The sequence below is a fragment of the Urocitellus parryii genome, unplaced genomic scaffold, assembly GCF_045843805.1.
Source record: "Urocitellus parryii isolate mUroPar1 unplaced genomic scaffold, mUroPar1.hap1 Scaffold_40, whole genome shotgun sequence".
NCBI classification, from domain to species: Eukaryota; Metazoa; Chordata; class Mammalia; order Rodentia; family Sciuridae; genus Urocitellus; species Urocitellus parryii.
The window spans coordinates 6,096,515-6,168,603 of NW_027553586.1; the positions used below are offsets into that span (position 1 = coordinate 6,096,515).

At 42.1% G+C, this 72,089-nt stretch overlaps 1 non-coding gene and 1 pseudogene across 1 annotated transcript; one reads left to right on the forward strand and one right to left on the reverse strand.

Moving 5' to 3' along the window:
• Nucleotides 1-6,746: 6,746 nt before the first annotated feature.
• Nucleotides 6,747-6,819, reverse strand: Trnaa-agc (transfer RNA alanine (anticodon AGC)). Its single transcript has one exon. It is a non-coding gene; the product is annotated as a tRNA-Ala (tRNA).
• Nucleotides 6,820-12,143: 5,324 nt separating this feature from the next.
• LOC144252281 (sodium/calcium exchanger 1 pseudogene) lies at nt 12,144-13,946 on the forward strand (annotated as a pseudogene).
• Nucleotides 13,947-72,089: the final 58,143 nt, after the last annotated feature.

Sequence of the window (72,089 nt, forward strand, 5' to 3'; positions counted from 1 at the left end):
TAGAGCACCTACCTAGAATGTGTTTGGTCCTGGGTTTGATTCCCAACACTACAAAAACAAACAAACAAACAAACAAACACCTAATTACAAAATAATCATTCAAAAGTTGGGGGGTGTGGGCCTTCCCAAGATGAAATTTGTGAATTGATGTGGGATGAAGTTAGTGGTTCTTTTCCCAAGGCTCTTCACTGTTTTTCTTCTCCTGGACATGCAGTTATTTTAATAATGTCAGTGTCAGTGCTCTTGTTATTACCATGGCCAGCCTGGAAAAGATGTCAGACATCATCAAATTTTTGTTTTTTACAGATAAGCAAATGGAGACCATAAAAGTTAAATGACTTAACAAAAAGTGAAACAGGAGATAGAAGAATCCAGATCCGTGACTCTGAAGTCATTTCACCCAAATTACAGTTCCTTTTTTCTTTGACAATATGGAAATATGCCGGTTTTCTGGCCTCAAGAATCCCTAGATGTCTATTAATGATTCCTAGGGAGGAAAGAGAAACTTGACTTGACTTCTCGTTTGAGGACATCAATTAATCAAATGAAGGATCCTAGAGTACTCAAACTAAAGGCCTCTGAGGTCAGCAGACTAATTCATGATAGTTCTAATTTTTGTTTCAATCTGACAGATGCCATATTTGTCATTGTGCAAGTTACTTAACTTCTCTGGTCTCCATTTTCTCATCTATTAAATGGGAATAATTAATAGTAATACTAATCATAATAAGCCTTATAGCTTCTGTAAGGAATGATAAATGAATAAAACATTTTCTGCTATGTGAATGCTCAATAAGGGTTGACCCATAACTTGACAGATGAGTACTGAGAGAGAAAGTTCCTGTCTCTGCCTGTGTGCTTTTATGTGAACATGCTAACTGGTATGGGGGTTGCCATGGGAAAGTGGAAAAAGATAAGATTATATCTTATTAAATATAGCCAAGATTATTATTTGTATAATTTACTGTTTTTTCAAATATCCATAAAGTAAATATTTTGGTTTTGTGTACCATAAGGTCTGTTGCTGTTACTCAACTCTGCTCTTGCAACAAGAAAGCAGCTGTGGATGATACATAAATAAATAAACAGGGCTGTGTTCCATAAGATATTATTTAGAGATATTGAAATTTGAACATCATGAAATTTTCACATCATTAAATATATTTTTTTCATTTTTTCCAATCATTTAAAAATGGAAAACCATTTTAATTTCATGGTCCATTGGCCATGGCTTGCCCATGCCTGTCACTCATTGTAGATTGTGAGAGATACAAATGTAGCATCAGTGGGGTTGGGGCATCCTAGCAATTGGTGTAGTGTGAAGTAGGATGGCCTAGAAACTCAGAGACCTTGTTTTACAGCCCAATTCTGTCATTTCTGTGATGTGTGGCTTTGAAAAAGCTTTTGAATTAGCAGGGTTTAAGTTTTCTTATTAGGAAGAGGGTCCGAGGATGAGGCAAAGCTAATTGAATTTTAAGGGCCTTCCTAGCAATCAAAGTAAGTTTATAGAAAGAAATTTGACATTTGAGAGGGATATTGAGGACAGGTACAAAGGTGAGAGAAAGGAAAACATGACACATATTTGGGTAATTTTCATTAAATAGCTCAGCTGACTACCAGGAACAGCAAACCTGGGAAGGTGAACGGGCGCTGTGTTATGGATGAACTTGAATGCCAAAATGGAGCAATTGAATAGCCCAGCTACAGATTATTAGAAAAATTCTCCAAATTTCCAGGTCAGTTGGAGAGAGGGGAAGTCACTTGTTCGAAGACACATAGCTGGTCAGTAGGGCTGAGATCAGCACTGGTTCCTTTTGGCCCCTAGGCCAGGGATCCTTCCATCTGCCGTACTGTCCCCAACATTGTGGTAGAGAGCAATTAACTGCAGTTGGATGGTTCTGACCTCCAAGAGGAAAGTCTCATATAAATTACAAGAGCTACTTTCCATATTTTCCAAACATGATCTCATACTCAACATATCAAAGAAGGTAGGTCTGTGAGTAATCCCATTACAGAGAAGCATAATGGCAAAAGTGCACACATAAGGCCCTGCACTCCAACACTGTTTTTTCATTTTTCACTGATGTTATTTCTTCAGCAGAGCCTTCCCCACACCCTAATAGATCAGGTCTTCCATTACTTACTCATGTAGGATTGTGTTTTTTCCTTTATAGCATTTAATAGAGTTAGTAATTATGTGGGTTTTTTTTGGGGGGTATGCTTTAAATTGGCATCTGTCATCTATCTTTCAGCTAGAGTGTACATTCCATAAGGAATTGTGACGGTCTATTGGGTGGTTCTAACCCCAATGACTTGTACGTTATCAGACACAAAACAGACATCTGATATTTGATTCATGAATGAACGAATGTGTGTTCTCTCATTAGTCATTAATATTCATGAAAACAGTCTGCTTCAACAAAGGTTGAATAGGCATGTTATCTTCACTTACAAATTAAATGATTAAATGTTTACCATTTCTTTCTTCACTCACTTTTTTTCTCTCTCAGTGTCTCCTCTCAGGGCTACTCTTGAGATAGGGGAATCTGCATCTCTCACAATGTTCACCTATGACAAAAAGACAATACTAATACAGTAGTGTGAGCATAGTTGCTAGCATTAAAACTATACCACAGAAGCCAAAGTTTAAACAGTTCTTCAAATGCAAGTATATAGGATTGGTTTAAAGAGTACATTCATTAAATGTCCTCTCTGGTAGAAAAACTATTTTATAAACTACTCAAGGATTTGTGTTAAAAAATGTGTTTTCCATAAGCCATTGACAACCCATTTGTTCTTCTAAATAATAAGATTCGACAAGTTCCTTTCTAAGCTGACTTCCCTTTTTTAAATTTACTGGTTCTATCTGAATTTACACTTGGCTTAAAAGCCAAGCCATTGAGCATATTGTCAGGAAGTTTAGAAAATGGTAGCATAGAATATTGGCGAAGGGGCACCATTAAGTGAGCATCTATTCACTTGACTTTTTTTTCCTTAATATTTCTTTTTGCTTCCTACATCTCCTCTTCTCAAGAGCATCATCTTGTTTCAAGGACTGTGAGTTGAGACTATGCAGGAAAATCTGAAAGGCTCAGAAACCTCAAGTTGATAAGTTTCCATCTCCTGAAAAGCTATCTACTTAAAGCTGAAACCTAATGACAGCGGGGAAAGCTCGTAAAATTCAGATTAAAAAGAAGAAAGTCATTCTGGATGCTCCTATCACGCAGCTTGAAATTTAATTCTGTATTCATCATTCCCCGTTCCAAGAGGCATACTAAGGAGCAAGAGTGACTGCACAGAGTAGTGAAGAGGGGGAGCAGGTGAGACCCCATAAAAGGCCTATAATTTAATGAGAGCAGCTTTCCTCATCATCCAAGGCTTCCAGTCTGGGGGCTCTGCATGTCTTCTGCCTCTCCCTAGGGCGTGCCTGTAGAAACTGGAGAGGTCTCTGAAGACTTTATTTTATCCTGAGTCTTGGTTCATGTGAGAGAATGTCCTGGCAATTCTTGCCTGTGTCCGCTCAGAGGAGGCAGAAGTAATCCATAGCAAATGTATGAAGTAGGTTCTTCATAATTACCTCAGTACTTTAATCTCTTTGGGGGTCATAGGACTCCGGATTAGGGTCCCTTCTCCCCTATTCTCCAGCCCCAACCCCCCACTCCCAGAAACCTGTGCACAGGCCTGTCATATTTCAGTCCTGCCTAGAATTCCAGTTTGTAAGAGGCAAAGCTCATCTGAAACATTACTTCACATCATTTTCTTCTAGATATTGGAAAACACTGCCCTCGGATTTTTAGGCAGCTTGTGTTTCTGGGCAGCTGGTTTCAGCCAGTTCTGTCCTGTGCTGGCTCCTTTTCTTTCTTTATGCCCTTTTCCCTTTACACCAGTGTTTCTCAAGGGGTGATCCAAGACCACTCTCTCAGAATTACCATGGTGCTTGTTGAAATACAAATCTGGGGTTCCTCTTTACACCTATTATAAATCAAAGATAGGGCCCAGGCATCTGCATTGCAGTACTGTTCCCAGGTGAATGCTGGGGGAGCTGAAGTTGGAGAAGCATTGCTCTCTGACTTTTTCACCTGTTTCTTCCCTCTGGAATGTTCTCTAACTCTTTCCAACTTTTGTCATCCTTCTCATCTCCTCCTTTATATAATTTTCCTTCTTCTTCTTAATATTAATGGTCCCTGATGGTAACTTTCACACAAAGACTGGGAATTCCTTAAGTGCAGAGACCTTGTATCAATTATCTCTGTAATCCCTGAAGTGTATTGAAGGTGCTTTGCACATTAAGGCCACTCGATAACTGCTTGATGAGTACAAGAAGGGCCCATTCCCTCCAGACCTATAAATAAAGAAAGAATATACTATATAAAAGTTCATTAAGGTTAAATGGCAGCAGCTAGCATAAAACATATTTTAAGGTAGGAAATATTTTGGGGTCCCCTCTATATAAAAGCATGCATATGACCTTGTTCCTTTTCCTTGTAAGGTCAAACATCAAAGAAAGATTGCTCTGTCTCTTCAGGGATAATAATGAACAGATTATCACCTAAAATATTTATCACTGTCCATCAGGAGGACCCTGTAAGGTCCAGAGTCCAGAGGAGATGTTCCAAGGTCCTACACCAAGATTTTAAGATTATACTTGAAATCTCTGTAGAGCCATAGACTGAGTGATGTAAGGAAGTTTCTAGAATCCTGGTTCTAGTAACCTAAGACGGTTGACAGTTAACTAGGAACTGGGTAGTTTAGTTGAATGTTCAGTGATGCCACTGTTTGAAAGCCAGGGATATCTCTCTTCTCCTGTGATTCTCTAATAATTAAAGAATTGTGTTTCCTAGTAAGTGGACTTTTTTCTGCAGTGACACCTCACAGCATCTGGCACATATGAGTGTCTAAGTAAAGCTCCGCAGGTGAAACCATGAATGATATTTTGTTCTTGAGGTTTTCTTGATTTCTGACCAATTAAAAAAAAAGACTTTAAGTAAGTTTGTGCATTGCATGAGGATTCTTGGAAAAAAATATATTGGTGTGTTAGTAGTGAAATATTCAGTTATTTGTGATGACCGTTCTGTATCATTTTCTGTGGTTCCCATCCCATTCCCCTCTTTAGTTTTGCTTTTTCACTGCTAGGATTTCTTTCTCCATTTTTTTTTCCTCCTGAGCAAGTGGAAGAACCTTAACTTTGGAATTATTTCAGACCTCAGACTTCAGCTGATGATCCCCCAAATGAATCATCTTTCCCTTACTACGTGATGAATATGAGTGTTTACAAAAGTAGGGGTTGGGGTAGGGAATGAAAAAACAAAAAGCCCTGCATGTACTAATGCAGCCTGTACATATTTATTCAGGTGGGAGGCAGGGGCAGTGTGAGAGGTTATTCTACACTAAGTACCTAAATGTAGAGCTCTTTGTCCTCAAAGAACAGCATTATTTCCCTAAGCCATGGAAGCAAACAAAAATCATTATGGTGTAATGCAAAGTACCTGCATTTTAAATCCCAGCTGACACTTAAGTCTGTGTGACTTTTGTAAACTTACTTGTAAGAACTCTTTGCTTTTCTAATTTATCAAATGAGAACGACAATACAGGCCTCCTTGCAGTACTGTCAGAGAGGTCAGCAGGAATCATGAATGCAAAGCAAATACTCAGGTCAGTAATTTCAATCATTATTGTCATCAATGACCCTGGAGGGGAGGGGGCTTATACCCTGGCACAGTAATTCTGAGGACAATCCTGACTGACTTCACATAGAACCCAAGATTATCAGTGCATCTTCTCTCTGAATTCTTCTTTCTTTATTTTCTATTGGAAGACTCTTTCTGCTCCAGTTTTCTTCTACCTGCCCACATTTCCATGTAAGCCTGCAGAGTTAATATAAAAATTTAAATTCTTGGTGCTCTTTTCCTTTTACAGGGACTCTATAATGGAGGTGATTTTTGGTTGGTGTTACACAAGATGCCTTTTACTTATTCGAAGGAGGAAAAGATAGGCTTCCTTGAGGATGTCTCCAGTGTCAGGACCCTCTCAACAGAGCCAGTACAATCAGTGAGCCAGGGCTGATGTAGCAGGTGCTGAGCAAGATGTCAGGGCCCCAGGTCATCTCTTTGTGCTGGAGAAATTTTTCCAGCCTGAGATTCTTTGCTGTGAATCTGAAATACCGATTTCCTCTCCTTCAGCTTACACTGATATTGGCTTTTCAATCTGATGCTGAACTTTGCTCATTTTAGGGCTCATCCATTTCACAGAGAGTATTTTCCAAAGCAAATGCCCAGGCCCAATTCCCAGATTCTGATTCAGCATCAGAGATTTGGTGAATCAGTTCATGAACCCTTATGATAATTATTTTATTCTTTCAGTAAGCATGTGCTGTACATATTCTAGGTGCTAGGCTCCCCTACTGGAAATGCAGTTGTGAAAAAAGGAAGAAAAGTTGCTGCTCTTACAGGGTTTACATCTGTTAGAGGGAGAAAGACAATATGTAGAACTACTGAATAAAGTACACAGCATATAGAAGTAGTTAGTGCAATACAGGAAAATAAAATAGAGAAAAGGGCTGGCAGATATATCACATGACCTTTTTCCAATAACTTATTCATTATCCTAAGTCTATTTTTTTTTCTGGTCACATTACCTGGTTCTTACCCCAGTTAATTCCCTTGCTGAACAGTTTAGCTGCATGATTTCTTTTTTTTTTAAGATGTTTTGTTTTTTTAGTTATAGGTGCACACGATATCTTTATTTTTATGTGGTGCTGGGGTTTGAACCCAGTGCCTCATGCATGCTAGGCAAGTGCTCTACCACTGAGCCACAACCCCAGCCCCTAGCTGCATGATTTCTGACCTGGGACAGGATCCTCAATCCAGTTTTGTTAGTTTGGGAAGAAGGACTTGAGCCCCTCACAAGACCTCCCATAGACCACTTCCCTACATGACTTGTTCCAATTTATCATTCAACAGAGAGAAAACTTTCTGGGGAGGGTGGGGAGAGAAAGAAATCAAAATAAAAAGTTTTAAAAGGTAGTAGCAGAGAGGACTGTGGAAACTAAGTTTCTTTCTGAAGTCTGGCTCTGGTCTGATAGATGAGGCTGGGAGCCAGAGGAGTATTTGAATGTTAGATGAGATGGTCTCATGTCACATGAAAAATGTCTTCATCCTCTGGCATCATCTCTTTGTCTAGAAGCAATGAGAAGTACTTGCATCAGTTATGGGTAAAGATTTATACTTGCTTTCATGTTGCCTTAGAAATAGATTAATTGCTTAGCTCTGAGGCTTTCAGTCAGCAAGAATTACATAGAAGGGAATTCGAAGTCCTGATGAAGGCGAGTCAGGGAGTTCCTTGGAATAACCCCACTGCCAATCAATAGAATGGGATTAGGCCATCCAGTGTGAGGGCTGGTGAGGACACCAGCAAATTCCTTTCCTCTGAGTCAGGTACTTCTTGTTAGTTAAAACTAACCCCAGTTTCCTGTGGGGAGCAGGCACTCTGCTGCCTCACTCCTCTTTGGGCCCCTCTGCAACTGAGGTTCTTCCTTATGCTTTACAAAGCAGTTTGATAAACACCTATCTTGTAGGCATGTGTTTCTCTGCCTTGTAACTATGATTTCTCCCTTCATCACAGGGGGCTGGATTACTGGCAGCCATGTATCTCTTTACCATCTTTTTAGTCAGTGTCATTAAAATTTATTATTTATAGGTGATAAAGTTGTTTTGTTTTAAAATAAATAGTGAGTAGAAGATAATTCAGGTATTCTTGAAACTTACTGGGCTGAAGACTCATTTTGATGATGAAGTGGGTATTCCTAAGTGATCCCTTGACATAGACATAGAGTTGATCTGAATCCACCAAAGAAATCAGCTACCAGCCTTTAGTAGATCAAGGCAAAAATGTAAGAAAGCCAGGCAGCAAACCAACATACCTGTGGCCTCTGTTCTTATCTTCCTGCTTAATTTTCATGGAAAATTTATATATATATATATATATATATATATATATATATATATATATATATATATATAAATTTATACACACACACACACACACACACACACACATCCCTCAGGGGAAATTGGGAGGGTTAAGTAGAACTTCTGGAATCTTATAATGGAAGAGAGAAAATAGAGGTAAAAAGAAACTCCTTTAGATAACACTTCTCCCACATCCTCACAAGCATTTGGATTCAGTATTCATTAAATACAGAAAGCAACCAAAGTCCAGAGAGTTCTTCCCGGCTGCTTTATTGCCAATAACTTACATCAGTGTTTTTTGTCCACTGGTTTCACAAATTATAATGCTGTCACTTTTTTAATATAAATGTGATGATTTTTGGTAACCTCAGCAGCCCCTCTCCTTTTTCCCCAATATTGACAATGGATTTTCACCAATCCATCCATTTTTACACATCTGGTCCTCATTTGGCTAAAAACATATTGTGAGATGTGGGCTAGGGCAGAGATGGAGGTCAGGACTTTTTCTTGGCTGACCTAAGAGAGAGCCCTGACTGTGCATGCAGGAAAAGGTTGCCAGGCAATTGCTAAAGGGCAGGGAGCATAGGGCAGCTGTCTCTAGGAACATGCCAGCCCTCATGCTATACACCACAGTCATTGATGCTTGTCTGCTTGAGTCTCTAATCCATAAGATAAAAGCCAGTCTGTTGGAAACCTTCCATGAGACTATTGCTAACTGGGCTCTCCTAACCTGCATAGAAGCCAAGAGACTTTCAATGGGCTAGTTCAAGCCCAAATCCAACAATTGTCCAGCATTACTTTACCAACTATCAGGGATGACCTAATGGAACAGTTAATGGAAGCAGACCAGGATGTGAATCTTAGTTTGCTCTCTGTATGATTTTGAACAAGTTCTTAACTAGTCTACTCCTCAGTTATCCCACTTTGAAAATGAGTGTCTACTGGATAGGGCTATTGTTAGTGCACTACCCTCTGCACAACTCCAGGAGGTGCTGTTTGCAAAGACCAAAATGGAAATAGAAACACTAAAAGTTGTGTGACACAAAAGTGCTTGTTATTAGAAATATTAGATGTAACTGATACATGTAAAGAATTTAACACGATGTCATAACAGTTTTAAGAAAGGAATTCAATATTAGTCTCTCAAGAAATTGTGATTTGTTATACTTTTTTGAACCTTGATTCTAAGAAGGAAAATGTTTTGAGGAAAGAACACAGTCTGCAAAGGCCTAGAAGTAAGAAAGTGCCTTATGTAGGGAATTAAAAGAATTTCTGCATTCAGGAGCACAGAGGTTAGATCATACAGGGTCTTGAGCAGACTATTGAGGGGTTTTACCACAGGACATGAGGCAAAATATAGCCACAGTGTAAGATCTGTTTCTTAGCAAGTTCAATTTGGCTGAAATGTGAAAAATAGAATGATGAATTTGGCAGTGATTTGAAGGAGTGGTTAATTATATCAGGCTTGGAGACAGACACAGGTTTGAATCTTTCTTCAGTGTTTACTCTCTCTGTTCAGTACTGTTATTTATTACAAATATTTAACCTTTCTGATCCTTATCAGTCTCCAAGACATTTTAAGTTTCCAGTCTACTAAAAGGATAACTACAAATGTTTCTTCTCCATTTTAAATGCTAGCTGTCTGCTCTTTCATTTTTGAATACTTGCCAGGCATTGGGATCATTTAGAAATCAGATCTTAATATAGTAGGCAGGAGCTGGTCTCCTTATTTCCTCTCATCCCCTACAATCTCTCTACTAAACCAGGAGAGAGCCTGTTCTAAAAGGAAAACTAGATATGACTCTCTGGTCAGAACCCTCAGGGATTCCTGTCTCTCTCCTCGTCAAAGCCAATACCTTACAGTGGCCTCAGTGACCCCGTGATCCCTTCCCTTTGCATTCCCACTCCTGCATGGCCCTTCCTCCACACTGGTTTCTCTGCACCATTACCATCAGGACCTTTGTACTTTGTCATAATACTCTTCCTGCAATACCCACAAGGTTTGATCATTTGCTTCCTTCAGGACTTTGCTCAAATGTTTTCTTATCAGAGACGCCTTCCTTAACTGTAAAATCATGCTAATTTATGTGTGCATGAATACACACACACACACACACACACACAAACACACACTGTCCTTCTTAGGTTGATTCTGCCCTTCCCCCATTGTACCACTTTTTACCACCTGACATTTTATTTATGCCTTAGAAGACAAGAGACTTTTGTTTTATTCACTGGTGAATTCTTAGGTATAGAAGAGAGCCTAAGGAGTCATTCTAAAATTCATATTAAGCACATATAAATAACTGTGGAAAAAAATTGATGCATAAGGAACTTGGAACTAGATCTCCTATTTTTCTTGCAGACAAATTGAATGTTACCTTGTTTTAAGCAGGGATCCCACAAACCACCCAATCCCTGCAAGGCTAAACAAACAGACACACGTTGATCATGAACTCTTGCAATGCTTTTATAAATGTGTTTCTTTCATTTGTTAGCCTTTTACCCTCTCCTGGACTTCTTCAATATGGGAGAAATATGAAAGAAGCCTATCTCCCAATAGAGATGACCTAAAGAGGGCTTGAGGCCATGGTGGGATCTCCAAGGGTCTTCCAGAATGTGCTGGCCACAGGGATACTCCTGGGACCTGGGAGTAGTTTTCAGTGCAAGCCATCAGCAGCAAACATAGGCAAACGTGGGTGGCTCTCAGCCAGCGTGGAGCTGAGAGCCTCTCACCCAGCTCCTCTTTTAATGTTTTCTAGGCCACAGGGCTATGTTCTGACTCAGGACTGCTTTCCTATCTGTGTGCTATGGATGTCATCACTGGCCTCCTTTGAAGCCTTCCAGATCTTCCTGTATTTCAGTATCCATTCTCTACCCCTTTTATCCCAGTCCTGATGCTCCAGGTCCTAGAAGCAGAGGTGATGTGAGGTCAGAACAGAGTTTTGCATGATCTGGTGGTTGAATTTAGGGCTGTGGTCGCTCTGTCCACTACTTTGCTTGCCATTCTCTGTGCTCCTCCATGACTCTGTTGCCATATCTCTAATTACCTACACCCCTTCATCATATATACTTTGTGGTTACTCTTGCTATGCCAAATAATCTAATTTAGATGGAATCATTGCTCCTGCATATTTTAGTCACTTGAGCCCACTATAGAACCAATGTGTATTTTGGAATGACCATGGAAAGTATGACATTGACACTGAGAAGGAACATTTTATGGCTGGTAATGCTGATTTCACAGCCTGCCAGGGTCTTACACACAACCAGGCCTGGACCTGGTTATCTCTTCTCTCTGTTGGGGAGAGCCTGTAGATTGTAAAGCAGGCTATGTATACAAATATGAAGGGCTATTCTCAAAGTACTAGATGCCCAGTTGCTAATATATCAGGAGACCCTGGTTGCTGAAAATTAGGAGGAAATGTGCTCTCATCAAAACATGCTTTTAAAACCTGTACTTAATGTGTGGAAATATTGCATTACAGTGGAATTTTTTTTCCTCTTGAGAATAAATACCATTGAGCTTTGATTGCAGGCAAACCTAGAGATTTCTCTGTTTCCAAGTCAGTTTAGAGCAGTAGGGTGTGATTTCTTGAAATACAGTGTAAGGTGTACTTCCAAATTTAAGATCATCACCACGCCTTGTTTTGGTAGTTGTTTTTCCGAGTCTGAATTTCAATGCACGGATATTAATAAAGTGATTTTCTCCATGAAAAATGTCCTTGAAGATAATGAACTAACCAAAATTTAAAAGAAAAAATCTGCTTTAGCAACAAGGAGGCAATTGTTTAATGCTTCAAAAGTTTTGTTTATCTTTCTTGTTGCCCATTAGTATGCATAAATGTGTGCTTAATTAGGCCAGGCTTAAAATTGAACTTTTCATTTCCAGGAAGTCAGTTGTGAGTCTTGCTCAGTGGATGGAATTACATGTAGAAAATTCACAAACAGAGAGATCAAATTGTAAATTTCACAAAGGATTGCTTAATCACTGACGGAGTCAGGTTAGTGATGATTCACCAGAGATGTTGTGATGGTCAAACATACACAAATTTTTGTTAAAGGTATTAATCATGCTTTGGATTTGGATCTAATAATGTGATTTTTTTCTACCCTCCCTGCCCCCATCTTCTTTTTACCAACAGGTCAGAACAGTTGGACGTCTCCTTGTACAACATGCCTCAGTTAAGCCTCTCAGCCATGTTTTCAATGGGATTTCATCTGTTAGCTCTGATGTCTTTCTTATTTTCCCACATGGACCATATAACTGCTGAGACTGAAATGGAAGGAGGAGGAAACAATACCGCTGAATGTACGGGCTCATATTTTTGCAAGAAAGGGGTGATTTTGCCTATTTGGGAGCCCCAAGACCCTTCCTTCAGAGACAAGATTGCTAGAGCTACTGTGTACTTCGTGGCCATGGTCTACATGTTTCTGGGAGTCTCTATCATTGCCTACCGGTTCATGTCCTCTATTGAAGTCATCGCTTCCCAAGAAAAAGAAATAACCATAAAGAAACCCAATGGAGAGACCACCAAGACAACTGTGAGGATCTGAAATGAGACTGTATCCAACTTGACCTTGATGGCCCTGGGATCTTCTGCTCCTGAGATTCTGCTTTCAGTTATTGAAGTGTGTGTCCATAACTTCACTGCGGGAGACCTGGGGCCCAGCACCATTGTGGGAAGTGCTGCCTTCAACATGTTCATCATCATTGCACTTTGTGTTTATGTGGTCCCTGATGGAGAGACGAGGAAGATTAAGCATCTGCACGTGTTCTTCGTGACGGCAGCCTGAAGCATCTTCACCTATACCTGGCTGTACATTATTCTGTCTGTCGTCTCTCCTGGTGTTGTGGAGGTCTGGGAAGGTTTGCTTACTTTCTTCTTCTTTCCCATCTGTGTGGTGTTCTCCTGGGTAGCAGATAGGAGGCTGCTGTTTTACAAGTATGTCTACAAGCGGCATCGGGCTGGCAAGCAGAGGGGAATGATCATTGAACACGAGGCGGACAGGCCATCTTCCAAAACGGAAATCGAAATGGATGGGAAAGTAGTCAACTCTCACGTTGACAATTTCTTAGATGGAGCTTTGGTTCTGGAGGTTGATGAGAGGGACCAAGATGATGAAGAGGCTAGGCGAGAAATGGCGAGGATTCTGAAGGAACTGAAGCAGAAACATCCAGAGAAAGAAATAGAGCAGTTAATAGAATTAGCCAACTACCAAGTCCTAAGTCAGCAGCAAAAAAGTCGAGCATTTTACCGCATCCAAGCTACTCGCCTGATGACCGGAGCTGGCAACATTTTAAAGAGGCATGCAGCTGACCAAGAAAGGAAGGCTGTCAGCATGCATGAGGTCAACACAGAAGTGGCCGAAAAGGACCCGGTGAGGAAGGTCTTCTTCGAGCAAGGGACATATCAGTGTCTGGAGAACTGTGGTACTGTGGCCCTGACCATTATCCGCAGAGATGGGGATTTGACCAACACTGTGTTCATTAACTTCAGAACAGAGGATGGCATGGATAATGCTGGGTCTGATTATGAATTCACTGAAGGAACTGTGGTCTTCAAACCTGGCGAGACCCAGAAGGAAATCAGAGTTGGCATCATCGATGATGTCATCTTTGAAGAGGATGAAAATTTCCTTGTGTACCTCAGCAATGTCAAAGTATCCTCTGAAGCTTCAGAAGATGGCATCCTGGAAGCCAATCATGTCTCCACTCTTGCTTGTCTCGGATCACCCTCCACGGCCACTGTAACCATTTTTGATGATGACCACGCAGGCATCTTTACTTTTGAGGAACCTGTGACTCATGTGAGTGAGAGCATTGGCATCATGGAGGTGAAGGTATTGAGAACATCTGGAGCTTGAGGAAATGTTATCATTCGCTATAAAACCATCGAAGGGACTGCCAGAGGTGGAGGGGAGGACTTTGAGGACACTTGTGGAGAGCTGGAATTCCAGAACGATGAAATTGTGTAAGTTCTTTTTATATGTTTATGTGTATGGTTGAGTGAGTGCATAACTGCAAGAGTGTGTGCATATTTTTAAACCAAATGGCATAAAAGGAACGGAATAGTTATTATGGAAGACACCTTTCAAAGTATCAGTCCTTGTTTGGGTGACACCTATCAATTGGTACTAGACACAGATCTTAATTTGACATTGAGATCTTTTTTTTCTTTTGTCTTTTTTACATATTCAAGTACACTGTAGGCCATGATAAAATGAAGCCTGTGACGTAAGTTAGCAGATCATTTAAGATGGGTTGAAAATTCTGTATTCTATTTTGGATCACACAGTATATATACAGAAAAGGAATATTTAACACATCACAAAAGGTTCCTATCTTCATTGCTGAGTACAAATTGGGAAAGCCCAAAAAAGAAACACCTCTAAAAAGAATTTCGTGGCTACTAGGACTGAGTGGAAATATTTCTGTGGTTTTCATCTGACATTGTGGTTTTATGACAATATAATGTTTCTGCTTGTATGCTAGTGTTTAATTATGACTTAATGACCAACCCTGCTTCTTCAGTGTTATGCTATCAGGAGAAGAGGATATATCTATTATTTATTTCCAGTATGGTTTTACTTTGTATGATTACATAAACCCTTTTACCCTGCTCATATAGTGATGAGGAGAGAAATACGACTCTGTCCAAGCATCCTAGTTGATGGGGAACAGGTCAGAGAAAGAAGTAGGGAGCAATTTACTCTCCCTATTGGCACTTTACAGTTGTAATACTGAGTGTTATGAAGTGATTCTTCCACTGAGAGAGACATTCCTCCTTCCTTGCCTTAGAGAGGGCTTTGCACTTAATTCACTAGAAGAAGCCAGGGAATTTGACTCAAGGACCAGTGTCCAAGAATGAGGGAGGGAACGAGGTAAAGAGAAAAGGAATAAGATAAATGAAGGAAGGAGGGATGAAGAAGAACTAGAAACTGTGTTATCACTGTATTATCTACAGTGTAACAAAGGATATTATGGTGAATGATTGTTTTTGAAGCATTTACAACTTAGGAATTTCAAGAAAGAGAAATAAATATATTAACTATAATTAGTTTTTAAAAATGGTTCTAGTGGTATATAATATGTTCGAATGGCAAGATACATGCTCTCCAAGTATGAAATTTCTCCTCTTGAATATGTAGGGGAAAAAAAAGATGGGGGGATGATCAGAGGGAACAGGTTTTCTTGAAAAAGCTTTCCAGGGTCCTTACATCTCTTTGCCATTATGTTAAATGGATGTGAAGTTACTTAGTACAGTATCACAATGAAGTTCAGCAAAGCAGAGATTATAATATCCATCTTCTGATGTGTGTAGGTGGGCAACAGTGTTTGATGAATATCTACTTTATGTTGGCTCTTATGTTGATAATGTTCCACTTACTGTGATGGGTTTCACTGGGACACTTATGTTCCTGAAAGACAGGATATAGTAGCAAATTAGTGTCCTGAATATGCAAGAAAAAAAGGTTATTGAATGTGATTTTTCCCAGGTTAGTGCACTTAACCCTTATTCCTTTGCTAGGAATTATTTTGCATTATATTTTCTGATCATTTCAATTATTGAGCCTTCCCGTAGTAGAGAGCACTTGGAATCTATGTGAAAGTGTAATGTACTCACAAGGGTAGCCCTTAAATATAACTAAAGTGGTGCTTTGTTTTCCTCATTTGTTTGACTTAGGATGTTTTCTCATGAAAATTTTATGTTGCTTTCTCACAAGAATAATGGCTCTCTACTTATTTAGTTGAGAGTCAAGCTTTCCCTATCTACTTTGCTATCCAAGATTTGTATCAAACCATAAATAAATAATCTTATTTTAGGTGGCATATGTAGAAGAAGAAGGTTTTATAAAAAGATTGACAGTGATTCAATGGAATAATTTATTTTGCCAACTCCCATTAAAAACACTCACCCTATTGAATTAAATTGATTAAAGAAGGAATATTGCCAAACTCCATCTTTTTTTTAAGAGAATCTCTTTTTTATTGGTTGTTCAAAATCTTACAAAGCTCTTGACATATCATATTTCAAACATTAGTTTCAAGTGAGTTATGAACTCCCATTTTTACTCCAAATACAGATTGCAGAATCACATCGGTTACACATTCACCTTTTTACATAATGCCATACTAGTAACTGTTGTATTCTGCTACCTTTCCTATCCTTTACTATCCCCCTCCCCCACCCCATCTTCTCTTTCTATCCCATCTACTGTAATTCATTTCTCTCCTTGTTTTTTCTTCCAATTCCCCTCACAACCTCTTTAATGTAGTTTTTTATAACAATGAGGGTCTTTTCCATTTCCATGCAATTCCCCTTTTCTCTCTCTTTCCCTCCCATCTCGTGTGTCTGTTTAATATCAATCTTTTCTTCCTGCTCTTCCTCCCTGCTCTATTCTTAGTTGCTCTCATTATATCAAAGAAGACATTTGGTATTTGTTTTTTAGGGATTGGCTGCCAAACTCTCGTTTTTTTTAATGGATTATTTTTCCTTTGGTGATCATGTCCAATGCCAGGTCCGTATAGTCAGATTCAAGCACAAAGGAGTTTTTCATTCTGCAATGAAGTTGCCTCTGTAGACTCAACCCCCAACTTATCTTCAAGAAAGATTTGATATCTCCTCCATAGCACAGTTCATCTTAGAGGTAGTTTTCTTCAAAACCTATCATACATAGATAAGGGCTCTTGACACAGCTGAGCTTTATTAAATACAATGAAAAATCTTCTTGTTTGATTATTTAATGCTGTACATTAAAGTCAGGATTGGTGATTCTTTTCAGGGTGCTATAAAGAGATTTGTACAAAAGCGTTGGATTTAAAGGTTATCTAATTTTAAGAGTCTATAAATCAAGGTAGACACAGTCCAATCTGATCAGGGATCGAGACTAAGTGGCAGCCCAGCTTTATTGATTCTTTGACTACAAAAACAAAAGAAATTCTCATTTTTTTAAAAAAATTCTTTTCAACATGTATTCATTTTTCTAACAAAAAATTAAATCCAAAATAACATTTTAAGTTACATGGAACCACAATCTTTGTAAATGTAGGACAAAACTAAAATATTAACTGTTAGTCTAAGTTAGATTACGTTGGTGTCCCAGCATCTAATAACTTTTGTCAAAAGTGCATCAACATTTTAGTTTGTAGGTAAAAGTGTTAAGGATTCCTAAACATTTATCTTTTTTTAGGGTAGAATAGATCATTTAATTTTATAAGGATGTCTGTATCTACTTATTCATATTCTTACATAAATTCTTTGAATTACTTCAAATTGACCTTTTTAAGATGAAAATGTGTATTTCAGAAAAAAAGCACTGATAAAACAGATTCTCAGTAAAATAAAATTTTAAAATTATAATGCAAAACCCCACTTAATAGATAAAAATTAACAACTATCATATGCTTTTGTGAAAGCACAATCAATGAAAAATCCTAAATCCATGACAACTAATTTTAACTTCTCAGCATCATTCAATTAGGGAATTCAACAAGGAATTCTGTATAATGTTAACAGCTAATAAAAAACAAATCAAGAATATGTTAATTTGATTTGTGGTTTGGTAGGTGATATCTACAAATTTGAAATGCTACTAATGATTGTTCTTTAATGATACTATTTCAGTAGTACTAATTATTACAAAATATTGCTTGGTCTTCCAAAGTCTAATATTAACTGTTCTGGAAAATGTTAAGGTTAATTCATTAATGTAGCTACAACTCAAATTTAATTGCTTAGTTATAGCTCAATAATGATATCATTTCAGAAGATAATTGAAAAAAATGAGGATTTACTGTGATATATTTAAAACAGAGTTGAGAAAACTATGTAAGTTGGAAAATTTACATATTGCTTAGCAAATCAGTTTACTACAGGCTTTCTAGTCATAGAAAAATGTATTAAACAATGTGTCAGCCCAGTATTAATTTTAACAACTGTTACATTTTCAGGTGTGGTTGTAACTTCATTAACTCTAAGAGATGTAATATGCAAGGCATCTATCTCAACAAATACAGCTTTCTTACATTGAATATTTATATACTGTTTTTGAACAAAGGATTAAAAAATAAATAAAATTTTAGTGTAAGTCCTATCAAATTATTATTATATTATTATCATTATTATTATTACATTCCATAGGAAACAAATACTGGTTTTGGCAGTTTATATACCGGTGTTCATGTCTTGCCGTACAGCATTCTATGGAATAAATACTTAGCTATGTGATATGGCATGTAGCTTTATAATATGGTACAATAAGACCACCAGATACATAAAAAAATAAAGTAAAACTTGAAGTGATTAGAACAGAAGAACAATTGTGCATTGGGAAAAATCAGGAATAATGAAAAATTAGTACGTAGTGTCTTGAATCTGGCATATTAATATGAAATAATGAAATAATAAAAATAATGAAAAATTAGTACGTAGTGCCTTGAATCTGGCATATTCAGGATTTATTTTAAATTAGAAGAATTTCATTTAGACTATTACATTTAGACTTTTAAATTAAAGGCATATGATATTTTATACTGGCATAGAACTTTCCTAGGTAATGTGCTAATGTAGAAAATTTGGTTGCAATAATTTTAGCATTTCAATGGATTTCTGCTTTAGTGGATTATCTTTTCAGACCAGAATATTTATCTCTTTTGAGCCAAACCACATGTAGTATCATCTGAAAACCTAAATTATAACTGCAAGATGTTTTTGTAAATGCATATGTTTTCTGAATGCATTAGTCATCTTCCAAACAAAAGGAATCTATGTTTACCTGAGAGTGGAAAAATTAAATTGAAAATATTGGTGGACATGTGAACAGAACATCATAATTGTTTAGGAAGACAGCCTCTCCCACAATAAAAGCTACTGTATTTTTATAAGACTGGGATTAGCTCAGCCTGCAGAAAGAAGTGGCTACTAAGCTTCTTAGTAATGCCAAGGTCCCCCTCACAGTGCATCTCTTATCACCTCAACAGAATATCCCCTGGGCCTCCCAAAGAATACAGTCATCCTGTGAGTTCACTGTTCTTCCATTTTAAAGAGACCTTAGCATGACTACTTCTCTGTGTCTGCTTGAACCCTTCTTCTACTGTCTGTTTTGACATTTCTACTTCATTTCATGAGGACCATCACTTCTTCCAAGCTTCTGGATATCTACCCCAGCAACATAAAATAAATCATACCCTGGGGCTGGTCATAGTGTCACATACCAAAGATCCTAGTTACTCAGGATGCTAAGGCAAGTTTGAGGCCAGCCTCCTCAACTAACTGAGACACTATCTCAATAATTAAAAAAAGATAAAAATAAAAAAGGATGTAGCTCAGTAGTAAAGTGTCCCTGAATGTTGAAGAAAGAGAGAGAGTGCACCCTTTCCAGGGATTAAATGCTGTATTATGAGAGAATGCCCCCATAATGACAGTTCTTTATTATCCAGCTTTATATTCTGACCCATCAACCCAGAACTCTCAGGAGCCACTCTTGAACATACCCTCCACTGATACAGATGATTGAGGTCCTTTAACAGTCCCAATAATTCCCCAGTTGGGTCTTGCTGAGATAGATCCCTGGTAGTTGCTCCAGCAACCAGGAGAAAAGTTGGGAAAAGTCCTGAGAAAAACAGCATAGTTTTATAAAACATTTATTTTATTTGAGGCTTCTCCATATCTTTGAGTAAAGGGATTGAGGGATCCTATCTTCCAATAAAGGGGAAGACCCAGAAGTTTCAACAAAATCTGTCAGTTCAAGGTTCTCATCATAAACCCTGGGGTATACACTTCCTCTCAGGCCCTGACTTTGATTCAGTTTTTTAAAAGCTATACACTATAGAATGCATTCAAACACTATCAGAACTAATTATCATACTTACTGTCAGAAGATCAGCCAGCTGGCAGCTCAGTCTACATAGCTCCATGTGCAAAATTAACTTCTTCATTTGTTACACAGCCGTTGAGGTCTCCTGTTTCAGAGCTGGGTGGCTAACACCCCTACCCTTACAATTACCCAAGCTCAAGGCTCACATTTTTCTTCTGACTACTCTTTCTCAATCACTAAACTCTCAGTGTTGCACTTCTATTTGTAATTCCTCACAGCCTCTTTGGCAATTTCTCATTGTCATTGTCACTTCTGTCACTCCAAGTTATGTTCTCTGTTATTGATTATAATCTCCTTAACTGGTCTTGCTACCCTCTATGCAAGTGTCATATCCATCTTGCGTGTGACTGTCAGATTAGTCTTTCTACCACCTATGTCATAAGATGAGATCTTTCAAAACCCGCCAAGTATAATAAGTCAAGACTCACCCTTTAGAAAGTGACTTGATTCCCTTTATGACCTGATTCTAGCCTAGTTTTATGTTAAAAATTTTCTTATTTACAATGTCTTCTCTTCGTATATCTCTTTCTAAATTGTGTGATCTGACACCCCATGTTCCCTTCATCTTTTCCTGCTACTATTTCTCTACTTGCTCTGCTAGTTCTCATGTGCAAAATCCACTCCCCTCATCCTCCAGGACACAGCCACTGAGGGTTACCACTGTGTGGTTAAATGGCCAGACTCTAGAGCTGAACTGCAAACTATTTACTGGCAAGTTATTTAACTTCTCTATGCAGTGGTTTTTCTTAATGATCAAATAGGAGGAGGGAAGGGGAGAGAATGATAGAAGCTATATCACAGAGTTTTGCAAGAATCAATTTAGGCTTATGACAACACAAGCTTGGAATATGGTTAGCAATTAATGGAGATTGGCTATTCCTACTAACTATCCCTTTCTTCTTATAGTTTTCCCTGATGCTTCTAGGAGGAAATAGCCTCTTCCTTCTCTTATATTGTATAATAAAATCATTTCTATCCCTTTCTATCACTTCCTGCCATAGAATATTTATGTTGACAGACAGCCTATTTCTCCATAGTGTGTGTGTATATATATTTCAGTTCATCATTGTATATCCCAACTCCATAATTTAATGTATTCACCACTACATTGAGTGAATGGATTTTGGGTTGTCAGATTAAATTTAACCAGGGTAAGATCGATCTCTCTCTCTTATGCTAAGACATTGTGATGGCATCAGGAATGTCTCAGATCCATTGTAGTCTGATGGGACCACCACTGTGCCCACGATCTAGTCCACTGTTAACTGAAACATTGTTATGGGCACAGGATTATATATAAACTCAATCATCAGAGAGGGCTCATGGAAGGCTTACTAGTCTCATGTTTAGTGATACTTAATACGCCTGTGGAAACAGGTAACAAAGGGTGCTATGCAATATCATATCAGTCTTTGTGTCTTGAACTCTTACACTCAATTCATTCCAATAGAGATGGATCTAGAAAATGGGAATCTTGTCCAAATGGGGCAAGGAGATCACCCACACTGGAGGTTCAGGAAGGGCAATGCAGGATCCCTCCCCCATGGCTGCTGTGCACGGGGGACACTGAGCTTCAGAGTTGTAAAATAAGTACCTTTTGCATTTGCCTAATCAGAGTTTTATAAATGGCAAAGAGATTTCACATGCATGATCTCATCTGAGTTGGGTGGAAGCTGCTGTTTGCGCTTCTATCATTGGGACCAAAATACCTCATTGACTTCACTTTGCAGCAGGCAGAAGGGTGTGAGGAGCAAGCTGCACAGGTGGCTGGGATGGTGGGGAGCAGACCCTAAAAGTTCCTCTATTCTGAGGGGGGAAGGGCAGCTACCTCTGGAGAGTGAGCAGGAAGATGAGTGAAGCCCTGAGACAGTTGGATGGAAAGTCAAACTTGCTCTGCTCCTTTGGTGTGTCTCCTTAAGCCATATACAACTCCGATGGGAGGGGAGGGGAAGGCCCTGTGGATTTTGAGGCTCCTTTGGGGAAAATGCTGATTCTGCCTCCATGAGCAGTTCTGATGCTTAACAATTTACAGTATTTTATTTTCTGCAGCCAGACCTGTTTTTGCCTGCGGTTATCATTCTACTTTGATTTCCTCTTCAAGATAAAATCCTTTAGGAAACAGAAGCTGAATTATTATGTTCTCCCAAACCCCTTTTCTGGGTAGACATTCATATCTACTTCATTGAATCATTTGTGATACGACTAGGAGCTAGAGAGGAAGGCCAAGGTCAAAAAGGAAGACTAGAATCTGAGGCCTTTGAAGGCTGAGATCTTATGTGCCCACCTTGGAATTTCTAGCACAGTCTGGTACCAGCACATTTGTGTTTAATGACTCTGTGTTACATAGAAAATGAATGAAAGTCAACCGGGGGTAAGAAAATAGAGTTATATACCTAAGCTCATAATGCTTTTCTTTCCACAAGTTACCACTTTCTGGGCATTGTTTCTTGCATCACCTCTCATCTGGAGTCTCCGAATGCAATCCACATAATGGAGGAGAACAGCAGCCACAGTGTAATACAGTCCCACCTCTGAACACCCAGGCCAAGAGGAGGAACCTACACATTTGCACCATTGCACAGGCACTTCGGACTTTAAGAGAGGAACATCGATCTCAGGCTTGCCTCATGCATTCCTGGTATAGAGGACAGGCTACTGTCAAGAGGGACCTTCAATTCCTCACCAAGGAGAGGTCAGGAGACCAGTTTGTAACCTACCCAACCTACAGATTAGGTCACAGCTCTCCCAATCTAGTCATTTCACCTGTAGTAATACAGGAGCTTTGGGAGGACACCTCATATTCCAACCATAATGATTACCCTGAGTGATGTCACTGTGTGTCTTTTGTGTCCTGAAATTTCAGGACTCAAGGCTCTTAGGATCATGTGACCTCAAGAGGAAACTGTTGGTGAATCCACTGTGCATGGTTTGGGAAGCTGCCTTATTCCACAGGGTCACTTTTGGTTCCAATGTCAAGTTTAATTATGATTTCTCACACATAATTGCTGCTGCTATTTATCTGGAACATTGCTGGTTCCTTCTCCACATTACCTGTTGCCTCTGAGGACAATCAGATTTATTAGATTAGGAACAATGATCACCAAAGACCATTTACCACAGGCAAAATGTGAGGCAGCAGCAGGATTTAAAGAGATTTAACAGGCTCTTTTTCATTTCCATTCTGTATTTTATCGAGTATTTCAGTGGGAATTTATGTGGTGTGGATGTGGGATGGGATGGGGGAGGGCATTATGAGGAGTGGTGACGGATGGAAGGAAATAACTGACTGGCTTTGCTTAAGATTCATATGCTTCTGAGAACTCCACCCTAGAGAAGATAATAGCCATCTGTTCTTCAAGTCCACTGGGGAACGAGCGAGGGGATGTCGGTTAATATCATGGCAGAGGAGATCAAGGAACACAATGAATTTCACAACTGACAAGTTCCTAGGACACTGGAACCATTGACCAAGTGCTCTGTGAGTCGGGTGACATGCCCTTCTCTGGAGGCCATCAGACACATCTGTCCGAGGGAATATAAATGTGGTGCTACTCGGAGGGAGAAGAATGGACAAATTGATGGTTGGATTCCTGCATTCCAGTCTGGTAATATTTATTTTAAACCTCATTCCTGTCTGGAGGAGGGGGTTGAGAAGATATCCCACCCTGATTTTGAAGCAGTCTTTCTCTTTTCACTTAATTCTCATGGGAAGGAAAGAAGACAGGAAAAGCTTCTCGGGGAAGAAAGTGTCATTTCTTTACAGAAAAGGACATGTGGCTCATACTTCAGTTATTCATATAAACTCCGTGGATTTAAACATGTAAACATTTACATTGGAAAGGAACAGCAGCCGTGGTTTTTATCCCCCTCTCATAAAATGTGTGTGACGTGGGGAGTTTTGATTTTTCTCTTGACACATTTTAATGGTAACCTAAGAAAATGGGTTGAAGGACTGGAAGGACTTGAAAGGATCTTGAACATCATCTGGTGGATGAAGATGAGTCACTAAGAGGAGGAATGAGCTGAGGATCACCAGAGTCGGGCAGGAGAGGAGGAAACAGTATTGAAGCAGAACAGGAAGACTTGTGAAGTCTTGAACTCCTACAAAGAGAGGGCAAAATGCTGCCCTTAAGTTATAAAACAGAGAATGGTTCCAGTGATGGGCAGCGGCCTGCCAAAACTGGGAACCCAGGTTTCCCATTCAGGATGGAAGAGAAATGGAGAAGGAGAAATAGAAGCAATTAAATTATGTACCTCTTAAACTCGATAAGCATCACCTCAGCCCATACATGCCCAGGTAGCTCTGTTTCTTTGGAAATGCTCATGTTTACAAACTTGTAGGTATTTAAATAGTTCAGTTGCATTATCTACACATTGACTCCAAAACTGGAGATTAAAGGAACTGTGCTGGATTTATTGGGTAGAGCACACTGGCCTCCAAAGGAGAAACTTTTCAAAGGATTCTCTGTACTCTTTCACCTTCTCTCTCTCTCCCTTTCTCTTCTTCCCTTTCTTTATGTCTCTCTCTCTCTCCCCCTCCATCCCTCTCTCTCTTTCTCCCTCCCTCCCTCCCTCCCTCCCTTCCTTCCTCCCTCCCTTCCTTCCTTCCTTCCTTCCTTCCCTTCTTTCTTTCTGCCAAAAGTCTACAACTAAACCTATTAAGTGCCTTGAAAGACATAATTCTACTCTAATAACTAGTTTCTGCCATGGGACTGGTGGCCACATGTCCAACACCAATCTGTTCCTGTAAATAATTAAAACAAAATTACTTCAACCTAAAGAACTTCTTGTTTTCCAGGTATATTGAAAGGGCTTTCACCTTGATGTTGACTGTTTTTCTGATTTGTCTAATGATAATAACTATCCCTCTGCCCAAGGAAGAACACGGACCCATTTCTGGGTGCCAGGAGTCACACAGGCAGTCTGCACTCACAGGCAAATGCTCTACCGCTCTTTTGGTGACAGGATGGCTGAAGGATGCAGAGATCTAGCCTCCAGGCCAGGCTCAATCGTCAACCCCCTGGATGACTCAGATCTACAGTTTACCCGAGTCAGCACCTCTTTGCCTACTCATTAACAAACATCTCAAAGCATTTTGAATAAAATCCTAGCTAATGATCAAATGTCTTCTATTAGAGAACTCTTCAGGGACCATTCGAGTGTTGGTTTCTAAGACTTCAGGTGATTTCATACTCAGATGGCAAAGCAAAACCTGAGGTTGTGTAGGATAAGGGTCAGGGCACAGGCTTTGGAATCAGATCTTCCTTTTGTCACTTACCTGCTGTCCCTCTGTATCCCTCCCTAGCTGTGTCATACAACTTCTCAGTGCATTTCCTCAAATGTAAATTGTAATAGTGATTCCTTCTTAGTCCAAGTACTAGCAGCTGAAGAGAAAGAAGGTGTGGCATGGACTCCCAGTCTGGCAGAGGTGATGGGGAGAAGAAGCTGTGCTACAGGTGTCACATAGACCCATGCTATGCCATCTTCCTGTAGCCTGTGACTCTATCATCATTGGCCTAGTGCATTACCAGACTCTTCATGGGTCTCCATACACCATGTTTTCTTACCCCAATCCACCTGCACGCTGCTGTCAGATGTTGCTTGTGGCTTTGACCCAGAATGCCATGATCACAAACCTTTCCCTGTCTTCTTGTCCCTCTTCCCTATTCAGAGTCAGCTCCAGAGTGTCTCTGCCCTGGCCCTGCTCCAGGATCCTTCCTGCTTTCTGCACATGCTCTGTGAATCTCTGCTTCCATGTTCCTCTAACTCTTGCAAAATGCTTCCTTCTCCCTTTTGCCAATCCAAAAATCCACTCTAGATCTCAAGGCTCTGGGCAAATCATGTGTTGTTCCAAGAATTTGCCCACCAGTCACTACATGCCATGCCTATATCTTGTATCTCTTAATCACTTCTCCACCTGAAGTTACCTATACAGTTTAGCCTGTAGCTAGTCTCTAATTGTATCACATAATAACAGTAATAATTACAACTACTACCATCATTTATTCATCTCCTATTATGTTCTAGACAGATATGTTTTTATTTTAGTGCTCATATTAAATTTGCAAGGTAGGAATATTATCCTCATTGAAGTTAGTGTCTCAAATAATATTGTTAGTAAATATTATTTGAGGCAGGATTCAGTTCCCATGTGCCTGAGTGGGCTATGTTGTCTTTTCCCTGTTGGTAAACAAGGTAAACTTCCAGAGATTTAGCATAGGATGTGCATTCAGTAGATACTCAGTAGATCCTGGATGACTGGCTTAACAGCAAGGAGGACACAGCTTCCTTCGAATATGCCCTCCCTCAAGTCTCAACTTGGCAAGAGTGATAAGGAGGGGAGTGAATCTTTCCCCCTCCTCTCACCTCCGCATTTCTTCTGTACAATAGAAAAACGCGTGCAGAACAACGCGGTCAAGGCTGATTTAGGTATCAAAGAGGAAACATGTTCTCCGACTCATTTTTTTCCTTTCAAAGAGCAAGCACCTGTACTTGTCCCCTCCCTGGTTGACATTCCCAGCAACCAGGTAGGCTGGCATGACCAGCTCAGTTGAGCATTGCCCAGGCAGTCTGGGCTTGCTAGAGGTGCCAGTAACATAGTAGGGCTACAAGAAAGGTGTCCCAAGACCTACATCTGACCAAAAAGAGAACATGCCAGAGCACGCCAGAGTTTCCCCTCCTCAGTAGACTTTACCCCTGTGTCCTGAGTCAGTTACCTCCCTTCCCTCCAGCCACCTACTAGGTGTCACAAGAGACACTTCACGCACACTATCTCTTTCTGAAATCCTCACCATAAGCCCACCTGATCCTACCTGTTCATCTACAAAATGGGAATATTAGGTAACATACCACCCAAAGTCACCCAGAAAAGAAGGATGATTCTCACAGGTCAGTCCATTTCTACTGACCACTGTGCCACACTGTGTGCTTGGACCTCACACTAGGCGGCTTGGGTTCTCATTCAAGCTCAGTACACCACTCAGCTTGGAAATGCTCAGTTATTCCTCTTCAAAATACATATATGCTAACCACCCAGTGAACCTGCTTCTCAGGTTACTTTTGGGAAAATGTGTGCAATTATATACAATAAATAGAACACCCGATGGGATGAGAGATAATGATTGTTTATTTTCTATTTATGTATCTGCACACTTATATCTCGCCTCTTTAACTACCCTAAGATGTTTGAGGCGGTGGCCACAATGTATGCATTTCCCATAACCTTCCCTGACTGTACAGCTTGAAGAATCCAGAAGGTGCTCAAGAAATACTGAGGGTGTAACATGTTCAGAATCCAGTGGGTGGGCCCAGCAGGTTGGGAGGCTGAGGCAGGAGGATCAGGAGTTCAAGGCCAGCCTTAATAATTTAGCAAGGCCAAAAGTAACTCAGAAAGACCCTGTCTCTAAATATATATATGGGTTGGGGATGTGGCTCCATTGTAAAGTGCCCCTGTGTTCAATCCCTGGTACCAAAAAAGACCAAAAAAAATTAGTGGGATGCTAAGGTTTCACACCTCTAAGCTCAATGCTTAGTGGGGCCCAAGACAGAGAGTTGAGTCCTTGTTTGTTGTTTCATTGTAAAGGACTCTATGGACAATCATGTTTTTCTGCAGTTTTCTAGCTCCCCTTCTCCAAAAAAAAAAAAAACAAAAAACAAAAAACAAAAAGAACTCCCCCAAACCAGTTTTCCAACAAAAGCCAAGGTGAACAGGTTGCCAGTAGTTTAGGATGTTGGATGGTTTCTTGCTCTAAACTAATAGAAATTTTCATTTTATAAAATTTTCAAAAATTTCCCAAATATTTTCATAATAGTTTATAAAATAATACCAGTTAAGATGTCCAAGGAATATTGGTAAGGAAGCTGCATAAAACCAAAAACTATGATCTTTTTGGTTTTAAATTCCAATGTGAATTGGCCTGAAAGAGAAATTGAAAGCAGAGGTTAGTTAGGTTCTGAGATGACAGTACTCATTCTTCAAAACACTTACAGTACTTTTTTGACTCTGCTTTGTTTGCTCTTTCCCAAAACTATGTGAGTTAGTTAAGACATGGATTATCTCCATTTTAGAGATGAATATCCTGTAGTCTAGATTGGGAAGCAGCTGCCGAACCCTGGTAGAACCTCTGCCTTTAGCTGCAGCCCAGGTCCTCAGGCAGGTGGAAGAGAAGGGCAGGTCAGACTGGGGTGGAGGCAGGCCAGGAAGGGAGATGGTAGGCCCTGCAGTTGGGCGTGCTGCCTGTGGGGCAGGACTCTTCCTCCATCTGCTCCCTGCTCAGGACCTCTTTGTCCCAGCTGGCTGGCTGGCTTTGAGCTCAGCACTTAGAAGGTCCCCTCTTGTTTCCAAGTTGGCCATTTATTGGCGGGAGTTAGGTGCCAGAGTTTGCTGCTGGTGACTGCTCTTTCTCAGCACTCTCCTGTGGTGTCATATTTTCTCAATTTGTTCTTAAATTCATTTTACTGACCTTCCCAGAACTCTCTAATCCCTTCTCAGGTCAACAAAAGGGGGTTTACCGAGAACTCCGACACTGCATTAGATATCACCAAATTTCACCAAACCTGGGGACCCCACTCTGTAACCACATGAGCTTCGTAGGCTGCTTCAGTGCATCTCTCCCACTCACCTCCTGGTAACAGCTGAGGTAACAAAGACTTAGGTGCATTGAGAGATTACTGCCTATGAGCTTGTAGAGAACCCTCATTTCCAGCTTTGCACATCCTGTTTCCCGGTGCATACCTAATATCCCTTCCATGGCACCCTCTTTTAGAAGATGCATTCTGTATCTTGCTTAGGAAATTCCAATGCCTTTGTCCATGTTTCTTCCTCTGCTTGAAATGTCCTTCCCTACAGAAAATTCCTGTCTTAAAAATTAGTCTGTCATTACAGCTTCTCTGAAGCCTCCACCCAAGTGAGTCAGATGAACTTCTCTTTTTTAGTGTGTGTGTGTGTGTGTGTGTGTGTGTGTACATTGTGTGTGTGTGTGTGTGTGTGTGTGTGTGTGTGTGGTTGGGCAGATTGGAGAGCCTTGATCTGTTTTCCTTATCAGATTGAAGGCAGATTTGCATCTTTTGTTTTTTTTCTTTAAAGTTCACTACTATCAAGGTCAAGGTTGTGCTTAATGTTGAGACTTCCATATGTGATACTATATGACCAGCCGTCTGGGGAGAGCATGGAAGCTGCACATCAGAAAATTCAGGACACCTTTCCCTGAAGGGAGTAAAGGCACCATGGCCAAAGACTGCTCCACAATCCTCCTAACGGTACCCTATCAGCTACTAATCTTAGTAGCTAATACACAACAACTACAAATATCACATAGCATGTCACTCTAGTGTGATTTCTCTCAACTAATGAATTTCATGTAATAATGCTTATTTATTATAATATAAATATATTATATTGTTCAACAACAATAATAAATATTTATTAGGCTCATGCTAAGACATTTATGGGTATTATTCATTGAATACTTATAACTGCCTTGCAAGGTGAAAATTATCATTCATTCATTCATTAGATGAAGAAATTGAGGCTCAGCAAATGTAAGCCACCTATAAAAGAGAAGTAGCTGAACAACAAAGAGCCACCTGATAACTATATCTAGATTCCAGGGCTCAGAGTGAGCAGATCAGGGTTAACAGCTCTCATTACCATCTGCTGCCCGAGTAAGGCTGATTTTGCTTTCATTGCAATGTTCTTCTGGGCACAGCATGCTCATAGAATTTTACTTAATTAATATTATTCCCAAATGAAGATGAAATTGATATAAAAGTAGCATATGTTTGCTGTAAAACATTCGAATGATACGAAAAATATAGAGAAGACTGATATACAATGATTTCTACACCTTGAGGTAATTACTGCTAATAATGTGGTGAGCCTAATTGGGTGCTTTTCTGTGAGTATTATGCACACATATATCACATTTTCCTTAAGTGGAATAACAGTACATGTGTTTTGTACTCTTTTTTTTTGTCTTAGTTTATGGTAGCCATATTTCCACTGTTAAGGTATACAAACCCATATCATTTTTAATGAGTGGAAGTATTTCAATAAATGGATATATAGTAGCCCTCCCTTTATCCACATGGGATGTATTCTAAGACCTTCATTGGATTCCTGACACGGAATAACAATAAACCCTATAACTAAGTGCTTTTTAATATTAATTATGTGTTTATTACACACTGTGGCCATAACATTTACAGTTTAATTACAACAAAAGAACTAGCACAGATTTTTTTTCCTCCATATCTCATGGATTGAACATTTTTTCTTACCATAGATATTAAAAATCTCAGCATACAATGTTTTTCTTTCCTATTAAGAACTTTCACATTTCACCAAAAGGAAGCACTTTACTGCCTCTTTTTGGCATATTCAAATTGCCAGAATCACCACTCTTGCACTTTGGGGTCATTATTAAGTAAAACAAGAGCTACTGGAACACAAACACTGTGATAACTTCACAGTGGATTTGATAATTGAGATGCCACTAAATGATTAATGGTGGAGGGAAGGTAGCATATATAATGTGGATACGCTGGACAAAGGACGATTCATATCCTGGGTAGAATGGAGAGGGGAGGTATGAGAATTTACCACACTTCTCAAATAGTGCACAATTTAAACTTTTAAAACTGTTTCTTTCTAGAATTTTCCATCTAACATTTTCAGACCATGGTTGGCTGTGGGCAACAGAGACAGAAGAAAATGAAACTACAGACAATGGGGGATTACTGAAATAAAGAGGTATATATGTTGTTTCCCATGGGTTACTATGATGAGCAATACTAAGATAAAAAAGTTATAGAAATTTATCTTTTCCAGTTTGGTCAGGTTAAAAGGTAACCATGAGAGTCTCTGTTTCAATTTGCATTTCTTTGATCATTTAAAAGGTTGAACATTCGTTCATAAGTTCACTGACCTTATGTAATATTTATTTCATGAATTTTTATTCCTTTATTTATTTTCTGAGTTGGGTGTCTCTGGTTTTCTTCTTGGTTTCTAGGAGTAAATTGAAAAAGATGAGAAGCTCTGTCCTGTCATATATGTTGAAAATGGGGATAGAAGTAATCTCAGAGATCATTTAGCTCTCCCACTTTAAAGGTTATTAGACTGTCTAGGGAAAGGAGGTAACTTGTCATTGTGTCATAGTTATAGCCCCGATTTTTCTAGTGACTCATTAAGATTTATTGACTCCCAGACCACTTTTATTTCTGGTATACCACCCTGCCTCTTCTCATAAGGCAAAATGCATTTCTACTTGGCCAGGAACTAAAATCAATTCCTGTGAAAAATAATGAAAAGCAGACTTCAGTTTGCCTTTTAGTTGGCTAATTTTCTCTGCCTCTTTTCATTTTCTACCCGAGGATTCTTTTTACTAAAGAACAGCAGAAGGAAGTACTGTGCAGAAGTAGCCTGACAAGCATTGCTACAGGTGTTCGGTGTCAACACAGGAGACTAGTAGGCATGGCAACCTCTGGTGGGCTTTGCAAGCCTGGTGAAAATTTCTTGGACTTCAGAATTTTTTTGTATAGTAAATTTTTTTTCACCTGCTGTATATGGTTTTGCAGAGGCTCCTTGGCTGCTTTTCAGTGGTGCATGAGGGCTACTCCAAGGTGTCCTAATAGCTCAGTGCCCCTCCACTGGGAGGAGATCTGAAAGCAGCTATCTTGATCGGACGCACACTTGCATCTGTGTTTCATGCCTTTCCCAAATGGAACTGCATTTACTTCTCCTGGGTAGCAGGGAGGGAAATGGCAAAATTCAAAATTAAGAATCAAGATGAACAGAATGTACACTTGTCTCCCAACAGTTTGGTGGAGACTTCTTATTCCTCATTTATTGTGGGAGGAAAATATTCTTAGCACAAGGTTGGGTGGAGCTGGTTTGAGGAAGCAATACATAAGGTCAATTGGAAGGGGAAAAAGAGAATAGAGTGGGGGGGGGGAAGCTATCAAAGTGCATCAGTTGCTAATAGATGATTCCAGACTTCCTCTCTTAAGAAAGATGCGGACATGTGGAAAATCTGCTTGTCCATTTGTGTACGCAGAAAGGGAGGGGGAGAAGACCCAGATTCCCTACAGGGAAAAAAGTCAGGGGAGAAGGAGAGCAGGTGTTTCCTGCTTCCTGTGCCTTGGAGGAAGGCACAGAGCTCTGGGAGGGAGGTTTCCATAGCGGTGCAAATTGGGGGGAGCCATACTTTTCCATCAGCTTCATTCAGAGGTGACACGTCAGCCCCCAGTTCCCAGCTTCCTCTCTCCCTCATTGTTCCCTTCTCTGGTGCTGAAGCTCAGGCTCTCTCTCTCTCTCTCTCTCTCTCTCTCTCTCTCTCTCTCTCTCTTTCTTTCTTTTTCTCTTTCTAACAGTGAAACATCAGGAGAAAAGTAATCAACTTTGTGTTTGTGTGGGTGTGTGCCTGCACGTCATATAGCCACATATTTAAAAACAACCAAAGGATTTTAAGAAATATATTTGGAAATTTTAGACAAATGGAGAGTTAAAAAGGGAAGAGAAAAATGGAAGTTTCCCACTGCCCAGGGATGAAGAGAGTGAAGAGAGGAGAAACAGAGAGAGGGTGAGAAGGAAGGGGCGGAGAAGAGGATGAGCTGGGCGCTGGGCTACAGAGACAGTGCCATATATCATCCAGATGTTTTGTCTACAGCAGACCAAACATCAGGCTTTGGAGAAGCATTTGGAAGACACAATGCCCCTTTCACCATGCAGAAGGACAACCGGCCGGTCGCCTCTTTCCCTGTGTGGATGTGTCTCTCCTTTTCAAACCTTTTTGTGGTCAAATTATAAAGGCCTGTTTAGTGGGTGGGATGACGTCACAGCAATCACAAAAGCTTATATTTCCTGCTACTAAATACACAGCCCCTGCTGACGAAGTGGTCATTACAGGGCCAGCTTGTTCTGCCGAGGTCACCCCGAGTGGGGATAAAGGCACAGGGGCGGGGATCCCGGTTGAGAGAGCAGGGCCATTATTCCCAAGTTTGTCTGCCTGCCAGCGCAGTGGGGAGAAAAGGACAGGCAGAATCCAGGTCTGATTCTAATTGCCCCACTTCTAGGCCAAGTGATTTTACTCCTCTGGTTTAATCACTCCCATCTCCATTTTATTAAAGAGAAAAGAACCTCATGTAGGGATCACATGTGGTCACATGTTTTAAAGTGATCTGTTTGGGGAGTGCTTTTCAAATGTGAACATCATTTCTTTAGTGTTCCCACTGTCCTTGGGATAATTAGGAGCTCTTCTCTCTTCTGAGAGGAGTGCATCAAAGGTAGGTTTTATTTTTTGCAAATTCTTTTTTATTTCATATGTTTATTTTTGCAGGCATCATTGGTAAATCATTTTTATAAGGAAGAAAATAAGTGACCATAATTGATAAGTTGAGCCCAGAAAGCCAGACCAAGTACTAGAGGACCATGAGGAATGAGAGAGGATCTAGATGAGTTCTCTTGGAAGAAATAGCAGTTGGGTCGTGTGTAGGGCATGAAAATTTGGTTGGCAGAGGTAGGTTAACGATGATGATCGTGATGGGCCATGACCATGAACCCCAAGTACCACCTGGCATGAAGCCAGAACGTCTGGGGACTTGTATGACAAGTCTTTGGCCCTCCAAACCTCAGATGAAATAAAATTTTATGATTGCAACTTTTAATATTTCCCACAAGTGGTTTCATTTCAATGTTGACAGAAGTAGAAAACTACCATTCAGTCAAGATCAGATGACATTTTTCTACTCTCAGTTCCCAGCCTTTGACAAAGTAGAGCTCAAATTCTCCATATTTTTCTCTTTCCTTTTCCTCCCTTGGTGAAGGCATACTACATGAAGGGCCTCAAGTTGTTGAAGGACTTTGAAGCAAGTCTACATGGCACTTAGTGAAGGGAAGCATTTGCCATTATCCATGTAATGCAAGAGGTCTGGACAACTCGTCTGGAATTCTAACAACTTTCCATAGGTCCAGTGTGTCCAGGTTGGTCCTCTATACAAACCAAAGAGTTGAAAACTGCCATGTTCTTTCATCATGTGTACCCACTAGGCACTTACTGGAGACACATTTTTCTCTCAAGTCCCCTGGCTAACTTTATGGGCCCAACAGTATGCTCAATTCACCTGATTTGAGGCTGGACCTGTGAGGTGTGTCTCAGTTATTCCTCACAAGCTGCCATCTCCTGTCTCAGGAATTAATCATACTTCTCCTGGAGCGTATCCTGGCTAGGACTAGAACTATTATTTTCATTTCCTAATTTCAAAAATGTGTGTTTGATCTTATTGAGAAGATAGGCCAGAAAGGCAGCTTCAAAAGTCATGTCAAAGAGGATGGTCACCTTCTTTGTAGTGCTTGGGAATGCCCCTCAAGTGTTTTATTACTTCCAAAGAGCTGAACTCTGCCTCGAGAAATGACCCTCTCCCATCTTTCTTGCTACTGTAAAAACATCTAGTTTGATCAATCAAATAACTCATTTCTGCAACAATTGGAACCTATTTATCTATCATCTATCTTTGGAGAAAACTATGTCCCATGCATAGTTAGCATGCCTGAGGAGCCATTTTCTATACAATACTAAGATAACTGTTGTGAATGGAGAAACCTAGGACTTCAGAGTTGAATGTGATCTCTATGATCCCAAGCAGTTGTTTTGATCTGCACCCCCACCCACCCTGCATGTATTGATTCACATTTGGCTGAATTAACTTGATTGGCTACTTTAGGATTGTAGAGACACTTCTTAATTGACAAAAATAACCTGTTGATTTTATCCAGACTAACCTAGAACGTAATTGACTGTTCTTGCCTTTTTCAGATGGAGCAGTGAGTGCATAGACTAGAGTGTATTTATGAAAGGGGTTTAAGTGTGCTTTCATTAGGCTGAGACTACGTTTCTGGAAATCTTGTAAAGTACGGAATACTTCAGAAATAGAACGAATGACTTGGGTGATGCCCATCGGAATGTCATAAACTAGAGAGTATCCTGTGGCCAACTCGAGTTTTATCAAATGTCAACCTTTCCAAAAGCAGATGCGAAAGACCATCTGTCTAACTCCTGCTGTTCATCCCTGGCTATTACTGGGGTGTCCATGTTGCTTTCAGAACTCACAGCCTAAAGAACCACCTTACTTTTTCTTAGAACTTTACTCCTTTCCTTTACCCTTTTTCTTTTGTCTTCCCTTCCTCCTTCACTCCCTCCTTCTTCCTTTCTTTTTATTCTTTCTCAAATTGCACATGCATTGGGGGTATTTTGCATAACCCCAGGCTGGAATCTAAATATGTTTCATAGTCAATAACTTTGCATGTCACCTACGATTGCACACCGTGTCTGAGACACAGATTCAGAGCACACAAGATGTGGCCATCTACTATTATCGCAATCAGTGTATTATTGCCAGTACTGAGCCCTGCTTTGTGCCAAGTTGACCTAGGTCCATATAGTAGTCTAGTGCCCTCTTGTGGCCTCCAAACTAAGAATCTTGATCTCCTTTGTAGAATTGGGGCTATTTATGGAATCATCAGCCTTCTTATGAAGGCTATTGTGAGTTTACTCATGTCTTCTTATTTCTTTCCATTAGTAATACTATCCTGCCCCACAAAGCACAATAACTGATGGTAGATCCCTCCTTCTCTGAGCAAAGGATAATTCTTTGGAATGTGGAGTTTAGTTCAAGGTTGTAGTTTAATAGGGAACTTCAGAACTTAGCAAACTGTGAATATATGGTATGTGACAAATAAATGTTGATTGAAACCTCTTCACCAATTTGGTGGAGTTTCCAGTTTGTCCACTCACTCTTAGACTTACACACTCCTTCTACGATTTCTACCATGACATGGTTTCAAATAATTTGATATATTTTATTTGAAAGCAAAAGAAATATGATGATATAACAAGCAAACTCAAAATTTCAAAAGTTGATCACGTGAACAAATTAGGTATCTGACACTGCTCCAATGAAGCACAAATTAATGTTATAGATGTTAGTTTAGTATGATAAGGGAATTTTGAATAATCATTGTAATTATTTGACATTGGAACATGACTGGAGATGAACTTCCAGTTCTTTGATGGTCAAGCAAGGATGTGTTAATTTTTGATATAGAAACTTTAGAAGGGATTCTTTCGTTGGACTAAATGATCTTTATAAATTCTAAAAATGCAAATTTCTTTTTTATCAGAGTCCACAAATATATCCAAGAAAGAATATAGCTACCTTTAGTCAAAGGATTATGTTGCTTCTATTCATTTGGTCTATTAAATAGTTACCCATAGTTAGGAAATCCTCTCTAATGTCCAACACGGAGCCTTTCCAATGTATGCACAACTTTATGTCTACCACTGCCATTTCTAGGGAACGAAATGTGTGTGTGTGTGTGTGTATATGTATGTGTTCATCCAAGCCCATCTTTATAAATTACCAGTTTCTGATTTTCTAAATTGCAGTAAGACCTTTGGCATTTTCTTTCAAACCTGAAATTCCATCACTTAGCTACTTTTTGATTGTAGCAAACCACTTACATTTGTGCCTAATTGCATATGATATCAAATTCTGGAAAATTTTATGCCTATTTGCTTAATTGTGGTCTTAAGACCTTGTGATGAGTAGATCAATAAAGTACATATGTATTAAAAGTGTATCTCACTTATAGCACTGCAAAGAAGAAAAAGAAGAGTTGGAAACATTTTGAGAAGATGATGACTAAAAAATAAGAGTTTCATTTTGACGCTCCAAGTATAATGAAAATCATTATCCTTCTATCAACTTAAACTGAGAGCAGAGGAGATGGATTATCTTTCTTTCTTTATAATTCCCCACTTCTTAAAGAGGTGGGATGATTTCAGAGGTGTAGATGAGTTGGGATTTTGTTGCTTCTATTCATTTGGGATTTTTTTTTTTGTATTTAATCAGTGCAATAGTCTCTGTGCTTGTCAATCTGTACCATTAACCCTTAGAGGGGGACACAGCTAATCCACTATGTCTTAAAAAGGGCTAAGACTCATTTCAAATTAGAAGCCACTGAGTCTCAATCCTTTGAAACTGTACTTTGAAGAGGGTTTAGGAAACTACTTCCCCTTGCCTTGCCTGTCCACCAAAGGCCTTGTCCTTCTCTGCATTGAGATGGGAATGTGAAGTGGTTTAAGGGTTTTCCATGGAAAAATCTGCTCTATCCTTACAAGACCAAAACTTCAAAGATCTTGGGCTTCAAGGGAAGTTCTGAAGCAGGACCTAAGTGGGTTTGAAATTGCCCTTCCTTCCTCCTGAAGGTAGTTGGTTCCCTTCCCTTTCATCCTGGCAGAAAAACCAATGAACTGTGTCTTAGACTTTGCTGACAGCCCCAGGCTATAACAGAAGAATTCTCACCCATTCCCATCTTCACGAAAGAGACACACTGAATTTTCACCAGCCTGTGAAATAAACCACCCACCTGGTCCGTGGAACCATTTCAAGGCCAGAACAGCCAACCATCCTCAGCTGTGCCATATGGGAGAGAAGAAACAGTGTTTTTCTCCATACTGATTTGTCACACATTAGTAAGAGGCACTTTTTCTGTCCCGGTCTAATGCCTGGATTGCTGAAACATAGAAGATGTGTTTGACTGAACTTGCCAGGAAATTGGATATGCGCTTCATAAATTGAATCAAAACTAAAACTCTTGGGTCATTCTGTCCCTACCTCATTGGAGAGACATCCCTACAAATGGACAGCTAATCTCTTTAATGAGCCAAATACCCAAAGGCTCTTCTGGGGAAAGAGTCCAGTTTTTATCTGCCTCTTGTTGCACAGCTATAGAACACAAGACTTTAGAGCAGGAGAAGATCTTAGAGCTCACCCCTGCCCCCGTGGTGGCCTTTTCTTTCATGTGAACACTGGGTCCTTAAGAGGGGAAGTGACCACTGTGTGCCGGGACTATGGGACTCACATCTAAGGTTTTCACTCTTATTTCTCTCCTCATATATTCACGATCCTTCCTTCCTTCCATCACTCTCTCTTTCTTTACCTCCCTCCCTTCCCCTCTCTCTCCCTCCCTTCCTCTTTCTCTCTTTCTCTCTTTCTCACTCCCTTCCTTCCTTCCATTACAGCACATTTGCTGCTGTTCCCTTCCCTAACTTATCACACAGCTTCCACAGTCATGGGTAAAGGATTGTGATTTCCTTCCTATCCCTCAGCAATAAAACTTGTATCGATGGCCTAAGTATTTTTTTCCTTTGTTGTCGTCAACTTGGTTCATCATTATGAAACTAGAATATAGGACAAATCCTAACATAGGTAGTAGAGATCTGGGTCCTGTCCTCAGATTCTTCATTACATGACATAAAAAGACACATCAGTTAATTAATAGCAGAAAGAACAAACTGCCAAGTTGGGTGATACTCATTTGACTCCTTTCTGGTATTTACATGTATGAAAGAAGATTGTGTCATTCCAAAAGGCATACTAAAATCCCTTTGAGAAGGGAAAGAGGCACAGCCTTCATTGATATGATCTTCTCTTGGATGCCAAAGAGAACTCCCCCAAGTTCCTTTTCAAATGCGGTCTGTAAAGACTAATCTATAAATGCTTCTTTGGAATCAGAGACTCTGTGTTTGGATGTGCTCATGAAGTAATATCTATAATGAGGAGATGGCCTGAGGCTCTTCATGTCAAACCTTTCATTTGAATTTATTTTGCTGTATATAAAAGACTGAGCCCCACTTTAATCATAAAATAAGGATAACAGCATCCTCCTCTGAAGGTGGTTGTGATTAAAGGAGCTAGAACATGAAAACACAGTCAGAATAACTGCTCAAAATATGCTATCTAGCATCCCTTTCTGCATCTGAGAGTCATCTAATACTAATTGTGGCTTTATTAAACATTTTTCTTTATTATAGAGACCCAAATGAACCATCACAGAAGGAGGCCTGAACTCCCATAAATTGTCCTAGAAAATTCATTATCTCTGGAGTTATTTGCACTTGTTCTGAGTTCCTACAGTAACACCTGCAGGAAGGTTAGTGAAAGAGGGAGGGAGCCTCTGGAGGCAGAGAGAAGAGAATCATGGGAGTCGCAGTAAATACTACCTCCCAAAGTCAGGGCTATCTGTTGGCAGACAGGTCTGTGTGTGTGTGTGTGTGCGTGTGTGCTTGCTGTGTGACATGCACACACGTGAGCAGAAGTACCTGTGTGCATACGTGCTTCTCTCCTGCTTTGCTTAAACTTACTGTCAAACCATTTTCCCCTTTCATTGCAATACGTTTAGCATCCACTAAATCAAAGTTAATGGCCATTCTCAGCCTCCAGGAAGAGTTGGAAGCATTAGCTGATTAAATATAAATGTAAGTTTTAGATGCTCAGTCTATTAAAAACCTACAAAGATAAAGGATGGAAAACATAACATGACACTGAAGTTCAACCTGTGGGAAGCAGAACTGGCTGTCCTGGTGTCCTAAGCTTAGGCTCGTGATTCCCCGGAACCTCACCTCCTCCTCACTCCTGCTTCATTCCACTAGGAGTGTGTGGTATCCAGAAGGGAAAAATGAGATCCTGAAGCAAGCTTTGAGGATCCAGAATCTCCAGTTATAAACCAATGTCTTCTGAAGGAGGCAGCACTTTCTATTCCATGTCCCAGTGATGAGACAATCAAAATAGTAAGTAAAAGAGACAGAGACATCATGTCCAGCCCTTTGAGGTGGCACCTCTAGTTTTCTTATTTGGGGTCTTCTGTAGGGGCTTATCAATGCCTGAGGACATTTCAATGTTGATACAGTCGGCAGAGGATTAAACATCCAAAGGGTAGCGGGGGTCTGGTGTCCATCCAGGATTCCTTGATTGCTAGCTGGGCCCTCACTCAAGTGGTACTTTCATTTATGAAATGATTAAAGCCCATTATTAGAGTTTTGTCTTTGAATCAGAAGAATGAAAAAATTTCAGTGCCCAAGTTTACATATTATCTCTGCTTCTGTCCCTTCTAAAACTGAAGCTTGAAGAGATTAAATAAATACCTTTGTCTAAGGCCACATGGCTCATTCAGAGTTGCAGGGTGTCTCCAGAGCTGTTTTCCTCTGCTGCTTGCAAAGAAAATGATACATCAATCAACTTAAATATAGGTGCATTGATTGAACTAGGATGAATAGATAGTTTATAGGTGGAAATAAATGGAAAGAGAGTTTGTCTGGAGTCCAATTTTTAAATGCATCCTTTCCCCCAAAGCTGCAGGGAAAAGACTTGGAAAAAACAGGGTCCAAGATAGCATTTGTGAAATGTTAAGGTGCATAGGAAGCGCCTATAGATTCTGATTCAAAGGTCTCCTGTGAGGTTGGAATTTCCAACAAGCTCCAGAATCATGTTGGAGCTGCTAGTCTATACTATACACTCTAAGCAGTTAGGATCTTAGTATTTAAGGTGAAAATAAGAGCATGAGAGACAGAAACTCAGCAGGGCACAGTGGTACACACCTGTGGTCCCAGCTATTGGGGGCTTGAGACAGGTGCATTGCTTGAAGGCAGCAGTTCAGAGATAGCCTGGGCATCATAAGAATACTCTTTGTTTTAAAAAGGAAAAAAGAAAGGAAAGAAGCAAAGAAAAAAGGAGGAGGAAGAAAGAGACAGAAGATGAAATAGTTCATAATCACTGCAGAACAAATCATTCTGGGGCTGTGGGCCTAACCCACAGGGTTTATTTTGTTGCTACACAGGGCCATGGGTAAGGCACCATATTGTCTTTTTCTCCCTCTGACTGACCTCCAAGTCATTGGGCCTGCATTCTACAGAGAGATCAGTCAGCCAAAACTGAAGAAAGATCACGTTTCTACTTTAGGGAACTGAACCTTGATCAGAAATTTTTAAAGATGATGGTTTGGGGAATGTCAGTAAAAATATACTTGGCTTGATCACCTCATCTCCACTGGTAAGCAACAGTAGCAACCATGATTACCATCGTCTTCATGGACATCAGACATCTATAAGGGGCTGGAAGCAGATAATATATTGAGCTCCTTTTGTTCACAGTACCTGACAGACAAGATTGTGGACACCTGTGAGATATTGCAGGACTCTTGACTAAAATCTTAGTCAAAGATGAGAGTTGTGTCTCATGAGCTGATGAGATCCAATGATCTCAGGTGACTTATTGAAAAACAGAAGAAAAAAGAATTGTTGAAGCACATAAAATATAATTTTGACTGTCTCTGAGTGAGGATATTTTGCATGTATCTTTCCATAAGGTTGTCTTTTGCTGGTGGCAATATAAATTGATTAAGCTATTTGGAAAAGGTTTTCTCTCTCATCAAACCTACTCCTTTATATCTTAAGTCCTAGTTGCTTCTGCAATGCCTCATTCTGACGCTCATGAAACTAGTGCAGAGCAGCAACCTGATGCTGCCTGAATCTATGCCTGATCTTAGAAGCTACAGAGCATCAACTGTCCATGGTTCAAGGTCCATCAAGGTTATGGAGTTCTGAGAGTAACATGATACCCACTTTTGTTTTGTTCTCTCTCTCTGTTGGGTTTGACTAGGAATTGGGCTTAGGATACAGCACAGGGGCTTTAGAGTAATCATTTGCAAGGAATTCTAGATAGTGACCACAGTTTAATAGCATTAGATAAATAATGAAAGTCACTTAAATACCTTCTCTGGAAAATGTTAGAAATTCAAGTTAAGTGGCTTAGAGGTGGAGGCAGAGTGGGGATGACTGTTAGATCTAAACCAGTACAAGGAAACCATTCTTTTCCCTAGGATGATTACTTCATGTATCTAGTAACATGTGGTCATAGTTGTACACACAGGGAAGACTTAGGAGACAGTGTTCATGTCTTCTGCTTTCTTACTGAGCTTCAAGATTCATTCTCTCTCTCTCTCCCTCTCTCCCTCCCTCCCTCCCTCTCTCTCCTTCTCTCCCCTCTTTCTCTCTCTCTCTCCCATTTCTCTCTGACTCTGCATTATTCTCTCTTTATATTCCACTCCTATCTGTGAATGTTTTAGAACTTCTGCTTAGTAGAACACATAAACATATTTGTACTTGTTCAAGCTAATATTTGTGTAGCTTTAGTCCCAACATCAAATTAAGCTCTGTTCACCAATGGACTGCCTGGAGACTACCTCTAAGAGTACATTTACATGACTGAAAAGCCTCCTTAAAAAAGGTTTCATTAAAATGGATGACTTGGGAGTAAGAATTCTAGCCAAATAACCAAGCCCTGAAGTTGTAGGACAGGAAGAAATTTAAGTGCCGCATGGTGTCTAGGGTAGAGCTGGCAATTCTTAGCAGAAGCACAAGTGGCACCCCATAGAGGTGACTGTGCTCAAGGGGAGAAGCAGTCTCCAGCAGAAGCGGTGAGAGTGCCCAGAGGATCCTCTGTTCAAGTGTATGTGCAAAATTATCAGCCACAAAGCTTTGGAGTGGCAGTGAGAGGTAGTAAATTTGGGTCACCATATTTGCATACTGTAAATCCTGCTGTTTCACTTCTTATTCCCCCATGACTATGGAGATCAGTTCCTGAAGACTGCATCAAATCTCATCCACCAATCACCTGAGAAAGCCTCATCCTCTTGCTTCACTTTCTGATGTCACAGTATGGGAAACTGGGAAACCTGTGGCCATTCAGTTAATGCACTAGCTCAAAAAGCTAGAGAATTAACATTTACAGAGTAACCTTTGACCAGTGGGAAATGGGAACTAATGGACAGATATCTTTTTGTCCCCCCCACCCCACCCCAAGTGAATAGTTCTAAAATGTACTTTCTAAAATTTGTGCTATTCCCACAGGCCATGCCACTAGTTGTCCCTAGTGATGACCAGCTCAGGGATGCATCTTTGGAGCCACTCTCCCTCCTTCTCAGTCCACTCTTCATGTCCCTGCTCCTGCACGCTGAGGCCACATTCCTGGATAAGTCACTCATATATCTGGCTTATCTCAAATTCTGCTTGTGACAGAATCACAGTAAGAATTGGTCATTTGAGGTAAGCATTGTTCTCATTCTCAGTGTTCTTTAAAACTGAGCCTCGAATCCAGATTTCTATAAGTAGAAATTTTTGGAGTTCTTCTTTTCTGCCATCTCCTTGGTGATTTGACCTCCCCTCTTCTGGGTCCTATGACATCTATAGCCAGTACAGCAAAAGGTTTGTTGTTGCTCTTTGCAGCTCTGAGGATGGAACCCAGGGCCTTGTGCATGGAACCCAGGGCTTTGTGCATGTTAGGCAAATGCTCTGCCACTTAACTACATCCCTAGTCATTTCCACTGTGTTTTAACTGGTCCACAAACATATATCAATTGGAAAACAGTAATACACTTGGAGGCCAAGGGGAAAAAAAAAACATGCTAATATGTGTCATGGAATATGTTGCCTAGGGTAAAGGAAAATGAATGCAATGGACAAAGAAAAATTAACAAATTAATCCCTCCCTGGTGATTTAGACTTGGAGGAAGAGCTACTTGCAAGTTCCTCTTTTTTCAGATAAGGAATCTGAAAACCAAGAAAGTTGGCTAATTTTCCTGATTGAGCATGGCAGATACATAAAGAACAAAGGAATCTGTCTTCCTAACCTTGTGCTCAGTCTTTGAGAAGATACAAGAGGCTGAAATGTATGGATTTAGCCAGAGATTTATTCTCAGTGTCTTCACTGAGGACAATTACTGACACAAGTAACATAAGAAGACTAATCTACTGGAATGGAATCTGTCAGGTCGAGATTCCCAATTATAAAAAGGACACACTTGAGGCTGGAGTTGTGGCTCAGAGGTACAGCACTTGCCTAGTATGCATGTGGCACTGGGTTGGATCGTCAGCACCATATAAAAATAAAATAAAGGTATTGTGTCCACCTGCAACTAAAAAATAAATTAAAAAAAAAAAAAACTACACACTTGACTCAGTGAGACAAGTTAGTTTCTTGCTAATGGAATGCCACTACAGAGGGACCAAGTTCATGAAATCAGATCCCGCTGGTCTCCGCCTACCCTGACTGGATTCATCCTGCTTCCTGTCTGTTCTGCCCTTCCCCGTTTGGTAACCCATTTGTGACATACCTGGCCCCCAGTACTTTGGTCCTTTTGCACCAGTCCTTGTTTTAATATCTGCTTCCCTTCTTTTGGCACAGTACCCAAGGGCTACAATCCTAGTACCAGGCACCGCTCAGGCTGGCTCAGCCCCAGACTGCTCCCACTCCCTGGCCCAGGCCCCAGAGGACCAGAGAGAAGAAACTGGCACAATATCCCTGCAGGTGGCCAGAGTCTCTTTCTGAGCCTTGCTGATAAAGGGGAGCAGGCTGTCTCACAAGAAAGTTGTGTGCTCCATTAGAAATCTTTGTTTAGAAATCACTCCTTTTACTACATGAGAATTTGATGTCTTGTAGATTTTGTGCATCTGACCTGATTCAGCTTTGGGAAAAAAGTGCATCCTACTCATTTGAAATCTCTTTTAATAGTTTGGCATTTATGACAGTTAGTGAGCATTTCTCAGATCTATTCTTTTTTTCTCAAGACTAACATCATATTCTTGGGCCCTTCAAGCTTTCTTCACTGTCCTACATTCTTCCTCTGTGTTCCATTCCTGTGCACCCAACCCAGGTGCTTTACCTGGGATGAATCTGCCTAGGGAAAGCACCATAAAGTTACTACTTTTGGATCATGTTGAATTTGTGGGCTAAGAAAATTCATAAGTCTTTATATCATGAATCAAATACAAATTATATCTCTTGCCACAAATCACTTTTGGAACAAGGTGAACAATTGAGAAATACAACCAGAAATGAATAAAAATAATTTCCTAAGTGTGCTCAATAATTTCAGCCTCAGTCTTATCCAGGCTGTGTGCTTCAAGTAGGACACTTTATATGGCCAAATCATTAGTATCATAATGCCATGTTCCACAAGCCTTCACATTGTCACTGCCAGGCTCTTCATCCCTAAGAACTTTGAAGCTTTCATATTTTTGGAAAATCTTAATTGTAGCCATAAGAGGATATCTAGGAAAAGCGCAAATCAGGATTGCTTCAGACTCCTGACTACCAGGAGTAGTGGAAGAATAAGGATCATTCTTCCAAAATAGTTTTTGTGATGTAAAGGAAAAAGTTGGTAATTTGTTTAGAGATCCATCTTTTTGTGATTCTTATTTATGAACCCGGGCATGGTAAAGTTTAATAAAAATGTTGCAAAAGGCTCTTATAAGATGAATTTGTCATACCCACTTCAAAGAATCACATTCTCTAACAAAATTGTGAAATGGAAGTCCAGAGCAGCGTTATAGGCATCAATCAAGATGAAGCCCAGAACTAGGCATGAGGTCAGTAGTTACAGGGCTCCACCATCTCAAGACAAGTGTTTCCTGTTAGATATACATGGATGGTACACAATGCTTTGATGGCCTCAGCTACATCCCAAAGAGCACTGAGATCATGCTGAAGATGGAGTGCAAATCCACAATGTTGAATGAGTGTTAGAGTAAGGATAAAGGACACATGGAAAAGATGACATCAAACTGGGCCCCAAAAGAGTGAGTAGAATTTAAATAGAGAACATCTTGTACATTTGGGCTTATGATGTACTCTCTCTTGAAGAGAGGTTTTCTGAGAGTCCCACACAGTCCCCTCTTTTTTATCCACTTTTCACTGGGTAACAAGGCAGTTCAGTCCCCTTCACATGTACCTCAATGCTAAGGTGGATGAATGATGGAATAGAACCAAATCCCAGGGAGAAGGTTCTGCAGATACCTGCCTTCCCAGTCTCTCACATAAGGTCCAGGTCACACAAAGCCTAGATCTATTCAGGGTTTGGGCTGTGAATTAATGTCAAATCTAGGGAAATAAGGAGCTGAAGCCTGGGACTAAAGAGCACAGGAGCATAGACATTAGGGGTGGGGGTTAGACAAGTCATCTCACCTGGGCCAATGGTGATGACCCTTATTAGGCAGTTCTATTCTGTCATCCCATAAAGGTAAATTGTCCCTTCTCCTGGAGTAGTCCAGATGGTCCTAGGTGTTCTGAAATGAAATTAAGGCCTATGTGTATGTGGCCAAAGCAGACATGCATGGGGGCCTTTTCTTTCATTTGGGGTCTATTGAAACACTACATGGTAATGAAGAAAACTACCTGGCCTCACGGACCATTGGCCTTCAGGGTCAGAGGCCACTTCTGGGGACACCATAACCATAAAGGACTCTGTGAGTGCTATTTTTATGGAAATGTGTGACAGAAAGTGGGGAGTATATCATTGTTCTTCCTTAGCCTAGATCTTAGCAGAGCCCTTAACCAAAAACTTAAGATGACAGTCCCCTTGGCATAAACAGTGGTGTTAAACTGGAGATTAACCTTGGTGGGGGTAGGACTGATGGCCCTGCAGGGCTTTGGAAATGGAAGAAACTACTCTAGGGAACCAGAGCAGGAGACAGAAAATATGACAAAAGCTAAATAATGAGCTGGTGTTGACAGAGAAACACGTGAGTGAACCCAGTGAGAACCCAATAAGCGCCTGAGAGCTGCGGGATGCACATGAGCAGGCAGCAGCAAAAGCAGAAAATCTAGGTTATTACTGATCATATGTTCCCTTCACAGCCTCATAAAAACTAAAAACTTCCAGCATTTTCAGGGAACCCCAACCAATTCCTAAAAAAAAAAAAAAAAAAAAAAAAAAACCTTCTGAATCTCACTGGATTCAAAGTTTAGGGATGTTAATGTCATATAATGATTGATGCTGGCTGACTATGGAGAGCCAGAGTTATCCACTCCCAGTACCTTATGATTTGCTAAGCTCTGTGAATAGTTAGAACTGTCTGGGTGAAATCACAAGAATTTTCTCTAAAATCTGTAAAGAGAACAGTGGTCCTCCTAGCACATGGGGACTTTTTAATGAGGTGGACTCTAATGTTGAGTCTGTTCTTGGACAACCAGCCATCCTGGTGTTTAGAACTCAAATGGTGATAATTCCTGGATGCAAAGCCTGGATGTTCCCCGGAGCTTCCTTTTCCAACACATTCACTAGGTCTTGGGCCAAAATTGTCCTCCAGATTCTGAGTCAGCTGAGCAGGCAGGAGGACCCATGGAGAGACACTGTATATTTTCAGGGGTTAAAGCTGACAAGTGATCTGTAAGGACACTCAACAGCAGCCCAAAACTGTGGAGGATGAATTTCTGGGGGCCCAAGGGAGATGATGCCTCTGAGCACAGTCAAAGCTCAGCTCCAGGAGCATTGTGTGGAGAGCTGACTGAAATACACGCTGCAGAAATGGCTGAGTCCTATGAAAACAGCCACTTGCCAAACTAAAATTAAAACTGCCCTCTTTACCCAGTCCAGAAAGCTAACCAGATTGATTTCCAAAATGAAAGACCTTAAAATCACCACCTAAGAAAGAGAGATAGGATCCAGACATCACAGGTTCCCTGTGTCCATGACTTGCCTTACTCCTGACTTTTGACACATAATGTTTAGGTTTAAAATCCTTATGAAGAATAGAGTGTATATGCTTTAAGGAAAAGCAAAGCACAATAGGGAAGATCTGAGCAAGCCGTGCACTGGTTCACAGATGGTCTTGAAACCAGAGGGTAATCCTAGGAATTCAGATGAACTGGTGGTGGTTAAATAGAAAAGAATGCAGCAAGCTGTCTCCCTGAGGCCTGCCAGCAGCTGAACTGTCTTGATCAATAAGAGGCCAGTCTGTGTGTGCCTGAGAAAGCCATGCAGGCATCCAGGCCAGGGTGATGGGCACAGGCATGGCAGGAGAACAGAGCAGAGAAGACTGTGATATGAAAAATCAGCCTGGGCCTGGAACCAGACCTCTCCATTGCAGAGTCAGTGCCTGGGTGGCACCTGGCACACAGAAGAGGCACTGGGTGACAGTGGGCTAGCAAGACCTGGGGAATGCTGATATGAAAAAACATGTCTGCATCTGTCTTGGAAGCCTCTATTTTTTCTACTCACTTGCAGCTGATAATGAAGAATAAGAAAAAGTGAACCTCAGAAAGTTTACAGTAGCCTGCCAAAGTCACGAAGCCAGAATAGCCCAGCCATGTCTCCCAAATCTGCCCAGTGCTTCTTCAACCACTTCTTAGGATTTACGGAGTCACCCCAATTTCCACAGGATCTTTAGGCTTCTATCTGCAGCCTAAAATTGTATTTTAGCAACAATTTTAGCAACATTTTTTGCTAGTGATGAAACCATATTTCCCTGGAATAGAAAACCAGAGGACACAGAGGTAGGCAGGTTGACCAAGGGATCCACAGAGCAGTAAAAGTTCCAGAAGGGATGCCACTGTGACCCAATTGTGCCCAATAATCCCAAGGCATTCTGTGTATTGCATTTTGTTTTGTTACTTTTTGCTGACCTTTCACCCCTCATTGTGTTCCCACTTTGTGTTCTGTGGGAAAGAGAAGGTCACAAATTTGGAAAGGCAGGAAAGATGTTTTATTGGTCAGAAATTGGCACAACCTCATATTCCTGCTTCATCAGTATGCCTGGCCCATCGGTTGGAGATGAGACTTCACCTCCTGGCTCCTCTTGGGCTCTGTAAATTCACACTTTTTAAATTTTACAGAGCAGTTTATGGGCTGCGAAGAGGAGGAGCTGAGGGATCTGTTGTCATGGGCTGCATTGAGCAATGAACCATCTTTTAGGTATTCTTTTTTTTCCTTCCCCATGTGAGTCTTGTAAATGGGCATTTAGACCCCCTGGGGGAGATGGGAAAGGGATTCTGGGGGCAAGTCATGAAAGAGCACAGGCACTGTGAGGAGACCTTTAGGAAAACTGAGACACTTGTCAATCCCTAATCAACTTGGTTTTTTGGAAGCGAGAGAAAATTCCAGCAGATCATCATCACAGTCCACTCTGTGAGGTTAGAGGGAATGTATGACCTGGTGATTTAAGGGTTTGACTTTTGAGAGGAGTGATGGGGGGTGGGTGTGGTAGGAGCTAAAGAACTTGATGCCATAGAAATGTTTCTCTGATACAGGAGGCTGATTCGTAATGGATAGGGAGAGGGAGCATAGGAGGAATAGAAGAACTTTGGATAGGGCAGAGGGGTCGGAGGGAAAAGGAAGGGGCAGGGGGTTAGAAATGATGGTGGAATGTGATGATCATGATTATCTAAAGTACATGTATGAACATGAATTGGTGTGAATATACTTTGTATACAATCAAAGATATGAAAAATTGTGTTCTATATGTTTAATAAGAATGGTAATGCATTCTGCTGTCATGTGTCAATAAAAAATAAATTAATAAATTAAAAAATAATTCCCTAACTCTCAAGCTCTCCTAGAACATTCCAACATCTCCATAGCAGCCAGACAGTTGCTTAGAAACAGTAATTGACAGGACCCCCCACCACTACTCCACCAAATATGCAATTCTTTAAGGTAAATTTGATCAGAGTATGAGTATGACTGGTAGGCTAGTTGAGCAAGGGGTGGTGTAAGTTGCTAGAATTTTCTTTTCCAGTGAAGTTGGAAAAAAAATACTAGACATGTTTCTAAGTGTCCTTATGTTTTTAAAGCCCAAGAACATAACCAGAATGGAAGGTTAGAAAAACTGAGGAATTCATTATCATCATGATCATTATCTTCGCTCTTAGTGAATAGTTAGTAAAAGCTTATTGGGTGCTGGGCGCTTTTCACACATTATCTCGGCTGTCACATATTCTCTCATGACATAAGACTATTATTACCTGCCTCTTGTAGGTGAGAAGCACAGGAGGAGTGTCTCCCGGGCTCTGCATAGAGGTGTAGAAAGAAGAAACCTCAACTTCTTCCAAGTTCTGATCCTGGCCTTTACAAGCTAGAAAGCAAAGCCTCGGTGGATTTTAGCTATTACTCAAGATTTCTCACTTTTTAAATGATACTTTGATGAACATTTATCAACTGTAGAGACTCATGGGGTTCATTGCCAGATTCCAACATATGCCTTCAAAGTGCACTGATCAAATCCAGCCTTCCATAGTCCACCCTTCTCAACCTCTAGTCATCATGGTTCTCAGTCGGGTCCCAAGTTTTCTTTCCTCACAAAGAATAAATGAGTTAATGCTAATTTCTGGAAGCTTCCAAGGGAGAGACAAGAAGAAATTGGCTTTTAGAAGAGAAAATTAGGCCTCTGTTTTCACAGTGAATTGAGGAATCTCCTGACTGCAATGCTGGGGATCCCTCACTATTCCTTTACTGCTATGTCTTTGTTTAGCTTGCAAAGACTCTGGGAAAGCCCCAGCCTAGTCATCAAATCTTCTACCTTTACCCCACCTTCATGTAGCCCTGATCTCTTAGGAAGGTGTTCTCTTGAACCGGACTGGAGAGAACTTGAACTCTCTGCGTGGTCGGACAGAAGGGAAGGTGGGATCATAGGCAAGGCCTTGGGTCAGTGTCTGAAAAACCTGTCCAAGAGCAACTGTCCACTCAGCCTTAATTTTCTGCTCTTCACTACCCTGTGAGTTGTGCCACTGAAGGCCCTTGAGATTTTGTACTTAGTATCCCATACCCGAGTGGTGGTGGTGAAATTTCATGCCCCAGGAAGATGAGAAGGGAAGAAAAAAATATCACCATAAAAGTGAACTGGAAAAATTAGGACTGGAAAAATTCTACTAGGGAAACACAAAATATGATTAGACCAATTTTGATTTTTTTAGGAAGAGGTGTGTGAGAGGGGGTGGATGGTGGTGTTAATAAACAGTGCATACTTGGAATCTCCAGAAGAGCAGAAAACCAGGCTCCTTCCAAGGGCAGGGGTGATGCTTTTAGAGAAATAACACCCCTGATTGTCACGGGCGGCCCTGCTCCACAGACAGCAGGACACAGGGCCAGGATCTGTGTATTTTCAAGTCAATACACACAACCCTTGGATTATCAAGCAGTGAGGGAGGACCCTATACATCATAAACATGTCACTGGGGCTTTAAGTTCTGGGCTCTGCCTCTCATTTCCCTAGCCCTACTCCTGCCCAGACAGCCAACCTGCTGTCCACTTTCTTGAGGAGATCTCAAGTGCATTTATAATATGATCTTCAGTTGCTTATAGCTGACACTTTCTTCCTCTGTCCCTCCCTCTTTAATTCCTCCTCAGGTTTGAATATAGATCTCAGTGGTGTGAGCAGAGTTATGACTCCAGAGATGCTCACAGCTTAATCTCTAGGACCTGCGACTCTGTTACCTTACACACAACATGGACTTTGTAGATGTGATGAAGGTGACATCTTGAGATGGGGGTGGGGGTGATCCTGGACAATCCAAGTGGGCATAATGTAATCACAAAGGTTCTTAAATGATGATGGAAAAGACAGAGAAAGACTTTTGGCTTGAAAGCCTGCTTTGTGTTCTCTTGAAGGATCAACTCTCTTCGTCACAATCTCCCTGGTTCCACACACCTCCCTTCATAGTCATTATCGCCACCACAATGGCAGATGAGCTTGTGTGATCGTTCAGTTAGTGTCTGTGTCCTTTGCTAGCACACTCGAAGGCAGGGACTATGCCAGGTTTTGCTTCCTTCTGAATTCTCATCACGCAGCAGGTGCTCAATAAATATTTGTTGAATAAATGAGCAAATGAAAGGGTGAACAGAATCCCCACCTCCTGCGGGTCTGAGTATTCTTTAGTGTGGGTGGAAACCCAGCAGTCCACCAGGTCCCCCACTGGCTGGCTCTTTGCTTCTTGTTTTCATATGTTGTTCAGAAGAGAATATTTATCTTTGCATATGGTCCTAATATATTTCTGCTGAGAGAACAGCAGTATCTGTAACTCCAATCAATGGCTCCAGGAGCTTGCAGGGATGGAAAATTTCCTTTCTCTATGTTATGATTTGTATTCAGATTATTCTGATTGTAACTCCTGACCCTTCGGCTCCAACAGTATACAATGATCTTCGTTGTCAGACTGGAGTTCTCCTGTGGCCTTCCCCTTCTCTGAACGAGAAAGATCTTCCACTAAGGCCCCAAGCTCAGTTTTGCAATACCCCAGGGGAACCTGATTTTCAAATCATCAAAACTTGGACTTTAGCATGCTCCCACTTTTATTTTTAAAGGAAGTTGTGGATGAGGTTACAATAAATGACAGTCATAAACACCAAATGGGTAGATGCCCTCAGCTCAGGCAGTTACTACATATTAACTACATGTAAAAACCTCTGAAGTAAGGCGGGAAGACACCTTCTTTGGTCAGCACCCTCCGATTCCTCAGTGGCTCTTAGAGATGATGCACTGTTAGAAAATTCATGCGTTTGACCCTCACAACTTGCCTGGAAAGAGAACAGCGTGTTGCTAAGCTGGTCAAGCCCTTAAGTCACAAGGCAGTTGCTCACTATTTATCTTATTGTTTCCTATACCTCTCATGCTGCCCAACACGTAGTAAGCCTGGTGAAGTTTTTTGGTTTTTTTTTTTAAAGAAATAAATGAAAGCCTAGCTTCTTTCCCAAAGTGGCATTTTTAGTTGATTTGCCCAACGTTATACAGTCAGTAAGTGAAGAGCCTTGGATTTGTAACCTAATCATCCAATCCCAAGTTCAAAGCTCCTTCCTCTCCCTGCCCATGGTAGATGCCTGGAGAAGAAGGATGAGGGACAGAGGAGACACACACAGTCCTGTGGGGCTGGTGGAGGTGTGGCAAAGCATTGAAGTCTCTTCAGGCAAAGAAAAGTGGCCCTGGGAGAAAGAAAGCTTTGAGTTTGCTCAGTCAAGCAGCAGGAAGAATGCAGATAAAGGACAGGCACAATTAAATGAGCAATGATGGAAGGCTAGACTCTTCTCCCCGTCCAGCTGTAGCCCCATAAACCAGGGAGAACCCCACAAACCAAGCGAGTCGGGCACACCCCTGCAATGGCAGCCCATCCAGTCCCAGGGATTTTATATCCCTCAGGATGTTTAAAGAAGCAAAAGTCCTGAGGATACATATTCCTGGCCCATTAAAGAAAAAATATTTAACATTTCTTTATTAAAGGCAAACACGCAGGATATGAGCTGTCCATAAACTTTCCAAAGAGAACATTCTGGCATTTGGAATGGAGAAGTGATGGCCTTGTGTGGAAACCCAGTCTTGCCTGGTTCACGTTACAGGTGGCAGTGCATGACATGTTTTTCTTACAGGGACAAATGGAGATGGTGAGCTTTTGAACATCTGGATTTTCTTCTGCCTCATTACCAGTTAGGAGGAGGTCTACGGTTATTTCTCAGGGCAGGATGGCTCCAAGCATACCCAGTATCACAGGCAGGACTTCGTGGACCCCCCTCAGATAATGCTGCATGGATGCGAGCTGGGACCCTGCTGCCTTTCAGAGGTGACCTTCCTCTAAGATGTCAGGGGCTGGGGTAGGCACTAGCCCTTGAAGGTTCCTGGCCACATCTTTCTCTTCTCTCCTCTGGCTCACTTGTATGAATGTTTGGACATCCTTGGATCCAGACACCCAACTTCTATTGACACATTTGCAAATAAAGACTTTAAGCCACTCCTTTGGCTCCAAAGTATGCACTGGTGGAGTGAAATACCTTGCTGAGAAGGGACAGTGGGCAAGATGTCTATGCAGGCCACCATGCCAGCTTGGAACCATTCAAACAGGGTTTCTGGATCCCATGGACACAGTCAGGGTATCCCTGACTCCATAAACTCCTTATCTAATGGGGATGGATTCTACTGGACAAATCCTGAAAGGGACTCTCTGAGGAGCTAGACCCTGGGGAGGGGTCCTGCTGGCCCAGATCTGGTGTAGCGCTAATCGCATTTAGGTAAAATTTGATTCAAACCTCCCCAAAGCCCAATGCTTGTTATGCAACTCTTTATATATCTGTCATTTTCTCAGGTACTGGGTATTCACAGTTCTTTCCTCTGTCTCACTCTCAACTGGGTACAGTTTCAACCCCACTCCATGCTGACCCAAACTTGAAATGCTAACGCTTCATAAATTTTTAGGGAAAAAATATTCTCACCCTGGCATTTTCTTTTTACTTTACTCCACACTGAAGGGTGCTAAACAGCTTTATTTTTTTAAATCTCTGCTTCCTCCTCCATCTGAGGAGTGAAACAAATCGTATTATTATCACAGAAAAAAAAATTTGGAGACCTGAAATTTCTCTTGGGATTCCACTGTCCAAACAAGATAATTTATCAAAGCCTAAGAGTGATTCTGTTGAGAAAAATGTTCTCCTCAGCTCTATACCTATATGACTGCAATACACATCGTGGTAACACAAACACACCTACAAATGAATTGCACAGAAGAGAAACATCCCCGGGTTCAGCTGAGGCAGACTAATGGCAGAACAATAGACCAAGTCCCCCTGGGCTGCCTAGTCCTCTGTCCTGAGGGCACCTCCTTGCTGAGTTTACCTTGGACTCCAGCAGGAGTTCTATTCCCTGAATTATACCTACACCATCACCCAATCACTACTTTTATTTGGGTTAGCTAAAATTTCATTCCTTGCAAAAATACTGAAAGTTTTTCACTGTTTTTCCAATTGGGAAACTGGTATTTAGAGGAAACTGTGGCTTGCCCAAGGTCAGAATCTACTAAGCACTGGTCCACAGCTAACACCTAGCCACATGGCCACAGGGTATGTGTGCCTTCCCACTGATTCACCCGCAGCCACAAGTTCTTTAGCAATTGGGCAGATTATGTTATGGTTTAGCAAATATCTACTGCCTTCCTTCCTGGAGTGTATTTCCTTGTTGCTACATTTCATCTCAAGGAGAACATGCCTCCGTGAGTGTGATGTTTTGGATACAGTTTATGTGTGTCTCCCAAAGGTTTATTTGTAGGAAGTTTGGCCCTCAGGGTGGTGATGTTGGGAGATGGTGGAACCTTGAGAAGTGTGACAGAGTTCAAGGCAATTAGGCAGTTGGGGTCCCACTCTGAGGAGAAACTGGTGTAGTTTTCACAGGATCCAAGTTAGTTCCTGACAGAGTTGGATTCCATTCCTGGCACACAGAAGATTCTAAACACTGCTTGGTGAGAGGAGGATTTATGTCTATAAATCTACTGATTTAATAGATATTATTTTAGGGCTTTAAAGGGGCCAAGGTACACAGACTCCCTGTGCAAAGCACCCTAGGCCAATACAATTGCCACAATGATACACAAGGAGATGATCCAGTAAACTAATTAGAATGTGGAGTTAAAAACTGTTCTTTGCTCTTTTATGTTTTTTATTATTGCATTAGGGTCATCATAATATTGGGGCTCATTTTGATATAATCATGTACGCACGGAACAGAATTTGTCCCACTTCAGTTCCCAGTACATAACTTTTCCCTTCTCATCTCTCCCTGTTTCCTTTCTTCCTCTACTGGCTTTCCTTCTTTTCATTTATTGTTTTAAAATTGTTTCTTACAGATATACATAAGGGTGGAATTTGCTGTAGAATATTCTTGTATGTTCACAGCATAATTTGGTCAATTTCATTCCATCATTCCTCCCTTTTCCCATCCCTCCTGCCTTCCCCTCCATCTCCTGCTTTGGTTCCACTGATCTCCTTAGTTTTTCAGGTTAGACAGATTTTTATGGGATGATGTTTTAGAGTAATGTGGCACAATGGTAGGTACCATAAAAAGCAGAATTGATTTTAAGTGTTTATAAGGCAGAAATTGGGACTGACTGTGGACCACACCAAGGTGCGTGAGTGTGGACTGTGCTGACTCTGTTGGATGCCCAGATATTTATCAGCGCAAACACTGAGTCATTACAGAAATCGACCACATATATCTACATCTAGATGTAGTTAAGTGGGAAGCTAGCTAGATAAAAATAGAGATGGTTTCTTGCTACACATAATAATTCAGGAGATCTTGAATGTAAACATTTAAAACAAGGACAATAATTAGCAAGCTCATGAATCAGAGTCAAGTTTATGTAATTTCTGATAAGTATAATTATCACATGGCTATTCATATTGAGTTCTCACAGTGTATTACAATTACCAATATCTGCCACCCCCTGCAGAGTCTGAATTTAAGTTTCAAAAGATCTTTCAATTTTTGGAGCTGGCTCTGCCCTAGTTATTATTCTTATTGGACTCCATACTGCATCCTGTATGTTCTTATTTTTATTTTTACCTTTCCAGGGTTTATGCATTCATAAGGAAGGGGACCGAGAGAAGAAGCCTGAATCCCAATAAGAAAGAGCCAGAAAATTGTCACATCATTCTTTATAGAAGCAGGAAATTAAAAGTAGAAAAGTGTGTGTGTGTGTGTGTGTGTGTGTGTGTAGAAAAGAAGAAAAACCAGGATCAGGAAATCGAGATTCCTCCTCCCTCTGCCTTTCTGGCCTTGGAAATCAAGTGTGGAATACAGCTGGCATTCACTGATGCACCAAGTCTCGTGACCTTGGCTGGTACCCACATCTAAACTGCATCTATGGCATCCAAATTGCTAATTTGGTGCTGGGGTGGATGGAGGGGGCAAGTAGGAATTAAAGGATGGGAAGGAAAAAAATTACCCCAAACTGAAAAAAGCTAAATTTCCCTACCCCTACCCCTAAGTGCCCTAAAGAGATGAGCCAAACACACACACAGACGTCCACACTTGCACGCGCGCACACACACATCCTATGTTACCTCTGGACACGGGAACACGAGTCTCAGCATTCCAGGGCCTGGCCCTGGGTGAAGAGGTGGCCCTGAAACTCTGTCCCCCAGCTCATAGAAGACCCCAGGGGTGGGCAGGGGTGGGCTTCTTAGATGGGGGTATGAGGTGGGAGAGTCCCCCTCCTCTCCCTCCTGAGAGCCCCCTCATAGCAGGATGCCACACAGCCCCAGGGTTCCACCACCCATCCTGCCCGGTCCCTACCACATCTGGGGGTTCCTGAGAAGTCAGGGAGAAGAATCCTCGGCAGTCAGTGTCCTCAGCTTTCAGAACTCCTGGGGGAGAGGGTCAGTGAGATGGCTCAAAATGCCTGTCCCCAACCCAGGAGGCAATGTTTCTGTCCTCAGATGCCTGGCTAGATCAAGGAGCCAAGACATCACGATGGCGGGGGGGCACCTCCGTCACCTCTGGAAGCCACAAACACTGCTCATTTCCCCAGCTCCCCTCTGGGGTCACCTCACCATGGCTCTCAGGCCCAGCCCTTCCCTCTTATTCTCCCTGGGCCCCAATCCTTGCAGAATCGGAGATGTCCCCACCATGCCTGTGGCGACCAGCAAGGGCGAGGCCCAGGCCTGCCCCAGAGACCTGCTGGACAGGCAGAGGCAGCACCTCGTGCTGACCAGGCATCTCCCGCTCTTTCTTGCCTTTTCTGCAGACCCTTCCCTGCCTCAGCCCCCATCAAGACCAGACAGCACTCTCCTGCTGACTCCAGATTCAACAACACACAACGGGCAAAGGGCCAGGGAGGGGGAGAGAAACACGTATAAAATGATAACAATGAGTCAAAGTGCTCTCTCTTAAAGGAAATCTTTGGCAAGCATAGACTACAGCGCAGAGTGATGTGTGTGTATGCGTGTGTGTGTGTGTGTGTGTGCATGTGCATGTGTGTGTGCCAGGTCCACCTGTGAGACACTGAGCAGAACGGGGTGGCAGACCACCACGTGGCCCCCAAAGTGCTGATCCCTCCACAGGTGTGCTGAGCGCGAGTGGCCAGCTCGCCAGCACTCTCTGATGCCCCCCTGGCTCACACAGGGCTGGCCTGGAGTGCAGGGGCTGGCCAGGCCTGAAGGGGCTGAGGGTGGGCAGTGGCTAGGCAAGTGTGAAGGCTGACCCCAGACTCAGTCCCTGTGCAGGGTGGGCTTCCGGAGGGTCCTCCAGCCTCCAGCCAAGAGGAGGCAACCGACCAGGAGGAGGCTGCCAGCCTAGGCAGCGGGAGAGGGAGGTATTTACAAAGAAACCAGGTGGGGAAATGTCTCCTTCTATCTTAGAGGAGACCTTGAGTGCATTAGGAAATAAGGAGAGGTGGCTTCAGATATTTGGCTTCAACATCTCAGAAGGAAGGGCACTTTGGAAGGACCTAGGTCACCAAGCCTGGGATTTCCCCTTTGGGGAGCGCAGTGGGGGCTCAGGCTCTGCCCCCGTCTAATCTAGACACTCTCCTTTCCAGCTCCCAGAGACGCACACGTGCACACCTGGTCCCCAGCACAAGCACTCAGACCTGTAGGAATGAAGACAGCTCCCCAGATGTGCAGGGAGCTGACCACTGGGCCCTAATTGACAGAGAATCAGGGGGCCAACACAATGCAGCATTCGCACCCCACCCCACCGAGCCTCAGCACGGCCCAGGGCAAGGAGATGCCCAGCCACGCCACGGACAAAGGCCCCTCCACTCAGGCTCTACTTATATGTAAAGAAAGGGACGGGGACTGGTTTCTGCTCAGGGAGGCAACAGAGCAATCTGGGAAACAATAAATACTTTTTGTCAATTTACCTATTTTTTAACCTTTTCTTATATTTTATTAGCTTACATATTCTGTCAGTATGTCTCAGGTATATATTATATATATTTATATATCAGTACAATGCCACTCTTCAGAGGGCCCCTGTGGGCTGAAGAATGGAGTCCTGTTGAAGTTTCCATTCTGGCTTAGAGTTCCTGGGTGGTGGCCAAGGGTCTTCCCCACTGCCCAAATGGACCCTTGGTCTTTTGACTTAAATGCATGCTCTTTGTCCCCTGCTCTGGCGTGATGGGGAGGCCCTGTGATGCTCCGGAAGCGGCCCTAGGAGCTTTGCTGATGTCACCCTGAGCAGCCCAGCTGAAAGGCGCCTGCAACCAGTCAGACCTTAAGGCTCTTACAGAGGGGACATCAGGACCACAGGTTTCTCCTGGGGCCTTGCTGAGAAGAGATCTGAGAAGCAGATTCCCCAGGATGAGCCCCAACATGAGGATCTTGCAGGAAAGACAGGGCAGGGCAGGAAGTCACCATCCCCAGCGCCCCAAAAGGCAGCATGCAGATAAGCAAGGCTGAGCTAAGGCTGGTGCTGAGGCCCTGAGCCCAGGAATGGGGTTGAGCAGCAGGAGTAAGGCAGAGCCCCAGCACTGGCCAGAGCAGCCTGCCCAGCCAGCCGTGAGCCACCCGTGGTGGGAAGTTGTCAGGGCTCAGCAGCCACCTTTCCTGACAGTCCTCCTCCCTACGGACACACATATCTCTGCTTCCTCACACCAAAGCCTGGGGCTCCTGGTCAACCAGCAATGGAGCAGGGGTGCACTTCCCCTCTGGCCAGGGCCTCTGTACAGATCAGGCTGGTGGCACCAGGGGCCACTAGAGTATAAGTACAGGGATGGGGAGGGGAAATACTAGGTACTCCTGCAGGAGAGGGCTCTGTCTCCTCTTGCTGCCGTGTCACCCCCAACCCTAACCTTCTTTCGACAGCATGCACCTGTGTGCTAACCCAGGGACAGAGACGAGCAGAGCTGTTTACAACTCTAGCAGACAGAGGCGATAGAAATCAGTGTGTGAGGGTGTGGGTGGGGACATACAAACACCCACGTCACAATGCATCGATGGCCCAGCACAGGATGGAGGGGCCTCGGGTCTGGCATAGTGTCAGAAGGAAAAGCTACTCCACGCGCTTTCTCCCGCCAGCCTTCAGGCTCAGCGACCCGCCCTCAGGTGGCCAGAAAAAGACTCTCTTGACTTGAACTGTCCTTGCAAAGCAGGTGGCGAGGGACACAGAGCTTTTTCATTTTCCCCCCAAAATGTGGATCCCAAGGAGGCCCGTGGAGGAGCTCCGTCCTCTCAGAGGGGGCGGGAGTAAGGGGACCTTGCTGGCTTAGGAGGCTCTGGGAGGCTGCCATTTCCATCTGCCCAGGAAAACCTGCGTCTTCTCCTCCATCATTTTTTTTTTGCTTTTTCTCCCTCTCCCCTCCCCTCTGTATTTCACTTCCCTCGCCCAACGCTACACTTTCTTCTCTCCTTCTCCAAAATTAGCCCAAAGTCCTCCTTGTGGATTTGAGGTGGTCAGGATTCAGGGGTCCCCTCCCCAGGTGCCCCGTCCCCGCTGCCCTGGCCCTGGGAAAGGGGTGTGGGCTCATCTCTTCTGGCCGGTGCTCTGCATGACCTTGGAGACAAAGTTGACAATGGCCGAGGCAGGCTGCTTGGGGTCGAGCTCAGCAAAGAGGTGGTAGGCGTTGTCTGTGGTGCTGCCCTGCTTCCGGGCCACGAAGCCAAAGAGCCTGCAGGGGCAGGAGAGGGTGGTGGGCAAGAGGGGAAGACAGGAGGACCCTGGCCAGGTCACACCCAGCCTGCCACGCGGCGTCCCCAGCCTCCCAGGGCCTCAGGGACGGGGGCGCCTGAGACAGAGCCCTCTTGGTTCCCCCGCAGCAAGGCCAAGGCTGGGGACAGTGTCTCGCTTTGTTTCAGGGCAGGTGAACAGTTCCCCTTGGAGGGGTGGAGCGGGACTGGGGTGAAGGACAAGACTGGATAGTTCAGGGTGGGGATGAGACCAGAAATAAAGTGGGAGCATTCGTCAAGCAGCCTCTCCCAGCCCCACCCAACTGACCGTTCCCATAAACAGCACAGAAGCAAACCAGGAGGCCAGGGCCCAGCCAGGATGGGGCCTCCGCACCCACTACGCACCCACCACACACCCGCCATGCACCCGCCATGCACCCCAGGAAGTCAGGGAGTCCAAGAAGGAGCAGGTCCTCCACCCCCCCACACACACAGCTGCCCCGTCCAGAGGCTGGGAAGTCCAGAGAACCCAAGGGGGAGGGCACCCCACACCTGTCCCCCCTCCAGCACCAAGACGGGAGTGACCTAAAATTCTCTCTTTGCAAAACAGAGTTAAAAATACGAGGGCAGAGAACAGAATGTGAGCTCGGGGCCCCTCCCAGCCAGGGTGTTGCTAATTAGAGCGAGATGGGGAAATCGGGACAGCGGGAGATGCCCATGGACACCCCTCTGCCTCAGACAGCACTGCCCGGCTAAAATTAGCCAAGTCACAAACACACTCTCACACACTCACACACACACACACTCACACACAGCCCTGTACTTCCCACAACTTGACTCTTCCAGCTTGGTTTCAGGAGCTGGAGTAGTGCTCAGGTGTTGGAGTCACTGGGGTCCACAGGGCAGCCCCCAGCTCCTCCCTGTCTGGGCTGGCTAGGGCTGTAGTGCAGTGGGGGTGACCTGAGCAGGGTGGGGGGTCATCTCTGAGCTCCCATCACACAGGCATGCCAGCCTTGTCTGCCTGCTTCTGCCATGATGGAGACCTGGCCAACCCATGCCTGCCCTGACACTGCCACCTGACCCTGCTGCAAGCTCTGGCCTTCCTGGCCGGCTGGCAGGGACACACACACACACACAAAAAAAAAAAACCATGGGGACTCAGAGTCCTCCATGATTATGTGGACTGAACAAGGCCAAGTCCCCAGCGTTGATCACACCCAGATTCCTGGTCACTGGAGGTGGCCTGGCTGCCTCTGGTCTCCTTTCTTCAGCCAACAACCATTCAGCAGCCTCTCTGTGGGACACTCAGCCCTACCCAGATTGCTGGTCAAGCTACCTCCTCCCATTAAACCCATCTCTCTCCTACCTTTCAGCCTAAGCAAACTCTACCTGTCTTTTAAGATCCATTTTAAAATATTCGTTCTTTTCCAAAGCCTTTCCAACTCTGTCCCTGAAAGGACACACTCTCCTTTGCTAAGGCCACACACGTGGGCTGTACTGTTTCTCCAGACTTCGGTGACATTGGCACAAAGATCCTTGCTGGCCTTTCCCTACCCCAGGCTCGGATTCTAAACCTGCCACCCCCCCACCTGCTGGTGGACTAGGAAGCCACACTTACTTAGCAGGAGCACCTCCCTCTGTCTTCATCCACCTGTGGAGAGAAAGTCAGCTCAGGGTAAATCCCTGCACCTGTCCCCAGAGCACCGCCCACTCAGACCAGACTCCCTGGGGCAAGCAGAGGAGCCCTGACCTCTTCAGGATAGAAGCAGCCAAGGTCACCCAGGGGCTTTCAAGTTGGAGCAAACACTGCCAGCTACCTCCCACAGCGTGGAGGGGAGACCATTGTGGCAGGCTGGTCCTCTGGGAATCAGACTGTGGGAGAAAGGATCTGGCAGGGATTTATTAGGGAGGGCCCTTGGGTCCACTCTGTCAGGACCAGATTGAAAAAGTTGAATGGAAGCCTCAGATAACCTTATAAGGGGTCTGGAATCAACACGGTCCAGAAGGACTGTCCTGGGTGAGTGATATGTACCCACATGGACACATCTGGACAACCCCAACTCTGTCTGGACTCCCAGCCTCCCTCAGGAAGCCTGACCTATGATGTGATGCTGCAAAGTGGTTGAACTCCTTGCTGGCTGAACTGGGGATCCTGGGAATCCGAATGCATCTAACGGGGTAGAACCTCAGGGACAACTTAGGCTCATCCCCAGGAGCTCTGTCATGCCATGACAGACTCCAGCTGTGGGTGGGTTATAGTATGGCTACAGATGTTCAGATGAGGGGCTCTCAGCTGTCTCTTTCTGGGTCACATATTCACATGACCACATAGTTGAGTAGAAGTGAGGTATTTCAACCACAGTCTGCAGATACAACAGTGTCTCTGCTGCAGCCTATGGAGCATGTCCCCAGGAGGTGATTCCTTTCATTTTTGGCACTTCCATCTCTATACCACCACCTATGTCCAATTACAGCTCCCTCCCCTTCTTCCTTTTCTCTATCATTTCATCATCTCTCCATTCCTCTCATTCTCTTTTTTCTTCTCCTTCTCCTTCTATACACTTCTCATGTAAAACCCACTCTTTCTAACACCCAGTTTTTCTCCATCATACTGTTCATTGGCATAATGGATTTCCCAGGGAGCTACTACAATATAATCCTCAGGGCCTGGTGCTTGCCTAAGCTCCCAGCATGAAGAGGACCTAATAAGACAGTTACATTTTAAAAAATGTAAAACTCAGTTGGGTTGTAGATGGACACAATATATTTATATTTATTTATTTATTAAATAAATATAAATAAATAATAAATTAATTATTTATATTTATTTGGTTCTGAGGATTGAACCAGTGCCTCCTGTGTGCAAGGCAAGTGTTCAACCACTGAATCACAACTCCAGCCCCAAGACAGTTACATTTTTTTGAATAAAGTGTCCAAAAGTAATAAATTCTGTCTGCCATATTTCTTCTCTTCAACTTCCCTATGTCTAGTATTGAAATTATCCACAGGCACTTTTTAGTTTTAATTGTCAGTGCTGGGGCTGGAACTCAGGTCCTAATGCATGCTAGGCAGTGTTTTACCACTGAGCTACATCTCAAGCTCAGGCATAGGGACTTTTAAGAGATAGTGAAAGGTAAGTTTGAGAACATACAGACTTGTGGCATGTATATTTGTAGAAAAAATTGCGTTAATGTGGAGCTAAGTCACTGCCAACCACTCAGGTCAGCAAAGGCCACCACCCACTATATTGACCACTTGGATTTGAGACATGAAGGTCACATGTGATGGGCACATGACATGTTGTGCCCAGCCCTGTAAACACATGAGCATATCTCCAGGCCCATTTTTTGTGAGTAAGTTGCTTCAGGTTAAAACTACCTTTAGTGTTGCTCTTTGTTGAACATTCAGGAAGCTGTCCAAGGATGGAAATTCTGCTGTTATGGCATCTGAGCTGGAATCTCCTAGAGTCTTTCCCATGCAAAATCTGAACTCCTCTGTCCACTGAGATTCTTTGGAGCATCATCTCACGCTGATCATGGCCTCCTGATGCCCTGCTTAGGTCTAACCTGACACCTTAGACCCCTGTGTGCTCAACTCTGCCAACATGGGAGTGAGGGACAAGGTCCCAGCTCTGTTCCCCAATGTGCTGAGCTAATATGGTGGGTAATGGCCCTGAACTTCCCTACTACTAACTGCCTGTTCACACATGGAATATTGGAACCTACAGAAAGATGATCATATTTAATGGCAAAATCAACAGTGCTGTTTTTTCTATCAGTAGAGACAAATAAAAGATACTCATCACTTAGTCAGCTTAAAATTCTGGCTCACCTTCAAAGGCTACTCTGGCAAGCATTCAATAACCTAGCACTTGAAACACCAGTTTAACAGCACTTGGCCAAAATCTAAGGCAGAAACCATCCTATCAGAACTCAGATTTGCCTCTGACACTCAATTGCATGAAACAGAGCCCCATGTGGCTCCAGGCCCCTAAAGTTTGGGCCCTGACAAATGATGGCTATATGAGCCTGGAGGGCTGCCAAGCCTCACTTCCTGGACCCTGACCTAAAAAAAAATTATGCTGGCCTCTCAGGAACAAGGCCTAAGCACCAGCATTCAAGGCTCTGACTTATTCTAATGGCTCACTAGGCCCGAGGACCAGTGGTATTCTACAAAAAAAAAAAAAAAAAAAAAAAAATCTGGGTTGGCCTCTTTTTCCTCTACTTGCTATCATTTCCTAAGCTATGACTTTTCTTTTGTAAAACAAGGATTTCATAATAACAGCTATCACAGAAAGATGGTTGTTTCTAGATTTAAAATATAAAATACACCTGAATAGGCTTTATAAGCTGTAAAATGTTGTGCAAATACAAATGCTATTGTAGCATGCTTAAAAAAACATCATGGAATGCTATAGCTGTCCAAGGCAGCTTAGCCATGCTCTGTCCATTCACAGGAACCCATAAACCTTACTGGAATGTCTTCTGCATGCTGGTCTGCTCAGTGGTTGGAGGAGCTGCCATGGGGTTGCTGAGGGCATCTCTTGAGTATCTTGTGACCTTTGAGGACTTAGTTGGGTGCTTTCCAAGAGCTGAGAATAGGGAAAGAGGAAGTGACACCCAGATTCTAATGTCAGGAAGAAGAATAGTCCAATATTGTTTATTTATTTCAGAGGGTGTCTAATTCCCAGAACCCAAACAATATTTTCTTTCCTATTGAAGCCTACTCTGGCTTCAAGAAAGCCTCTTCAAGAATCTTCAGTGTCCTGAAGTAGTGACCAAGACCTGGGAAGAATTCCCTTCCTGTCAACCATGGAAGGAACCTGGCATGGCAGGGATTTAAGCCACACTGGGCCCTTTGCAGTTGTATCTACTGACATGTGAAACTTTCCTTGGTATATGAAATTGCAGGGCTGCTGTGGCTCACTTGGGAGACTTGGAGAGTCTATGAACTGGCTGTTGTGAACTGGCTCTCCTGGAGGGCAGGGGCAGGCCCTGCCTAAAAGAGGAGCTGTAGTCTCAGCATGGGTCCAGGTTCCATTGAACAAGCACCTACAGGGCTGAAGTGACTGCCACTTCCAGCACATAGTCTGAGCTGGAATCTCCTAGAATCTTTCCCATGCAAAGTCTTGCTGCTGAGAGAGTCAGGGGTCTGTCTGACCAGTGCAAGAAACACAGATGTTTCAATATAAAGGGGGGGACTGGCATTTGCAAAAATTTGCCTGTGTGGGCTTCAAGGGTGGGAGGAATGGCATTCACAGCTTTCTGGTGTCTGTGATAATGGTGATGTCTAGAGCAGAGCAGGGGCGGCTGCTCTAAATCAGAGGTGGGGGTATTACCTCCTGGATCCACTGCATAAGGGTGAGCTACTGCTGGTGCATCAGCCAGGAATCCAGTCCTGTGGTCAGGGATGGATAGGTGAAGGTAATGATCAAGGTGATTAATGATAAATTTTTTTCTCCATATCAAGAGAAATGTTATTAATATAAGATCAGAGTAATGGAAGACACTTGTGTGTTTTCCCCATCCCCAATATCAGGGATGTAACCTGGGACATTCTCCCATTGAGCTATCGCCCCATTCCTTTGTATTTTTTTATAGTTGTTGTTTTGAGACAGGCTCTCAAAAAGTGTATAGGAAGACCTTGAACTCAATATCCTCCTTCCCCAGCCTCCCAAGTAGAGACACCTGTTTAACAGAGATACTGCCCCACACAGATACATACAAAGACCTCCATATGATACACACACACTGCACATATACAGAGACACATACCACACACATATAGACACACAAACGCATATACATAAAAATACAACACAGAGACATACACAGAGACACACACAAACACCATGCACACAAAAACAACTCAGCCACATAAACCACTCATACCACACCGACACACACCACACACAGATATATACATATTTATGTTTAGATAAATAAACACTCATATACACACAGATACCACATACACCATACACAAACACACATGCACACAGAATCCTGGGAGGATGTGACACTAGTGGCAACAAATACAGGTCTCTTTGGCCAAGGAGAGACCAGGTGCTCCCAAAGCCTGATAGACAGGGTCCTAAGTTCTGAATGAAGAACCATGGCATGGTTGGGCAGGTCCAGCCCAAACCACAGGTGTCCTTTCAGAGGCTACTATTTGTGCACAACAATTTAGCACTGGGATGACCTGGAGGAAAAATTCGTAGGAAAAAAACATTAAGTAGGCACGTTATTAATTTTAAGGAAAGAGTTTCTAGAATGAACACATCTAAACATAAATGTGTTGAATTACGGGGGGGGGGGGAAGGCCAATGAAGGCACTGGGGTTGTGGCTCAGTAGAAGAGCCTAGCATGTGTGAGACACTGGGTTCAATCCTCAGCACCACTAAAAATAAACAAAACAAATAAAAGGCATTATGCCCACCTACAAATATTTTTTTTTTTAAACAGGTCAATCAAAATTTTTTAACAGGCCCAATTTTTTCTTTTCAATGAAGCTCGTCAGCCTAAATACTCCATCTTGGGAATCCATCCTGATCCCTGGTCTGTGGATAGGATGGAGAATCTTGGCTCGCCTCTTGCTGGTAGGATTCTCCTGCAAGGCACACTGTGGCACTAGGCATCTGGGCTTGGCTTCCTCCGCATCTTGTCTTCTTTTTTCTCCACAGCTGAATATGGAAGGAAAGAAGAAGAGTTTTGGAAGGGGCATCTTATTGGGCAGCTTGTGGCCCTAAATCCTGACCAATACCTTGAATGACAGCACAATGGTTTGAGTTGGCTACCTGTGTGCCACCGTGCAGAGGGCTGCCTGACATCCCCATGGGCACACCCAGCAGTTTGTGATGCCAGAGGAGCCCCCACTTCTTAGATGTCCTTCCAGAACCTGTGGCTTCATTCTGAAATTGAAAGTTAGTTCCCTATGCAATGGGCTCACCGACTTCCATGGAATTCACTTTCTTTCTGGCAAAACCAACCTGATAAGTACTCTGATTTAGCAAAGTGATTTGATAAGTGATGGTTTGGCCATTTCCTTACCTCTCCCCCACCTCCTGAGACAGAGGCTTTTCCTGTGTCCTATGTCAGGGGCAGAAGAATTTCAACAGCTGTTCAAGACCATGGCATATTTGTCATGCTGTGTTCCAACCAGCCTCGTCAACCTGGGTAGTTTATGGAAATTTATGTCATCTGATATGAGTTGTGCAGAAGAAACAACACCAGACATCGGCCCTTTATTTTTTTTATGCATGAAGAGTTGTTTATGAACGACCTACATTTTTCACTCATTGTACTGCAGTTCGTTGACAAGTGTGGAAAACTGAGTCATTGAAAGACCTCCACAGCCACTAACTATTTTGTGATTTTGCAAAAAAATAGCCACTGGAAATGTCCCCAGCTGAAAGGTATGCAGAATTCTTCACTTGCTTGCCTGATGACACATATGGCACAGTGACTGGCAGGGACAGGCCTATGGCCAGTGCAAGAAAGGTTGGATTATTAGCTCAGGATATGCTGGGCATCTTGATAGACGTGTGAAGTCCCAGGGTGGGCCAGGACCACACACTTCATCATGACCTGCCTGCCCCTCCGTGGACTCCCAAGATAGGAAAGCCTGTGGGAGGATGCCTGGTCCTCATGATCACAATGTCTGAACTGTCCCCCTGCAACTTATTTCAGGGAATGTCTAACTCCCAGAACCCAAACATATTGTTGTTACTGAAGAAAGAATTTTTCTCCATTGGCCTGTGTAATAGAGTATATTCTCCAAAGATGGCCCCAAGGATATACCCATTCCACGGGCTCACCTGCAATATTATGGGCAGACTCTCTGGCTGCTTTCTCCAACAGGATGCAGCAGAGAAGATGGTATGTCACTTCTGTGTGTAGTTCTTACCTAGATAGCAGACCTTCCTCCCTGTTTTTGTGAAGCTTGGAACTATGAATTAAGTAAGACATCATGGTGCTGTGAGGAGTCTGGGCTCCATTGAGGGTGCCACACACAGACTGAGTCACAAGGGGCAGTGCCAAGTCACAAGATGTGGGAAAGAGAAGCCAACCTGAAAGTGGATCTTCCAGTCTCAACCAGGTGGAGCAGAGATAAACCCTCCCAGCCTAATTCTTTCCAAGGCCAGACCCACCAAAGCTTGAGCTTTAAGCAATTAAGTGTTGAGTTTGCTCATTACTCAGCAGCAGATAACAGAAACAAGCTAGAATGTGCACCCCAGCAACCTTCTATAAAAGATGCTGTCTGGTCATCTCTTGGGCTCTGTGTCTTCTAAGGGCCACATGCAAACACAATGCCTGTGGCATTTATTAAAGAAACCCTCAATGTACTGATTGCACTGGACCCAGAGGCTGCCTTGAGAGTCAGACCTCCTATGAATTGTCCCTCTGCATTCTATCTCAGAGAGTGTTTAACTCTCACAACCCGAGAATATTGTTGCTATTAAAAAAATAATTTAACTCACTTGGCCTGCTTAATAGACTGTATTTTCCAAATATGGCCCCAAGAATGTATCCAATACATGGGTTCACCTGCAATGTGGTGGCCAGAGTCTGGCTGATTCGTCCAATAAATGCAGCAGAGGTAATGCAGGTTAAGAGGACTACGCTTTCTGAACCCAAACACAAGCACATTCTTTGACATTTGTATTTGTTGTAAATGCAATTTGTAAACAAGCGAACTAAATATTCAACATTGGCACTGTTCCAAAGAACATGGAAATATAAGGGTATGCTTAATATCTGCCTTTTTAAATGAATAAACCTTGGACAATTTATGCATTCTCTTCAATCTTTATTTTTCTAATCTCTTTCATAAATGGGGAGGTTAAATGGGATAATTCACATAAAGTCATCAAAGTGCTTAGAAGTACTCCAAAACTATAAGCTCACTTTATAGAAGTACTAAAAAACTATTTGCTCATTATTATATTTGTTATATACTTTATGTTTCTTTCATGGTGTCTTCAATATAGTAAGTGTTGAACAAAATAATTTTTATGGTAAATAGAATTACTCATTGGGCTTTCAGGGTATATTCCATTTCTACTGTCATATAACAAATACTGCCATCAACTTAATGACTTCAAACAACATCTATTTACTCTCTCACAGTTCTGTAAGTCAGAAGTTCAGGGAGATTCAGGTGGGATCTCTACTTGGTGTCTCACAGGTTAAAATCAAATTTGGCTGAATAACCCTCCTATATGGAAGCTTTAAGTAAGAGGATACTTCTGAACTTATGCAATTCAGTAGTAGAATTCTATTCCTTGTTATTCCATAACTGATGTCCCTAAACCTTTCCTTATCAGTTATCAGTCAGGGAAAACTCAGGACCCTGAAAGACAATTGATATTCCTTGCCTTCTGATCTCCTCTATTTTCAAAGCCAGGAATATGACCTTGATTTTATTCTCATATTTGAAATATTTCTATATTTCTATTACCAAATAAAGGTCTACTTTAAAGGCCTGTGCGATTAGATTAGGCTTATGCAGGTTACATGCCTTCAATGTTACTAATATCTACTTGTTCCCCTTAACCTACAATTATATCCACCTTCTCCCTGGGTTTCCAATGGTCTCTTCCTAGAACCACATAAATTAAAGTTAAAAATCTCATTGAAGTTTATCCTCTCAACAGTCCAAAACTCATTACTTAATCATCAAAGTCAAATGTGGCTAAAGCTCCTGAGTATAATCCATTAGTACAACTCCTAGGTCACAGTGTCTCTCCACCTGTGAACCTACAAAACTAGAGGTGAAGTGCATGCCTCCAATATTCTCAACACAGTGGTGAAGATTATAAAAGCTACAGATATTCCAGTCCAAATATGGGGGAGATGGAAGGTATAAGGGAGTCATCTGTCCAAATCAGTTTCAAAAACCAGTTGGGCAAAGTCAAGAAAGTTTCAGGGCCTAAGAATCTCTATATGGGTAGCTCTAGGCTTTCATCTTCAATTTATGGTTTCTTGATTCAGATCTTAGAGTCACACTTCAGTTTTCACAAAAGAATAATGGGTTTGATGATGAACAATTTTATCTTTTAATTTTCTGATTAGAATGAAACCAGATAGAAAACAATCCTGTATATACACTATGTTTTCTCCTAGGAACATATGTCTATGATAAAGGTTAATTTATAAATTAGGCACAATAGAAGATGAATACCACCAGTTAATAATAATCTAGAACAAGTGTAACTGTATACTACACTAAAAGTTATTTGAATATGGCCTCTCTGCCTCTCTCAGTGCCTTGTAATCTCTAAAACATCTTACTTTTTCACTTAAAAGAGGCAATTCACCACTCTTATTTAGCATATCTGAAGGGTCAGCATTGCTACCTTTGCATTCAGGGCCATTATAAAATAAAATAAGGTTTACTTGAACATAAGGATTAGATCACATGTCATATTACCTAATAATAGATATAGTTACCGAGTGACTAATGGATGGGTAGCATATACAGCATGTACCCTCTGAACAAAGTGATGATTATCACCCTGTAGGACAGAGTGAGACATTTCATCATGCCATTGAGAATGGTACATGATTTAAAATTTATGAATTGCTTCTTTTGAAATCTTTCATTTACTATTTTGGAATTGCAGTTTACTTTGAGTAATTGAAACCATAAACAGCAAAACCACAGATAAGGAAGAAATAGTGTATATATTCCATTTATTACAAGATGGGGCAGTATTTCTGCTGATAAATTCATTTAAGAGGCTTATGGTGTTGGGGTTTGAGTATGCAGAGTTTAGCTCCCTCAGGCCTGACATTTTGCAAGAGCTGTGGCTGTGATTTAGGTCATCTGAGGCAAACCTCAGCTAGGAGGAGGAAAAGTTCTCTTCCCCTTATCGCAAGTCACAAGTTCTGCATGGTTTCGCCAAGAGGAAGAAGCTTCCTGCATACTTTTCCTGGGAACAGTACATTCTAAAGAAACAAATACATCCTCAGAGGATTAGATAGTGTCTACAAAGAACTTTAAGAGGGTACTTATCAAATAAACAGGAACAATCTGAATTTAGCTCTGTGTATCCGCTGAGGCATGATATTTGGACAATGTGGGTGAAGTGTTATTGAAGAATTGCTTGCTTTGTTAGAAGAAGAATATAAAAGGAACTTGCAAATAAACCTCAGCATGCAGTTGCAATTGCTGCCTTGGCTCTGCATCCCCTGTGTCCTGGTTATTTCGCGACCCTTACCCAGGGACCCGAATGCTCTAGACATTCACATTATGGGTCTGAAGTGCATTTTTACTGGATTTCACTCCATTAGACAATAGTTTGCACACAACAATCTTTTACTCATAATACCTTCTATCTTTGGCTTCTGCAAAAGGGCTGAAAGACAATGTCCTCAAGCTTCCCAGAGGTCCTCTTGCTTGATCTGTGAGTAACAATTTAATCTCTTGGAGAGTTGTTTACATAGACTTTTAAGCTTTCCAGGGTTTCAACAAAGAGGTAAACAGCCACATCCTCTATGCCACACTTCTACCATCAAATTCTGATTGCCACATTTTCTTTTATCATCTGGAAAGGCTGAGATCTTGAATAATTCTTCTTTCTTCTATAACACTATACCACAAATAGAAGAAATCCAGCTGTGCCTTTAACACTTTCTTGGAAATGTCCTTAGCTATATATATCCAGGTGTGTGGCTTATGAATTCTGCTTTACACATAACTGTGGAACCCAATTTTACTAAATTTTCTGCAATACTTTCTTCTTTTCTCTCACCAGGGGTATCCTCAATGTCCAGGATCCCAACAATCAGTCCAAAATGTTTGAGCTTTCTCTAAGGTGATTCAGGAAGCCTCTTTCTTCTCTAACTTTATTGAATGTTATTTAACATCCATGTTTCAATCAACCATCCAAAATATTAAAGTCCTTTAACCCAAATAAAGAATTAGTCTACACCCTATTAGTGAGCCTAGAGAAATGAATTCAGACTAAACAAATTTTATGTTGCTTTCACATTAATGCTTTGCCCTTAAGATCCATTTGTATATTCCCAGGTTCCTGATAGTGTCAACAAGAAGCTGCACACATTGTATACCATGTCTTGGACCCCATCCTTTAGGGCCTGCTGGGACTTGAGCCCAGTTATAGGTCTATGTGTCCTGAGGAGAATCAAGAGTTCCTACAGGGCCACAATCTCAGGAGGGATTGTCTTCAGACAAATGGGTTAAACTCAGATGAA